This window comes from Babylonia areolata, chromosome 7 (genome assembly GCF_041734735.1).
Source record: "Babylonia areolata isolate BAREFJ2019XMU chromosome 7, ASM4173473v1, whole genome shotgun sequence".
NCBI classification, from domain to species: Eukaryota; Metazoa; Mollusca; class Gastropoda; order Neogastropoda; family Buccinidae; genus Babylonia; species Babylonia areolata.
Genome location: NC_134882.1, coordinates 33,994,214 through 34,049,213, shown reverse-complemented (window position 1 = coordinate 34,049,213; position 55,000 = coordinate 33,994,214). Strand labels below are relative to the sequence as shown.

The 55,000-nt window shown below is 43.2% G+C and overlaps 1 protein-coding gene across 1 annotated transcript; it reads right to left on the bottom strand.

Moving 5' to 3' along the window:
• Positions 1-26,049: 26,049 nt before the first annotated feature.
• LOC143284236 (uncharacterized) lies at positions 26,050-29,287 on the bottom strand. The gene is made up of 2 exons (XM_076590910.1): positions 29,006-29,287; positions 26,050-28,782 (listed from the first exon to the last, which is right to left on the bottom strand). Exon 2 carries the CDS (start codon positions 27,984-27,986, stop codon positions 26,595-26,597), a length of 1,392 nt encoding a protein of 463 aa, XP_076447025.1. The 5' UTR covers positions 27,987-28,782; positions 29,006-29,287; the 3' UTR covers positions 26,050-26,594.
• Positions 29,288-55,000: the final 25,713 nt, after the last annotated feature.

Below are 55,000 nucleotides of genomic sequence, written 5' to 3'. Positions count from 1 at the left end.
GATGCCAGACAACCATGAATCACACAGATGGACTAACGCTGTTTGACATGAGTGACGATGTCGGAAACCCGACTGCAAAGGATGGAAAAGTTTTTTTTTTTCTCCAGATGTTGCATAAGATGTTTATGAACACGTCTTTCGAGTGGTTTCGACAATACTGACAGAAGCGAAATAAGTCTAAAGTTGTTCAGATCAGACGTGCCTTTTGACTTCGGTAATGGAATAACTTTTGCTGACTTTAGAGCAGGGGGAATCATACCCTGTTCGATGCACAAGTTGTATATGAATGTAAGGGGGACAACGATGTAAGGGAGAGCGAATTTAAATAGAGAAGCATTAATACCATCAGGTCCTATTGATTTTTTGTTTCTTACACTGGAAATGAGAGCACCAACTTCATGGACGGCAAGAGGAGGTATCTTGAAGGAATCTTCTCATTTAATTCTACTGTTACAGAACGTTAAAAGAGAGGATGGCACACTATAATTTTCCGCGGACAGTGTTTCGTTAGATTTTGTTGACTCATCTATGTTTAGGAAGTGATTGTTGAATTCATCAGGCGACCATGTGTAGTGTTTTTGAATTTTAACACGAGACTTGTTAGTAATTTCATTAATTGCTTGCCATAGGGAGGAAGTATCTCTGTTGGTTGAGAGAGAGAGAGAGAGAGAGAGAGAGAGAGAGAGAGAGAGAGAGAGAGAGAGAGAGACATACATACATACATACATACATACAGACTGACAGACAGACAGACAGGCAGGCAGAGACAGAACATACAGACAGACAGTCTGACAGACATACCGAGACAAAGACAGAGAGAGACAGAACGAGACGGAGACAGAGACAGAAACTGACAAACATACCGACAAAACAGGGAGACGAGAGGAATGGAGGGGCGGGGAGGGGGGGGGGGGAAGGGGTGGCGGGGGGAGGGGGGGACGTGGGGGGAGGACAGAGGACTGAGGACTGAGGACCATCAGCAACCTGCTGGCTCTCGTTCAACACACTAACCGACGTCCCGCTGAGGGCCCCGCCACGAACGACAACTCGGGACGCCTCATCACGCATTCCTGCAGCCATCCTTCCCGTTGCCACTGGCTTTCTCTCCCCTGACATAGGCACAAATCGTACAGGGGCCGAATAGAAACAAAAAATGGAGGGCGGTTTGTGAATGGTTTGGCTGAAGAGGGTGGGGGCGGCGGGGGCGGGGGCGGGGGAGGAGGGTTAGTAGGGGTGTGGGCGTGTGGGAGGGAGTGGGGGGGGGGGGGGGGTCGGGGGGCAGAAAAGGTAAGGATGAATCAAGAGGGGAGGAAGGGAACTTGGAGGATTGGAGTGAGAGGTGGGTGTGATTGGGAGGGGGTGGGGGGTATGGGTGGTGAAGGAAAAGACATTGAATAGATTAAGAAACACACACACGCGCGCGCGCACACACACACACACACACACACACTGACGCGCGCGCGTGCGTACACATACACACACACACGCTAACGCGCGCGCGTGCGTACACACACACACACACACACACACACACACACACACACTTCTCTCACGCACGTTGTTTTGTTTTATTTTCCTGACGTGTTCATTGAGCGTCTGTGTTCGTGCTGCGTGGCTGTGCGGGACCTGTTCGGAGGCGGATGAGTTGCCCATACCATGGCCTGTGCACGCGCTTTGCCCTTATATGGTCACTAAGTCTTTCATCGTTACAAGTGGCTTTCGTGTCATTCATGCAAGCCGGGCACATATTCACACACACACACACACACACACACACACACACACACACACACACACACACACACACACACACATGTGTTCATGGTTTAAGTAATTACTATCATCATTGAATTGTTACTGTTAAATTTAATTGCATGTTAGTTATGCATTTTTCAGTCGTTTTATACCTGTTCTGTCTTCCTGACTTCTCCTCCTCCCCCCCCTTTTTTCACACACACATACACACGCGCGCGCACACACACACACACACCAGGCTGTTCCACGATGCATCATTGTTTGTAGAAGTTAATTTGTGTGCTAATAATTATTCTTCCAGGCCAGGGCTGTGAAGGGGATTAAAACGAAGTCGATGAGAAACTATGATACAATTATAAAACGCAGCCGACGGATCGCATAAGTTATCACAGGCTTTTAGAAATAAACTACTTTGTTTTATTATCATCATTTCTTTTGCAGCAGGCTAGTCACAGTCAGACCATACTTAACGGAGAAAAACATGGCTCAGTTGGTTTCCTCTTTTGTCCTGTCCAGTCTAGATTACTGCAATTCTACCTTAGCAGGTTTACTATCTTCCTCAATCAATCAATCAAAAACACTTTATTAATCCACATGGAAATTAAGTTGTGCAATCACAGGCTCATTGTAAACACTGGCATAAAATCATGCGCAACATAAGAAGAGATTAAAACTAGTCAAATAAGAATTCCCAATAGCTGACGATATACTAACCCCCCCACCCCCCACACACACATACTCATGTTAAGACAATAGGGTATTGCACAACAATATTAACAAATGAAAACATCCAACAAAAAAAGGGTATAAGATTACTAAAAATGACATGCGCGCACGCACGCACACACACCCACACACACATACACACACATGCACACACACACACACACACACACACACACACACACACACACACACACACACACACACGTTAAGACCATAAGGTATTGTACAACAATACATAAATAAAAACATCAAGGGAATAAATCGTATATATAAGTAAAAAGCACACACACACACACACACACACACACACACACACACACACACACTCACACACACAAACAACGTATGCATGCACATAACATATGTCACGCCAATAAGATTAGAACATTAACATTAAGATACATGAAATCCAAGTAAAATAAGAAAATATTTAAAAATCACTTCCGATCACACACACACAAAAATGCTTGCTTGCCCGTGCTCACCCGCTCATTCCCACATGCACGCATAATGTCTACTCCCATACACTCGTCTGCTGATGAAGTTCAGGTGTTGCTGTGGCGAGGGGGCTTGGGGGGTGGGAGGGTTCACTTAGTGTATTGGATGTTTTGATTGTGTGCGCGAATGGCTGTAGGAATAAATGAATTAATGTATCGAGATGTTCTTGCGCGTGGAGCTCTAAACCTACCACTTATGTCTGACCTTCTGCTATTAATGTCATCATGTAGTGGGTGTCTTACGTCGGTCAAAATTGTTATTAGTCTGTCAGTCAGTTTTCTATTGTGCATGTCGCTAAAGGTGTCTTGTCTTATACCCACCACCCCACCCGCTTTCCTAATGACTTTTTCCAACCTGTCTTTGTCATGTTTGGTCAGGTTTCCCCCCCAGCACACGGCTCCGTATGTTAAAACACTACAGACAACAGATGTGTACAGACAACAGATGTGTAAAACATTTGACTCTTATTAGACTACAGAAAGTACAGAACATTGCTGCACGACTTGTCCTAGCAAAAAAGAAATCTGATCATGTCACACCTCTTTTGCATCAGTTACACTTGCTTCCTATAGAGTCCCGCATTCACTATAAACTAGCGACACTTGTCTTCCGACATTTTGATGAATCTCTTCCCCCGTATCTCTCCTCTGTGCTGGAAACGTGCGAACCATGCAGAATGCTACGATCCGGTTCTGAAAGTTACTTAAAGTCACAAGAACTAATTCAAAATGTACAGGGAAAAGGTCTTTTATGGCTCAAGTACCCCAGATTTGGAATTTTTTGCCATCTTCCCTCAGAAATGCTCCTGATCTCCAGACCTTAAAGTCAGAACTGAAAACGCACCTTTTCCGCAAATATTTCTGTACTCAGCACAATGGATCGTCCAAAGTCTGTTCACCACATGGAGTTTTATGCTAGAGATATTAATAATTAAGTGCAGTTTATATATTTAATGTGTCTGGGCGCGCACGCGTATGTATGAGTCTGAGTGTGTGTGTGTGTGTGTGTGTGTGTGTGTGTGTGTGTGTGTGTGCGCGCGCATATGTGTGTGTGTTTAAAAATATTTGTTTTTATGGAATGTATTTCTTTTTAATAAAAGCATTGTTTACTTGATATTTTTATTGTTTGGTGGATCATGCTGTTGTTTTTTATTCGTTCTATGAACGCATTGGATTGAGATGTTGTAATGTTTTATGTTATTTTTATATTTGGCTCGATGATGTAAGGCGTTTTGAGTTATGAATTATTATTATTATTATTAATAGCAATGTATTACCAATGCAACATTAACGGGTTCTCTCCCACAGAAGGCGTCTTTACACGGTATATGTATATTTGGTATCATATATATATATATATTTTTTTTTTTTAAATATTTTTTTTAATTTATTTATTTTTTTTATGTGAATCTTGTTTAGGAAGTAATGTAATCCTTCATCTTTCAAACAGATATTGGGAGATTTTTTTCCAGACCAGTGTAAAATCCTAAAAAGGTGAGGTATCAGCAGAATCCCAGCGTTTGAGGCTGTCTTCCTTTTGCCATCCCTAACATTCCATGTCGTCTGTTCCCATAAAATGCCTACTGAAAGTGATAGTCTCAGTACAGTGTGTGCTATCGTTAGTCTGCGGTCCTCTTTGAAAGAAAGTCCACGTCCACGTACGTCTTACACTGATAAGACTTGAGCAAGGAACACGAAATAGCCATTTTACGCCTTTCTCACAGTGGAAGGACAAAGAAGCATCAGCAGAATAGAAGAACGACGATAAAGAGGATGCATAAGAAAGATAAAGAAAATAAAAGAGAACAACAAAATATAGAAGGAGAATGACAAGAATTATGTGTAATAGATTAAAGAAAAGAACAAAAAGAAGAAGAAAGAATATGGATGAAAAGAAGAAAAAAATATGGATGAAAAGACGAAAAAGAAAGAGGGTGAGATCGTTGCATAAATGTAGAAACAAACAAACAAACAAAACCAGAAGAGTCATCGGTGTGCCGCACAGAACTGTTCACCAGATTCCTCCAAGTCTATTGGTTGTGTTGTGTGGTAAGACCTGGATCTCTATACCCTCCCCATCACGGTCTCCCTCTCCCCTCCCCCACAACGAACACGCTCCCCCCCCCCCTACCCCCAAGAAAAGAAGAAGAAGAAGAAGAAGAAGAAGAAGAAAGCTACGAAGGAGCTGGGCAGGTTCTGAGCCCCTTACCTGTCTCGCTCTGCTAAAAGATAGATATAAGGGCCTGTAAACGTCCCTCCACAAACGTTATTACAGGAAATGCAAATGGTCTTGTACTTTTTTTTTTTTTTTTTTGTTGTGATCATGGGTTCAGTCTTCTCGTCAACATGTTCGCCACTTTGTCAACGCCTCCACCAGTCCGGGGAGCCACTTGCTGGTATTCCACTCCCCCTCCTCCCCCCCCTCCCCGCCAACTGCCGCTGACCACAGCTCGCGATCGGGCCCCACTCTTCCCCACAGCCCCACTTTATTATTGTTAGTGTTTGTTGTTGTTGTTTTTTTTTTTAACATAACTTTTAGGGTGTGTATGGATTGAAAGAAAGAATGAAGATGGAGGGCCACTTTTTTGTTTTAAATTCTTAAAACACACACACACACACACACACACACACACTATCAGTTTCAGTTTCAGTAGCTCAAGGAGGCGTCACTGCGTTCGGACAAGTCCATATACGCTACACCACTTCTGCCAAACAGATGCCTGACCAGCAGCGTAACCCAACGCGCTTTGCCAGGCCTTGAGAAAAAAATAGATAAAATAAAATAAAATAAAATAACTAACTAACTAATAATAATACTATAATTAAAAAAAAAAGTAATGAAAATAAAATAAATAAATAGATAAATATATAAAATAAATAAATAAAAAAATATAAAAAAACAACAGTGATGATAAATAAGCAAATAAATGTTAAAAACAAAACAAAACAAAAAAACAACAACAAAAACACACACACACAAACAAACAAAAAAACTTTCAGGGTGTGTATGGATTGAAAGAAAGAAAGAAGGAGGGTGGGGAGAGGGAGATATGAGGGATGAACGATGGTTGACAGTGTGGCGTTGTTATACCTGGGGGTAGGGGATGGGAGGGGGCAAGCTGAAGAAGAGGGGGAGGGTGGTGGTGTCTGCCATCTCAGACAAAGGCAGGAGCGAAAGAGAAAGTGGCATCGTTCAAGGACGTGTTATAATTGAAGACGTGCGCACAGACACACACTCACACACACACGCACACACACGCACACACATGTACACTCAAGAATACTTTATCTTTGGATAACAAATTGAGACATATCTGCATGCAATGGGCAAAAAAGAAATAAAGTAAAACACACACACACACACACAAGGAAGAGGAGACAGACAGTTACGGAGGCACTGAGAGATAGTGAATTTGAAGAATCTGTTATACCTAGTACCTAATTCATCTTTTATCATGCATCTTGTTTGAAGTCTTTGTGTGCGCAGTGCTTTCTGTGTGTGTGTGTGTCTCGGTCAAACCACCTCCACCCTTCTCTTCCATCATATAAATCTCTCTGTCTCCTCTCTCTTTCTCACCGCTTTGGAAAGAGAAGGGAAGGAGAAGAAAACGCACTTAGCTTAACAGCGAAGAAAAACTCTTTTTCCAATACGTAACCACGGAGTGGGTCTTGTCTCGGAGAAGCAGGGTTATCTAAAATGGGGGAGAAATATCACAAGCGACCACTTCTTCATTAACAAAGACTTATATGAGTCGCTTGTCCACAACGGGTTGTCTCGTCGACACTGTGAATACCAACAAACGTTTCCTGCATTTGAAGGGAGAAAAACAAAAGCAGCCTATCTGGATACCATTTTATCTTCCAGAAACGCCCAAGATGTATAGATAATAGAGCACCAGTAAATTAATCCTTTAAGGTCTGGGAGACCCACGACGTACAAATAGAGGAGTAGGCAGTACATTGGGGAGTACTGCTGAACAGCTTCTTTAGCGAGTATGGTTCTGGCAGCGGACCCACGACTTAGGAATAAGTGGGTAAATAACGAAGTACGGTGAAGGGTTAATAAAAGCGTATCGCATACTCTGAACACATTTCACGTCTTCACAGAGAGTCTTGATACCTCACTGGGATTATTGAAGGAACAACACACTTCCCAGGCCAACAACAGTTAAAGCGACTGAAGCAGGCAAACTAACCAACAACAGAGGTTAAAACTTCCGAAGATTTTTTTCCCCCCGAGTGTGAGCCTTCAGCGAGTCAACAGACTGAGAATCGAGCACCTGGTGTGACGTCACGCAGCTCTCGCGGGATGTGAGTGGGGGTGTTAGCTTTAGTACTTTCCGGTGCGGAAGATAATTTTCACTGTGTCGCCACGCGGCGTGGCGTTTGCTGATCGTAATAGGCTTTGCTTATCACCTCGGCAAATAAGGGCTGTGAAGCGTAAACCGTGTGGGTAGGGTTCGAGTTAGCACGTGGACTTCAAAGACCCGTCCTTTGTGTTGGGTGTGATAGGGGTGTGAGTGTGTGTGTGTGTGTGTGTGTGTGTGTGTGTTGGTGTGTGTGTGTGTGTGTGTGTGTGTGTGTGTGTGTGTGTGTTAAAATCAGAATTCTAACCCCACCCCAAACCGCACAGGATACTTTTTATTATTATTTTCATTTTATGCCATGCTGTGTCCCAAAGCGCCTGTCTCGTTGTTGGACTTGTCACGTACAGACCCCAACAATGACTCACCCCACCCCAGTGTGTCCCATCCCCGCGTCTTTCTTCCCCTTCAGCTCCACACCCTACACCCTGTCAGCCCCTTCTCCCCCCCCAGCCCCTCCATCCCGTTCTGCAAGAAGAAAATCAAGCCTTCCTGGAGTAAATTTTCTGCAGTCATTTCTTCGGATTTTTTTCTTTTGTATTTGAAAAGGTTAGGTCAATGATTAAAAAAAAAAATACAGTGGTGATGGTGGGAAACGTTGGCTGTGGGGAGAGGGGTGGGGGTGGGGTGGAGCGTGGGTAAGAGCGCAGGTTGACCGGTTAGAATTCTGATCACAAAGCTTTCGACACGTATCACTGAAAATCATAGTTTTCAGTTTCCAGATGTCTAAGCATGTGAAAATCATAATGTTAATCTGATCCCAGAAAGTCTGGCTTGTGTTTAAACTTAACAACTTGAGTCCCTCGGTTGACAGTGTTTATAAACTGAAAAACTATGTATCTCGCTGTCACGAGAGCTGTTTGCGCATTGCAATGCTCTGTATCGTCTCTGTCTCTCTCTCTCTGTGTGTCGCACACACACACACACACACACACAGTGATATTTTTAAGCGTCCCTCTCAACACAGAGCACTGACAATGTAACGTAATCACAGAACGGATGAACTGAGTTTAAACGTAGGCCTAATTGCTAACAGCGTGTAACTGCGAACGGTTCGTGTACCGCCCCACTTTGAAGCGTTTTTCACCACACACATTTCACGATTTAAAGTCTGCTTCGACCCACTGGACTATAAAATAGAAGGACAGCTCCTTTGCCAGGAAAGCTGAAGCCAACTAGACGCCATATCGTTTCTCGTATCCGGCCGTCAGTCCGTTGAGAAGTCGTCTGCTAAATGGTGGTAGTTACTGAACTGCAACCATGTATCGTCGATGTAATCGTGCTATGCTTGCCCCCACGACATGTCAAATGTTGTGTCTTGATTGATATCTGCCAATGGTTTATTTACCAAAGTTATTACAGGAAAACAGCGCAGTGACACGTAGCGCAATCTTGCTGTGGAGGCACACACAGGAACGTCAGCTTAACTTACGCCGCGAACAAGTGAAAGCTTGCCGTGAAGCAGCCATCGCATCCAGCTGAGCGCTCAGCGACATATATGAAGTTACCGCTTCGTGCAATACTGACACGAGTAGCAAAATGGCTGATTGAACACTTCCGCTGGCTTCAGTTTGCAAAGGGGCTCAAAGAAGGCATGCACTATCCACCTAATTTTAGAACTGTGGCTTCGACCACGTTCTGATACCATTTCCAAGAACCAGTCAAACATCACCTATTTCCGGCTAAATCCGCGCTCTTTCTTCTCTTCGCGTATTACTGCCCACCAAGATCCGTAACGTGCTCTCAAAATCCTAAAATCAATGGAGGCAGTAGTTGGGTTTGATGTGCTCGTTCGCATTTACCCTCAGGCACCCATGCTATTTTTCACCGTTGAAAACACGTTGAAAAGGGCAGACGAACTTTTCCAGGTGCAGTCAATCGGAGAAAGCCTTCAAAAACAAAAGAGCAACATTTTACGATCGTACAACCTGTTATCTGTTCAATACACACGTTGAACTGGTTACTTTGACTGCATCAGTCCCAGTTAGGCCCACCAACCCAATATTGCTCTTTTGTCACAACAGATTTCTCTGTGTGAAATTCAGGCTGCTCTCCCCAAGAAGGGCGTGTCGCAACAGTGCAGCACCATCCATTGTTAGATTCTTGTTTTCTTCTTCTTCTTTTTTGTTTTTGGCCTGGAAGTTGTATTTGTTTTACTATCAAAGAATTTAAAAAAAAAAATTAAACAGAGTTTTGTCAGGGTCAACCCTTTTGTTGCAATGGGTTCTTTTACTTGCGCGAAGTGCATGCTACGCATGGGACCGCCATTTATTGTCTCTTCAAAATGCCTAGCGTCCAGACCACTAGTCAAGGTGTAGTTGAGGGGGAGAACACTATTGCGGGATGTGGTAGTGCTGGATTAGATCCCATTCGCTCAAATTCTCTCGCTTCCTGGGCGGACGTGCTACCACTATTCCACCATACCACGCTCTGAAGGCCCACCTATGTCACCAACGTATCAGTATCAGTAGCTCAAGGAGGCGTCACTGCGCTCGGATAAATCCATATACGCTACACCACATTTACCAAGCAGAGGCCTGACCAGCAGCGTAACCCAACGCGTTTAGTCAGGCCTTGAGACCCCCCCCCCAAAAAAACAAAACAAAAAAAAACAACAACAAAAACACACAAACCAAACCAAACCAAACCAACAACACCCCCCACCAAAAAACAAACAAAAACAACAACAACCCCCCCCCCCCCCCCAAACGAACAAAAAACAAAACGTATCAAATCAAAATCGAAACAAAAAAAAAAAAAATATATTGTCATCTCGCTGTAACGCAAATCTTCGTTTGGGAGGAAAAAAAATGCGATCCCATATTCCCCCACCCATTCTCAATAATCAACTGTCCTTTCTCCATTCAAAAACCAGCATTTCACGGTTTCCTTTCGCAAGATACACAGTTACACTTGCTACTGAATACTGGAAAAAATAGACGTCTTGCATGGTTCAAATGTGTCTCTGGTGAGTCAGTCTGTTGATTTTCTAACGCTTGATCCATGACCTGCACTGTTCGCGTGCGCTGAAAAAAGGCAGTGGAACTTGGACGGTTATTTTCACTCTCTCTTTGTGCTGTCAGTCTAACGGCGTTGACGTTTACTTGTTCCCAACTTTGAATGACAGTTTACGTCAGAGTTTTGGCGCTGGGCTACTTGTGTGTGTGTGTGTGTGTGTGTGTGCTCGCTGTAGCAGTCACAAACTACTATTTGAAACCGGACGTTATCATTATACACAATGCGATGAAAGATTATGCTCTGAATGTAATTTGACATTAGTTGGAGATGAGTTTCATTTCATCATTGACTGTCCTCATAATAATCAACGACATAAATTGATTCCCCGAAGCTGTCTCCGACTTTTTTCTTCTGGAGACTGTCATCTTCAAATTCAAGAAAACGTTTGCTCTTCAGTTTCAGAATTTGTAAACATAGACAATAAATTTGAAGAAAGAGTATAACTTTAAGCCCAGCTTCTTAAAACTATTTCGATGAACTTACAAAACAATTTTACAAATTGTTTGGGGTTTTCTTTTTTCGGTATGCTTTGAAAATGTGTGTGTATTTTGAGAATCTGGCGTTGAATTCGCTGCGTGAGTGTTGTTAATACAATTCAGTTAACAGTGACTTTTCATGTTTGTTTTGTTATTTTTGTTCACAATCCTCCACACCCGAAAAAGGATGAAAGTAGCTGATCAGAACAGTAAAAAAAATGTTAGCAATGGTCTGCCGTGAAGAAGACATTTTAAACTCAGTGCTTATATCACTCCAGAGCAATTTGCTGACATACATACAGGCAGACAGACAGTCAACACACACACACACACACACACACACATTACATTAATCTTCTCCTGAATCACACCCGTCCACCCCTATGAAGAAGGAAAAAAACAACTACAAAAACACCCCCAAAACAAAGCAACAAAAACGGAGGAACGGTTGGCTGGCTGTCCCAACACATTGGCGCAGCGTGCAGTTTCAGACCTTTCTATTATGCCGTGTTTATGATCAGCTTTCACCTGTTAGCAGGTGTCTGCTGTATTGAAAGGAGTTTGGCGGACGGAGAAACACCGCTCTCAAAATTGGAACCTTTTTTTTTTTTTTTTTTTCTTGTCTTGTCTTGTTCTCTCTCTCCGTCTTTTTTTAATTTTTACTTTATATGTAATCATATTCTTTTTTATATTTATATTTTATTTTATTTTTTTTATATAATCGGCTTTCAGTAAAATCGTATTTCTCACTCGTTGATTTCTGCCATTCAGTTGCTTAATGCAGTGATGAATATGGCCCCTTGACAGCAACATACATTTTTTAAATCTATTATTTTGAGTAATGGTTTAATATTTTTCGGGTCATTGACATATGCGTGATGGGGTTGCTCGTGTGCGATACACCCCCACCCCCACCCCCACCCACACACGGAAATACAGCACATGGAGAAAGGTGTGTGCGACCACACACAGTCGGACACAACATACACACACGCGCGCACGCGCACACACGCACGCACGCACGCACACACACAATATATATATATGCATATAGATAAATAAATATCTCTCTCTCTCTCTCTCTCTCTCTCTCTATATATATATATATATATATATAGAGAGAGAGAGAGAGAGAGAGAGATGGGGGGTGGGGGGGCGGTCATGGGTATTCATAGTAGGTATATGTTTATTTCTTCCTGATTACGTAGGCATGTCAGTCATGTCAGTGGCATTGCCCTTGCTACTGGTACCATGTAACCCAGTACTACCTGACGCATGTGAAGTCTCCCAACGACCTTCTATGTCACATCTGCTAACGTGGGTATACATCAGAACGTTGTCTTGTTGCTGTACGACGGGCGTCCAGCAGTTTTTTTAATTAGTTTAAAGATCCAGATGACAATTTTCTCCCAAACACAACATTGCCTAGTTGTGATAAAACAGCAATTGTTGTTGTGGTGATTATGTAACCCGCACCGTCTTCAGGAAGGTTTCAGCAACATACTTCCTTTCTTCTCCTTTCTTCTCCTTCTTCTTTCTCCTCCTCCTCCTCCTCTCCCTCTGCCTTCTTGTTCTTGTTCTCCTTCTTTTCTTCCTCCTCCTTCTTCTTCTCCTCTTCTTTCTCCTCCTTCTTCTCCTCTTCTTTCTCCTCCTCTTCCTTCTTGTTCTTGTTCTCCTTTTTCTCCTCCTCCTCCTTCTTCTTCTCCTCCTCCTTCTTTCTCCTCCTCCTCTTCCTTCTTCTCCTCCTCCTTCTTCTTTCTCCTCCTCCTTCTCTTTTCTCCTCCTCGTTCTCCTTCTTCTCCTCCTCCTCCTTCTTTCTCCTCCTCTTCCTTATTGTTCTCATTCTCTTCCTCCTCCTCCTTCTTCTCTTCTTCTTTCTCCTCCTCCTCCTCTTCCTTCTTGTTCTACTTCTTCTCTTCCTTCTCCTCTTTCTTCTCCTCCTCCTCCTTCTTCTCCTCTTCTTTCTCCTCCTCCTACTCCTCCCTCTTCTTCTTTTCCTTCTCCTCCTCCTTCTTATTCTTCCTCCTCCTCCCTCTTCTTCTTCTTCATCTTCTTCTTCTCCTCCTCTTCCTCCCCCTCTTCTTCTCCTCCACCTCCTCCTTCTTCTCCTCTTCCCCCTCCCTCTGCTCCTCTTCTTCTTTTCTCCTTCCTCTTCCCTCTCCTCCTCTTCTTCTTCCTCCTCCTCTTCTCCTCCTCCTTTTGCCAATGCTTCTTCTATCCCATAGTCTCCGACATTGGCGGCACCACTGATGACCTGGTAACCAGCTCTCTCCATGTCTCCCTTTCCTCGTCTCTTTCGTGTCGTCTCTCAGTCACAGGTCTGTCCGCTCTGGAGTGTTGTCTTTCCTTCTTCTTCTTCTTCTGCGTTCACTCGTATGCACACGAGTGGGCTTTTACGTGTATGACCGTTTTTACCCCGCCATGTAGGCAGCCATACTCCGTTTTCGGGGGTGTGCATGCTGGGTACGTTCTTGTTTCCATAACCCACCGAACGCTGACATGGATTACAGGATCTTTAACGTGCGTATTTGATCTTCTGCTTGCATATACACACGAAGGGGGTTCAGGCACTAGCAGGTCTGCACATATGTTGACCTGGGAGATCGTAAAAATCTCCACCCTTTACCCACCAGGCGCTCTCACCGTGATTCGAACCCGGGACCCTCAGATTGACAGTCCAACGCTTTAACCACTCGGCTATTGCGCCCGTCATTGTCTTTCCGTCTCTTCTCTGTCTGCGCGTTGGGTTACGCTGCTGGTCAGGCATCTGCTTGGCAGATGTGGTGTAGCGTATATGGATTTGACCGAACGCAGTGACGCCTCCTTGAGCTACTGATACTGATACTCTCTGTCTGCACCCTCTCCTCCCTTCTCCTAATCTGATCTGTCAGCATTCTAATCTGATCTGTGTCTTACACACAGACACATTGCACACAGATACATTAACCCTGCTACTATGGAGCCTGTTGATCGGCGCTACTACTATTACTACTACTACTGCTGCTGCTTCTGCTGCTGCTACTACTGCTGTTGCTGCTACTGCTACCAGTACAACAACTACTACTGCGGCTGCTACTACTACTACTGTTATTATCATTATCATTATTATCATTTTATACTTCCAGTTTGATACCTACACACAACAACAGAGAATTTGCAAATTAAAAACAACAATTTTAAGAAAAAAAGAAAAAAAAGAAAAGAAAAAGAGAGTTACTGTTATTCTCTGTTGTAAGCACTGAACACTGCCAATTTTGTCCATCGTATCCAAACACATTTTTGTCTGGGTGGTAATGTTCAGGACCATAAACTATGTCAGTCTGGAATATAATGTGTAGGCGCGTAAGTGAACGAGCGAGCGAGCGAGCGAGAGAGAGAGAGAGAGAGAGAGAGAGAGAGAGAGAGAGAGAGAGACTGGAGGAAGGCATTCGGTGTGGAGGGAGGCATAAGTTCTGTTCTTGGCAAACTTGCTTTAGTGGGTGTTGTTTAAGAGCCAGACCATTAAGTTGATGTCTTATCTGGACTTGCTCTTCGGGGGTGTGGGGGTGGGGGTGGGGGTGGGGGGGAATCTTCGCAGTTTATAGGTGTCAGTTAAGTGGGCTGCCGTGCGTAACAATTAAAACAAAACCAGAAGCGGAATTGCCTTGAGTCTTGAATGGAGTTTTTTTTTGTTTTTTGTTTTTTGGTTGTTGTTGTTGTTGTTGTTGTTGTTTTCTCTCTATGCGCACGTTCCTTTGTTTTTCGCTTGGTCTCTGTGTGTAGAGCAGTATCCCTGAATACGTGAATGAGCGCGTGTGTGTGTGTAAACTTGAGCGAATGAAGATGGTGATGTGGTTTTGTGTGCGTGTGTGTGTGTGTGTGTGTGTGTGTGTGTGTGTGTGTGTGTGGGCGCGCGTGCGTGCGCACATGTGTATATGTGTGTGACGGTCACAGAGTGAGAGCTACATAGAAAGCGAGAGAGAGAAATAGAGAAAGAAAGAGATAGAGGGAGGGGGTGTGGGGGGTGGGGGCAGACAGACAGAAAGACACAAAGAGGTGACATTTTCATCAGAACTTTGAGAACATACACAATTCTATGTTCGCATAAGTATTTCTATCTCTGTTCCCCCCCCCCCCTTCCCTTCCCTGTCCCTTTCTTTTTCAAATTTGATTCGAGATCCCTCCCTCTCCTCCTCCTGCCCCCCCCCCACCCTCCTGTCCCCTCACCCTTCCGCTCCTCCAAAGCCTCCCGGTTCCTAAGCCGAGATTATTTTTCCATCCTCAGTTCGCTGCACCACGCCCTGTTTTGCAATTGTGAACGTGTCAACGACGACCTGTGTCGAGTACCGTTTTCCCTTTCAACAGAGGGTCTGAGGAGACTTTCTCAAACTGTGGCGCCGCTGATCTAGTCCATAGACAACTAATAATTCCAGTGTCTATGTCTAGTCCCACGGCGAGTTCATTTCTCTATTGGGGAAGCTTAGCTCGGGGAGGGAGTCTTCGCTGGCCACAGACTGAGTTTAGGGTCTGAACGGAAATGTACTATCTCTCTCTCTCTCTCTCTGTCTGTGTCTCTGTCTCTCTTTAATCGGGTCGGTGGCCCCGATTTTCGTAAATGTGATCCTTCGGCAGCAGACCACGAAGATTGTGCATTCGTACACATACACCGATAGGTATCATTTTTGTTTGTTTTGTTTTTTGCTTTTTGTATATTCCTTAGGAAGTGCAGAAGAATTTGGTGAAAAGCATGAATGTGTGCAGGGAAGGAGAGGAGGTGGGAGGGAGGGGGAGAATGAAGGAAGCGTGTTTTCCACTTGGTGAAATGAGCATGCTGCTTGTGTCATTTAGTCATTTGAGTTTTGAGTCTCTCTCTCTGTCTCTCTCTGTCTCTCTCTTCTACTTCAATAACAGACACGCGCCATTGCGTGAGCAGAGTATATTTGACTGAGAATGTGGCGGTTTTATGGTTCGGTTAATATTATTTTTCTGTTTTCTTTCTCCATCGCTTTAGATATGTATGACATGGTCTTTTTGTTGTTGACTGCTTGATTTGTCAATCTGACATCAACACACACACACACACACACACACACACACACACACACACACACACACACTCTCTCTCTCTCTCTCTCCCTGTGTGTGTGTGTGTGCGCGCGCGCGTCCACGCGCGGGATCGTGTTATATTTTAATGCTGGAATTTTCTCGGGCTCAGAACCAAACTTGGTGGTATGGTAATCAGGAATTCGACCTTTCCTGTGCCCTTCATGACTACATGATTAGCAGGGTGAATCAAGGTATTGGCTTGGAAAACAAACAAAACAAAAACAACAAAACAACGCATCAAGACACAAACAGAAAACCTCGGTAGACCTAAACTCTTAGGTCCAAACTAGTTTCACCAGACATAGTAGTAAAGGCACAGAAGTTCAAGGTCAGAGACCACATTAGTTCAAAGTCACAACATGGGATATTAGAAGAAAAGGCATGCAAGCGCAAAAGAGAAGAGGCTTTTTTCCCCCATCCCAGTTTCAAATCCGGTACAGCCATTTATTATGAACAGAACATTAAATCGTTTTGAAAGCCACTGTTGGAGCTCAAAGGTCAAGGTTACATCAGTGCTATTAAGAAGAAGAGTGAGATTTTGCATGTGTAATTTGCGTTTTTACCCCGCTGTTAAGGCAGCCATAATTTGTTTACGAAGTATGGGTGCATACTAGGTATTATCCTGTTTCGAAATCATTAATTCATGGCGCTCAATAATCCTCAATAATCATTGATAGACTTCGTTCTTACACACACACACACACACACACACACACACACACACAGACACAGACACAGACACACACACATACACACACACACACACACATTCGCGTCGCGCAGCTCGTGAGCCGGATCCTGTGTGTCGACCCGTTCCATGTTCTTTAATCAGAACCAGAAAAATAAACACCTGCACCATAATCCCCAGACGTGCTGCTATTTCAGAGTCTATCATACCCAGATTTGACAGGTGGGGATTGGAACCGAGAGCATTCTCCCCCAAGTGAACCCCTCCTCCCCCTCCCTTTCTCCACGGCACCCAACACCCGGGGAAAAAAAAAGAAAGAAAATGAGTGGGCAAATAGACCCATCAGCACATGTGAACGTGTACTGCTCTGCCGTTCGCTGTGCATTTCCCCGTTGAAATTTATGCGCTTGTGACTTGGGGAATGAGACGTTCTTTGATGACTGAAGAAACGCAGTCAGGTCTTGTTCAGAGTGGTTGATAAAAAGGAAGGCTGCGTTTTGAATGGCTGGGAAAAGCTTGAGCTAATCTTTTTTTTTTTTTTTTTTTTTTTAAAAGAACTGGGGAGAAAAGCGTGTGTGTGTGTGTGTGTGTGTGTGTGTGTGTGTGTGTGTCTGTGTGTCTGTGTGTCTGTGTGTCTGCGCGTGCTTGTGTGCGTGAATGCGCGCCTGAAGTCATATACCATGGCCCTCTCTTAAGTATAGCAAACAGCCGCTGGTTTTTTTGTTTTTGTTTTTTATCATTTATCATTGCCTTCGTTGGTCCTTTGTTAACACATCGGTGCGTCTTTTACATCACTTTTGCAAGATCGTGAACTGTAATTACAAAATTAAAAAAGCTCTTCATAAAGATCACCACAACATGAGAAACTTCTTCGTTGCTCGTGGGCTGCAACTCCCAAGTTCACTCGTATGTACACGAGTGGGCTTTTACATGTATGACCGTTTTTACCCCGGCATGTAGGCAGCCATACTCGGTTTTCGGGGGTTTGCATACTGGATATATATGTTCCAAACAATGACACGGATTACAGGATCTTTAAGGTGCGTATTTGATCTTCTGCTTGCATATACACACGAAGGTGGTTCAGGCACAAACAGGTCTGCACATATGTTGACCTGGAAGATCGGAAAAATCTCCACCCTTTACCTAACATGCGCCGATACGGAGATTTGAAGTCCAACGCTTCAATCACTCGGCTTTTGCGCCCGTCAACATGAGAAACACAGTAAGCTCTCAAGTTGGTCCAAAAAGTACTAGAATTTTTCTGTATCCGCCGCGTGGATTAAAATCTCTTTCTCTTTTCCCGCTCTCTCTGTTTCGAGAACGCGCGCAAGTGTGTGTGAAATCACACACACACACACACACACACACACACACACACAAAAATGTATGTATGTATGTATGCACAAAGACACAAGCACAAACACACACATACATAAAACAACAACAAACAAACACACGTACATTTTCATCACCAGAGCTCAGGCCAAACACAACTGAAGTCGTAGCAAAATGAATTTTATTTCTTTAACATGATTGAATACGGTGGTTATGACAACGTTCAGGGAGGATATATCACAGACAGACAGAAAGGCAAATACAACGCGAATGACGTTCATCACAACCATCGTCTCACAGACAAAAAACTAAAGTTTATAAACACCTTTTTGGTGGTGGATGAATCCTCTGTGCTTAGTGAGATACGACGTTTCGAACCATAGGCCCGTTGTCAAGTGATGAGAAGAGGACAGTGTGAATAGGAAAGCCTATGTGAGAAAAGGGTGATGACATCTCACTACTTTCTGTTTTGATGGGCCATGCACACTAAAACACTTGCTGATCACCATTCAGTGCAATACATACTCACTCACTCACACACACACAATATATATATACATATATATATACCTATCTATATACATACACATACACATGTATGTACACACATATACATACATCCATACACATACACACACACTCACACACACACACACATATATATATATATATACACACATATACATACACACATACATGCACATACCACACACACATACATATGCATACACACACATGTACACACATATATACACATACATATACATATACACACAAATGCATACACATATATTATATCATCTCACATTTCGCATCATACACAACACAAGCGTTCGCAATTTACACAAAGCACTGAACAGTTTCTGACAACTGTGGTTACATCGTCATGCTTTTTAAGCCAAATGTCATGGGTCTTATTATACCACAAAAGCAAAGGTTGTACAACAAATGAGGCGCCAAAGCTTGGATAACAGCTCTCTCTCTCTCTCACACACACACACACGAACGTACGCACACGCATACACACAAAATCGCACGCACGCGTACACACACGCGCACGCACACAAACGTGCGCGAGCGCGCAAACACATTTTAGCTGATACCCGGATTAATATTCTCTGCCAGTTTGTTTCTGTTTTGGGCTTTGCGCATTGAAATTGCAGAGTATTTATACTAGTTTGATTGTTTGTTGAAAGCTGTCTCCCGCTCCCAGCGAGAAACACGATCATGGTCGATTCAATCTGTTCTCAACTTTCGCTTTTCAGTGAAAGATCTCTCTGTCTGTCTGTCTGTCTGCATGTCACCATTATCTCATTGCTTCGTTTAATGGTACGAAGTATAAGTCTGCAAATTTCATTCAGAGATCTCCATTCAGTAGTAATCAGACCTTGAAGAATTGTTATAAAAAAAAAGAAAGAAAAAAGCGCTAACCCAAAGCAATCGAACCTTTACTGCATTCTGGGTTTACGATGTGCGAGTTGAGATGGACGTTGAGAAAGGGTGCAATACGTAAGAAATGGCCTTGGCAAAACTAAGAATAGATGGAGTGAGGGAGGCGTGGGGTGACAGGTGGAAAGGCGGAAAGGGGGGGGGGGGGGGCGCGGGGGGTTGAGGGGGGGAGGGGAAGGAGCTCATGTCGTTTATAGTTCTGACGCAGTCGACAAAAAAAAATGCCATCCGACGGGGAATGTCAAACTATGCTAACAGCAACAACAGGTTAAAAGCCCCAAGAGTTCACAGGTCTGTATTTTGGAACAGTCTATGGGACACAAACAACCCCCCTCGCCCCTCCTCTTCTTCCAGATTATAGCAACTGTGCGGGACCTTTCCACTCCTCAATTCGTCAAGCTCGAGATCTTCAAATACCGAGTATAGACATACTCACACCATTTGCAACGGCTGTCCTCTGGCATTATTTTACTGTGTTCAGTACTGACGGATCACTGAAGCCTTTGTGTGGAAGGTCCAACAATGAGAAGATGGCTTTGAACTATTTTCAATGAAAGGAAAAACAAACAAGAAACAAACGAAAAACAAACAAAAAACACCCCAACAAAAACAAAAACAACACACAGACACACACAGACACAGACACACACACACACACACACACGCATTTGTCAAACATATACATGAACGAACGAGAGAACGAAGGAAGATATGAACAAACGACCAATTACGAATAAACAGTATGTCACGGTACGCTCAGCCCCCATCCAATGATCCATTCAGTTACACGAACGTGTCTATAAATACATGACCAGACTAGAAGCTAAATTGTTCAAGCTTTATTTCGGATCCACTCTCATGTGTTTCTTGTGTAACTATGAGCATTACAAAGAAAAGATGACTGCTCATCCCTGGCTTGTGTAACAGTCTCAGCAAGCCAAAGAGCTGTTTTCTAACAATAAAAAAGAAGAAAAAAAAAAGCATACTCAGTGACAGTAAGGCTACAAATGAAGACACATTCATTCGGTGTGTTTCCGATCTTAGCTCCTCGCTACAGACAGAAAAACAACAACAACAACAAAAACAGTTTCAGTTTCAGTTTCACTTTCTCAAGGAGGCGTCACTGCGTTCGGACAAATCCATACACGCTACACCACATCTGTTGAGCAGATGCCTGACCAGCAGCATAACCCAACGCGCTTAGTCAGGCCTTGAGTGCATGCTTACATATTTGTGTACCTATGAAAGTGGATTTCATTTTACGTAATTTCGCCAGAGGACAACACTCTCGTTGCCATGGGTTCTTTTTCAGTGTGCCAAGTGCGTGCTGCACACGGGACCTCGGTTTATCGTCTCATCCGAAAGACTAGACGCTCAGTTTGATTTTCCAGTCAAACTTAGGAGAAAGGGCGAGAGCGGGATTCGAACCCACACCCTCACGGACAACAAAAGCAAACAACAGCAAAAACCCCACATCATACAGCTACCCAGCTATCTCAGAACATTCAGAATATCAGCCCACCGTTCTCTCCATGCTCATTTTTGCGTGTGGTAGCAGTTGGTGAGACACGGCATGAAAAAGTCCACAGCACCTCTCTCAGTGGAGAAGAGGAGAAAGTAGGTCAGCCGTCAATGACCGGCCCCCCCTCCTCCCTCCACTCTCTCTCTCTGCCCTCCCACTTTCTCTCTCTAACATTGTGTCCTACTCTTTTGAGTTCTCAACACAATCGCCGGAGTCGAGTCACTCACAAGTACAGACCACGAACACATGCACGCACGTAAACTAACACACACACACACACACACACACACACACACATACACGCACGCCAGACATGGTACAATTTTTGTCTTTGTGAACCATGAAAATACGTAATGACAACAAATAATAATAATAATAATGAAATTAAAAAAAAGTTCAGAAAATGGGCCGAAGAGAAATGAAGCCATGAATCAGTCTTCTTCACACAAGCATGAATTTTCCATCCCTATGGCACTGAACAACAGCACACGCATCGAATGATGGCATACCCAAAACACTGAACACAAGTTCCAGTCCGTCCCACATGCATGGAGGTTAACTGATAAAGCTTAGGATAAAAAAATGAATGCCCTTCTACACAGAAATGAAAATATTGCGGACTGATTTATTATGTTATCCGCAGCAAAAAGCAACAACAAAAAACAAACAAAAAATGGCAAGGAAATGAAGCAACAAATAAGGAAAAGAAAGAAAAGAAAAAAAAGAAAAGAAAACGGAAAAGAATATAATTATGTCTCCTTAAAGAAAACGAATGGATCCACTTGATCTCACGCAAAAAAAGAAAGAAAAGAAAACAGAAAAGAATATAATTATGTGTCCTGAAAGAAAACAAATGGATCCACTTGATCTCACAAAAAAAGAAAGAAAAGAAAACAGAAAAGAATATAATTATGTGTCCTGAAAGAAAACAAATGGATCCACTTGATCTCACACAAAAAAGAAAAGAAAAGAAAACAGAAAAGAATATAATAAAAAAAAGAAAAGAAAAGAAAACAGAAAAGAATATAATTATGTGTCCTTAAAGAAAACAAATGGATCCACTTGATCTCACACAAAAAAAGAAAAGAAAAGAAAACAGAAAAGAATATAATTATGTGTCCTTAAAGAAAACAAATGGATGCACGTGATCTCACACAAAAAAAGAAAAGAAAAGAAAACAGAAAAGAATATAATTATGTGTCCTTAAAGAAAACAAATGGATCCACTTGATCTCACACAAAAAAAGAAAAGAAAAGAAAACAGAAAAGAATATAATTATGTGTCCTTAAAGAAAACAAATGGATCCACTTGATCTCACACAAAAAAAGAAAAGAAAAGAAAACAGAAAAGAATATAATTATGTGTCCTTAAAGAAAACGAATGGATGCACGTGATCTCACACAAAAGGCCTACACACATGCGACGATAACACGCACGCAAGCAGTGGTAACAATGGTAATAAAGCAATTATCCAGATATACAACTGGAAGAAATGAAGCAACAATAAATGAAAGAAAATGAAAGGAAAAAAAAGTAAAAACAACAGAATATAATCATATGCCCTGAAAGAAAACGAATGGATGTACATCATCTCACAAAAAAGGCGTACACACACACGCACGCACACACAAACAGTGGTAATAATGGTAATAAAGCAATCATGTAGACATGCAATTGAACGGCAAAGATTTCAGAGTTAATCACAAGAAGCTGAACACATTTTGTACCGGTTACGTACTTAAGTGCAGTTCGGGGAGGGGGAAGATGACCAATGGAGGGAAATCATCAGGCGATGTTATTTTCATCTTACTGAGGTGAGAGGTCGTGGGAAAGAATCTCTTCCGGTTCTCCGTGTCTGTTAACTTATTCAATTTCATTTTGGGTTTTTTTTTTATCTTCTTTTTTTTTTCTCCTTTTCCTATAATGCAGCTTTGTTTAATTAAATGTCTGTTAACTTTTAGTTTTTCACACCGAACCGTTGAGTGTAACTGGCTTCAGGCGTTCAGTACCATTATTCTCCTCCTCTTGTGCTGACGTTTCGTCAAGCACTGAACGATGAAAAATACACTGATGCGGTCACTGTCTGCCGAACAACTGCAGCAGTAACGTTCGCTGCACCAAGCAGCAATGTTGCTTTGCCATTAACATCAGCTTGCCGTGAGTAGATGACAGGTAGGCTAGACGTACAAAGCCAGACACTTTCCTTCTAACCATCATTCCTTGCTGTTATCATCCTCACCACCATTATATTATAATCATTACCACAGCTCATGGTGTGGTTCTTCTTCTCACAACGATAAGTTATAACTCACGATGCAAAATGCACGCATAGTGTGTGTGTGTGTGTGTGTGTGTGTGTGTGTGTGTGTGTGTGTGTGTGTGTGATTTGGTATTGCATACTTCTTTACGGCATTGGTGAATACAACGCCTCTAGAGTGTAATTGTAACCATCTTCACCCTATCACCACCCTTCTCCATATTTTGAAGGAGTAAATCAAGAGAACATCCGTTAATTTAACGTTTTGATTTTCTTAGCAAGTTCTGCCAACATAAAGATGCAATGTACAGATTTACAGATATGTGACATTTTAAATGTTTTGGTTTGATTTTTTTTTCATAGAAAAATAATACCAATCAACAAGGATACGTTAAAAAGTATCCCAAACAATTGCAAGCAAATTTTCACTTTTCTCTCGGGAAAATTAAATAAATGAAAGGGAAAATGAGATTTTAAGCTTATACTCGTAGATATTCCCCCGTCCTCTATACTAAAGCCGTCCCCGCCATCTCATCCTCTAAACTCACGGTGTGTTATGTGCAGTTGCAAATTAAAAGTCTCACAAACAACCAGAATGTTACACTCCGATGTTGCATTCACATTCATGTATCGAAATGCTGGCCAGTTTGATACCACTTGGGTTTTGCCACCAAACACTGATCACTACTTTCTTTTAAGCCCATAATAGGTGCAAAACTGAAGTTATTTCCCTCCTTAAAAACATTGCTTTCCCAATCTAACAATAAAAGTACTGAACAGACAACGAAATAAGTGAATAAATGCATTTTAAGTAAGAGATGCCACCGATATGAGATTGTCATTCCAGTGCTTCAAATCTCAAAAAAGGGCTGCGCAGGCTTAAGCCGATCAGCGAATCACACAAAGATCGTGAGAGAGAGAGAGAGAGAGAGAGAGAGACAGACAGACAGACAGACACAGAGAGACAGAGACAGACTTCACAACCAAATGGGCAATGAAGTCACGCTAACAGTCCTTCATTTTCTGTAGGTCAATACGAACATATCTAAATATATATATATATATATATATATATATATATATAATTGAAATAATTAGTTTGCGCCCGAGCCCACCCAAACTCGTTTGAGATTGAAAAAATATTTCACGGATATGCAAACGTGTCATACAAGTGCTGAAGCAGTGTACTGCTTTTATCATGAATATTCTTCATAATAATAATATATTCAACGTTTATCACTATATTATTGTTGTTGTCATTAATCTAGCCCTAAGGTAGCCCTTACGGTCAGCTGAACTTAAAACTCACTGAACCCATTCCTCATTTCAACATTTTTTTTAACTTTAAAGTCAATCAAAATCAAGTTCCGATAAATATGAATGTTAGAAAAAATATTATGACTTGAGAGGGTCGAAGAAAAAAAATGGCATTTTAACAAATTCACGAGGAAAAGAAGCCTAAAAATCCATGCGTCCGTTAAGTAGACTTTTGCTTGGAAGCAATTTTTAAGACAAATTATACTGAAAATAATGAAATTTTGTGTTCCTTGTGAACACATTCTAATATGAATGAAACTGAATCAAAAAAGACAACACGATAATAATAATAATAATAATAATAATGATTATCTATTGATAACAATAAAATCCATTTGACTCGTATAATTTACGAATAGGCTTTCACATATGGACCATTTCACCTCATTGTTCAGTCAAGCATATTTCGTTTTCAGAGGTTCGTTTCAAATTTGGAAAATAGCACCTGCAGCAATGGCACGTGTTATTTGCCACATGCGCATGCTAATAACCACCTTCTTCCAATAGTTCTGTTTCATTTCAAAGCACGTGGATCAAAGGACTGACAATCACCGTGATTGAAGATGATTTTCACTGTCATGCCAGGTAAATGTGTCCGTTCGTGGCACGCAGTCAGTGTGGGAAAACTTCTGTATGTTGTCAGTTCGCCGAAATTTCGGGAAAACAATTTTTTTTTTCTCCAAAACCACTCTCTTAGCCTACTGTTGATGTGATTTTGTCTTTTCTGCTTTTCAGTTGTCCCTTTGTGTGTCTTCTTATAATCGCATTGTTGGTTACATGCTTCAGAAAATAACTGAATTATGGTCGAACGTAAGGACTGGGGATTGGGGTGGAGGTTAACATTACAGCGTACCCCGATTTATTTCAGCTATGCGTTCTGTGGTGTCTGCGATCATTTGTTTTGTTCCGCAGTCTTCGCTTTTTTTTGTTTTGTCTTGTTTTTCACAATAATAATTATCACGTTCATTACTATTATCTTACCAGAAATCACCACATTCCAATAACAAAGAGAAGAAGTTCAATGTGCTAACATATCATCATCATCGTCAACAGCAACAACAGTAACATAACCAAAACAACATGAAGACATTGTAGACATTAAAACTTTGTATTCGTATCCAACATATAAGCCTCACTGTTCATTGGCAAGAGCATGGCATGGTGCACTGAAATAGGGTGACATACCTTAAATTTTACATCCAATCTTTTCGCAGAATGTGACTGATAGTGGTACATTCGAACAGTGAATCACCTGTTGAATTTAAGCATTGTGTGTGTGTGTGTGTGTGTGTGTGTGTGTGTGTGTGTGTGTGTGTGTGTGTGTGTGTGTGTGCAGTATTCGAGATCAATTAGTATGCCTAGCTTTGGAAATACTGTACCATCAGTGACAGAATCGCCCTGAACATCTGAGGCTACGTCATTGAGGATGCCTTAAAAGCCGGGTCTCTACGTTATTCAGAACAAAACTCTGCAGAATCCACCCCCCCCCCCCTCTGTTTTTGCAAAGCTTATTTGTTTTCTTGTTCTTTTTTTTCCATTTTTTATTTAAATTCTTAAGCTTCTCTGTGTATTGACACGGAAAGACAGACAGACAGACAGACATGAACACATGTACACACACGGCGAATGATCTTTAATAGCTGTATGGGTAAATTATATGATATGCATACATCAATAACAAACAACAGCACAAAAAGCACATTAATAGCTTTTTCAGACGTACAGAAACACAGCAAACAAAATGAGAACATGCCGAGAATCAATCATGAAGTCAAAAGTTAGAGGCAAAAAAACAACAACAAAAACACCCACAAAAAAAAAAAAGAAAAAGAAAAAACGCTGCCCACAATAACGCCGAGAGGAGTATTACATACCAACGTAGTTTTCATTGCATAGTCTTCTCCCCCATTGCTGTCACAACACAATATCCGCATCTGAAAAGAGAGACGGGAAAGAAGGAAGCACTGTTTCTCTTTCTTTCTTTCTTTCTTCCAAGCTCGCTCTCTTTTTACCCACCTTCTGTATTGGAGGAGAGGGAGGGGGATAGGGGCGAGTAACAATGGCGTGTCTGTTTCTGGCACAATAACGCAGGACACAGCAACTCAATACGAGAAGTTGTAGGAGGAATGTGGGTGAAGGTTGGGGGCCCACCCCTCTGAGCCTTGCCCCTGTTCGTTGGCTGCGTTGTAGCCCTTGAAGCAGTCCGGCCCCCTGTCCACACAGAAGGCCTGAGGAAACGTGGGCAGCTCGTCGTAAGCTTGCTGCTGCTGCTGCTGCTGCTGCGTCTGGTCGTTGAAGAAGGCGGTGGGGACTACGGAAGGAAAGTCCTGGAACTCAGAGGAGTGGGGCAGAGGAGGCACGGCAGACGGAAGTCTGTGGACAGCGGCTGGATTCCCGAAGGGTACTGCCTGCTGCAGCTCCATGGGGGGCACGTCTTGTGAGTGATGGTACAGGTGTGAATCGCACTGTCTTTGGTTTTGAAGATGTTGATGTGACGGATGTGTGTGATGCCGCTGCTGCTGCTGTTGCTGTTGATGCTGCAAAGTACGTCTGTCTGTCAACACCTGACCCAGCCCTGGGGCCATGAATACCTTGTGTGAGAGGGAATGCATGGGGTGGACATCCTCCTGCCGGGACACGGCCCCCGAAGCGAAGTGTGCGGCAGGAGTTGGGGGGAACCCCGGGGACCAGGAGGGGCTGCGGGCAGAGGCTGAGGAGGGGCCCGGGGAGGGGGTGCAGTAAGCGTCAGAGGAGTCAGACAGGGATCTGGGGCTGCACGTGCCCACACTGCTCTCATAGGAGGTGGGGGCCGACATTCTCTGCTGCCAGGGTCCACACAGCAGATCGCTGAGGTCGGAGTGACCCAGGATAGACTCCAGCGTGTCTGACGGCAGCGCTGGCAAACCGCCGGGGCCAGTGGTCAGGCCCGAGTCACAACTCACAGGGAAAGAGTGGGCTGAAGGAGGAATCTGTCCCGGCACAGACACAGACATCATAAAATCGCTATCGCTTCCATTGCACGTTCTCAGAGCTGGTTCTACAAAAAACGAAGGAGGAAGGTTGCGACTCTTCAGAGGAGCTGTCTGGTGGCATTGTCGCTTCCCGGAGGCCGGGTTAGTGCTGAGCCCACCGAGTGGCTCATTCAACGTCCTGGGATCGAACAGTGCCTGTAAAGACTTCATCTGGAGTCCTATCTGGGACGCCTCTTTGCGGTAGGCCTTCAGGCTGCTGCTGGTTCCCTCCGCGGCACCACCCCCGTTCTTTGTGGGGGAGTCGCCACACCGCTTCAACTGTTTTTGGAGATATTTCCGGTGGTTGACTTTCCTCTTGCTTTTGTAGGGCCTGTCCAGCGCCAGCTTGATGTTGCTGGACGCCATGTCGATGAAGTGCAGCAGGCTGGCCGTGTCCTCGCTCTGCTGCACGTGCTGCCCGGAACCTCGGCCGTGTGTTCCCTCACTGTTGGCCTTGCCCATCGTGGACAGCGGGGACAGCATGATTGCTGTTTCACTGATGACCTCGTTGTCTCAGTGGGGGAACACACTTTCGCAGCACATTGAATACAACGGGTTCTGAGTAATCTTTACATCTGCTTCTTACCTCTTAGCTTCATTCTTGTTTTTAAACTGTTTACCAGCTCAGCCAACGTTTACCGACCGTTTCTCAGCTATATGTACCTTTAATAAAGGAAGCGTGAATACACAGACACAGCACAGCTCAATAAAGTTTTACGACAGTTCTCGAGTCAATCCAGCCCAAACAGCCGTGACGGTCAAGGACTACAGTTCACGATCTCATTTACATAAACCACAGGCAGAAGGATGACGAGACGAGAAGGAATAATTCAACGTGAAAAAACAAAACAAAACAAAACAAAACAAAAAACAAAACAAAACAAAACAAAACAGCGTGCCCCGCAATCACAACAAAGAATGGAAACAAAGTGGAACAGTAATCCGATCATCAACAGGCAGAAAATCCGCTGGGCTTGTCAACAAACGGGTACCACAGTGGACTGTCTATTCACACAGCAGTCAATCACGAGAGGCGGGGTCACCACCCGGGAAATGGGAGCGGGGTGGGAGGGGTGGGAGGGCCTTCACAATAGATCACGGTCCTGCTGAGTGCTGGTTGTGGGCCAGTCTCTCCACACGCATTGAAAGCAGATCACTCACTAAGAGTGGTCCCTGTAAGCACACCAGTCTTCCTGAAGCAATTAAAGGGTCGCCCTTGTTGCCTTGCACAGCGTCAGGTGAACGGGTCGGAAGACGGAAGACAGCCATCCACTCATCACTGCAAACAACCAAACCAGAAAACGTACCGATAATAAAATGACACAAGACAGGACAATCATCAATCATTTCATGTTATATCTACCAGAAACACTTTCTGAAAATCTTCGAAAACGAACGTTTTTCACTGTACAAAGCCCAACCTCGAGCACGCACGCACACTCACTCACCCATACACCGTTCGACAGAAACGTGATGGATAATTTTTTTTCTCTGAAACCTACCTCAGCCAAACACCTCGTGCTGGTGAAACATCTGGCAGATGTCACAGCACAGCCTTAGATGTACGGAGTAGCTGTCCCCACGGGTAGCAAGAAACCCGACACGCTGCTTTGAGTCAGCACTGGCACACATACACAGGAGACAAGTCTTTGAATCCTCAACTCAACTCCCCAGGAAGAAGAAGAAGAAAAAACTCCGCGGGGTACGGGACACACTAATCCAGATGTCTCTGCCTTCCGCGTCGCAGTGGGTGTCAAGGCGGTGTGCCCGCACGCTTGGCCCTCCGCCAGTTAAAGCCTCTCCCTTTCACTCTCTGCCGCCTGGCTTCGAATGCATAACGGAAATATTCCCTCCGTCCTCATATAGACACGGCAGGGTGGGGGCGGGGCCTGTCACAGCTCACTTCACACGAGATGGGGCAGTGGGAGGAGGAGGAGGAGGAGGAGGGGAGGGGGAGAAAGGAGGGTGGGTGGAGAGGTAGGGCAGAGAAGGGCCGGGAAGGTGGGGGGTGGAGGGAGGGGGAAGGGCTGGGGGGGGGGGGGGGGGAAGAAAAGGTAAGGGCTGATGGAGAGGGTGTTGGGTGGTGTGTGTGTGTGAATCGTGAGTTACAGGTGAGACGGCATGACGCTTTTCTCGGAGGTGGGTAGGTTGGAGGAGTGAGAGAGGGGGGAAAGAGGGGTGAGGAAGGGAGGAGAGGGGAGGTAAGGAGGCAAGTGATCGACATAGAAAAGGTGGACTGTACAATAAAAGGGAAAGAAAGGGCTCAACACACTTCCAAGACCCACGTACTGAACAACATGACCTGACCAAGGGCGTCATCCAACAAGTCGTTAAACTCAATAATTCAATCAGAAAAAATTCAGTGGATTTCTCTCACACACACATATACACAAATAAACACACACAAAGGCACACGCACACACACACACACACACACACACACACACGCGCACATACACAGTAATCGCTTCGCTCTCTTTTTAATTGTGTGGTGATTTCAAGGGGTCTGGTTTTCCCTGTGATTTTGTATAGACCAGATCTCCTGGTCTGCTTTATTATGTACCAAGTTACCATTACACACACGTAAATCATACATGTAAAGCATACTCTCAGGTTTTCTCAACTCACAACATTAATTCATGAATGGTATACTGCTACCTTGGTCGGGCTCATCTGCTCAGTGGTCAATTCATTTAAATCACTGACCTTTGTTGTTTTTCAAAGAATGACTTGTACATGTCGTCTTTTCGCAGATTGTGTGTATCCTAAAGCCTATGAAAAATGCTTCTTCCTCCTTGATTTGGTTTTGGTCGGTTGGTTGAAATTTTCACACACACACACACACACACACACACACACACACGGACACAGATACAGAAACACATAGAGAAACACACACACACACACACACACACACACACACACACACAAAGGCACACGCACACATAGACACCCCCCCACCCCCCCACCCCCCCACCCACACGCACCCCCCCACCCACACACACACCCGCGTGTACCTTCATCCAGCCTTTGCTGTCCGCGGCAAGTTTTTCCCCATTCAGCAGTGGGAGTATTGCAGACACGTGAGTAGTTTCTGAGGGAGTCCTTGTAAGGCTTCGTCTGACCCTCCTGCTGGCGAGTCATTACAGCCAGGTCAAAGCGAAAGAGGTGCCCAGGAGGACGACCACCTTCCTATCTCACAACGAAACCAGACCACTTCGTTGTGCTTTTAAGTATGGCCTCAGTACCAAGCAAGTCTGCATGACTAAGGATCTGAAGGTTCAGGAGTGCTTTCCAATTGATACCAAGGGTCTTGAAACTGATCCTCTGAGGCCTGCTGTGAAAGTCCATGTCTCGCTGTCTTAGTGAGGAGAGAACGCCAGCCTTGAAGGCATCACCCTTGTTTCCTGGGCGATGCTTTTCTATCTCCACACTCTGCCCACGGCCATCCACGTCAGCCGCTGGCCTTAGACAATCGGTGTGAGATTTCTTTGTTCAGGCCACCAACGGACGGCTTATTGCCAAAGGGAAGCGAACTCAGCCACACTCTTCAGTCCAGGTTCTTCTGTCTTGACCAACTCAACCGAGCCGAGTTTGACCTGAGACCTGATCATGAGGAACAGCTGCCAAGATTCAGCTTAATTAATGTCCCCCGAATCATCAGTCTGACACGCTAAGTATTTCACTGCAGTGGCTGCTTGAGTTCTTGTAGATGTTAGCACCGCCGACGGGGAAGTTCAGTTTTGGCTTTCTTCCCCTGTTAAACACAAGGATTTTCCCCGACCCCTGAAAACAGAAAAGGAAACCTAGATACCTCCAAGCCCCCCCCCCTCTCCCCCCACCCATACACACATCACAGCCCCTCTCACACACCTTCCCAATAACTTTTTTTAAGACACTTGATCGGATTAGAGGAGAGGAATGCTTTACACCGTCTCAAAGAGGTTTTCAAACATTGTCGAAGCACGATGAATAATGAGCAGAGATATTGCCAAGCACGCGACCTTCAAACCGCCAGTGATATTATATCGTCAGTGATGCGAGAGGATATAATTTGCTACTCAGCACCGAGTGACCCGCCACACAGCCGGATTCTGCTCTCACCTTGTTCTGGGACGAACAATGCTGTATGTCTGTATTGCAGAGCTCCCCCGTCCATTCGGTTTCTATGTTGTCCAGCGCCAGGCGATCCGATGACAAATGGCCAAGATGTGTGAATCTCAGGGTGGTCCCTAACGTGGATACTGATATCAATACACAGTTGTGCGCACTGTGAGTGAGCAAGAATGAGAACGCAATAAAGATGAAAGTCAGGTGAAATAATGGGCCATAATATACCTATCTTACTCCCTAACGTGGATACTGATATCAATACACAGTTGTGCGCACTGTGAGTGAGCAAGAATGAGAACGCAATAAAGATGAAAGTCAGGTGAAATAATGGGCCATAATATACCTGTCTTACTCCCTAACGTGGATACTGATATCAATACACAGTTGTGCGCACTGTGAGTGAGCAAGAATGAGAACGCAATAAAGATGAAAGTCAGGTGAAATAATGGGCCATAATATACCTGTCTTACTCCCTAACGTGGATACTGATATCAATACACAGTTGTGCGCACTGTGAGTGAGCAAGAATGAGAACGCAATAAAGATGAAAGTCAGGTGAAATAATGGGCCATAATATACCTATCTTAAAACAAGAACATGAGCAACCACTGACAGAATACTTTGCTTAACAAGACATTGGAGAGCGAAGAGAAAGAAAGAAAGAGAGAGAGAGAGAGAGAGAGAGAGAGAGAGAGAGAGAGAGAGAGTCTCTCACACACACACACACACACACTCTCTCTCTCTCACACACACACACACATAGAGAGGACAGACAGACAGACAGACAGGTAAGAAGAGTTAGCCGAACAACACAGACAAATTCAGAACCGCAAACAAAGACCACTTGACAACCCACTGTCCCCACAGCCTCCCTCTCTCCGCCTCTTTCATCCCCAAAGTGTCCAGCCACAACCATTGTAGAACTCAGCAGAGAGGATCGAATCTACTAAACATCGAATCCAAAGAGCAGATTAACGAGCGTGTAACACACCTGTTCACATCAGTTTTCTTCAGATCGTGGTTCAGCGCGTAATGGTTTTGCCAAACAATCAGACAACACCCCTGGGGTGGATAGACACCACTTGGCCAGAAATAATCTGCCCCAGTCTCCCACTCTTCACTTCTTCCATCCACCCTCAACGACACCGTTTTGCCAGAACTAGTCTACCCTAATCTCCCACTCCCCACCTCTTTCACTCCCCCTCCACGACACCGTTTGGCCAGAAACAATCTTCCCCAACCTCCCACTCCCCAACTCTTTCACTCCCCCTCCACGACACCGTTTGGCCAGAAACAGTCTGCCCCAATCTCCCACTCTCCTCCTCTTTCACTCCCCCTCCAGTTCCCCAACACATGTGCATGAGAGACAGGTATAAAGGATGGAAACACCTCTTCATTCAACTTGAAGGTAGGGATTTCACGAAAACGCGCGGCAAAGTCATTGACTACAGTCTGACACACACTGTCGTCAAGCACATAGCCGACGGGGCTTACCAGCTCACAGCCAGCTGTGTCCACAAAATCGCATTCTTTCGTTCACATCCCATTCGTTTCTCCTCAGCTCATGAGTATTTAGGAAGAAAAAAATTCCAAGAACTGTTAGGAATACTTTCTTATCAAAATATGCAAGAAAGAAACGTCTAACAAAGCTTAAGACTCGAAGCACATTTTAAAGCATTGACACCAATTACTTGACCGTAGTTTATAACACACAGAAAACAAAAGCACATACTGTCAGTTTAATCTTCTGAGAAAACAGGGAAATAAACCGCAAACCACTTACCTTCCCCCCCCCTCCGCACACACACACACACACACACACACACACACACACACACAGCATGTCTTCAAAAACGTGTCCAGTGTCCAAACACGAGACAGTCCTTAGTAAAACTCACTGACCACTTTACATCAAACACCCCATTCTCATAAGACAATACTTTGAACAATCATTTGTCACTTCGACAAAGTTCTGACAGTTTGAACCAAAGTCCATTTGGAATCTTCCTTTCGTTGATCCTTCCTATTTTGTAAATAGCATACATTATCCTGAATGTGTGTGTGTGTGTGTGTGTGTGTGTGTGTGTGTGTGTGTTTAATCAGTTGCATGCAGGTTATGGAGCACCAGCATTTTAATTCATTTATTTATCATTTCTTAAGTGCTTCAAGTGCCTTCTTCACTGCCCCCCTCCTCCCCCCCTCCGCACCCCCCCTCCCATACACACACACTCCCCACACCCCTAATAACCGTATCTTGTGCACGTTTTCTACATATAGCTTTGTGATAATAATATGAAACATCCCGGACAATCAAAGCCACAAGCAAGCTTACAGACAAATACCCGTTCAATGATTTATCACCTAGCTCATCCTGCGACACTGAACAGTTGCCAGAATAAGGAGATGATTCTATCGATAAGGTGTTATCATAAAAAAGACACACTGCTGAGCTGCACATGGGCGGACTGACAAGAGATCGACACCTGACCCGACAGTGATCTACAGCGGGGTGGTGAGTGACACGCTTTGTGAACACAAGGTGGTAAGGGGATACCCCCACGATGAAAGCGATCCGTTCACGCCCAGAGAGACAGAGGGTGAGTGTGTGTGTGCGTGTGCGCGCGCGCACGCGCGTGCGTGTGTGTGTGTGTGTGTGTGTGTGTGTATATGCATGTGTGCGCGCGTGCGTACGTGCATGTGTGTGTGTGTGTGGAGGGGGGGGGGGGTGAGCAGCGGGGAGGATGCCTCCTACTTGCGCGAGCGTGTGAACTGTTTAAGTAAGTTGACAACCTTTTTGACGACAGTTTAAACGTAACATACGTCTGTTTGATATCATCGTCACATCTTCCTGCCGTGGATATATAGGTCTGCTCTGCAAATCCACACGGAGATCACTTTTATCTGGAACTCTCTTCTCTGTACCTCTCTTTCCCTTTCTGCATTCCCTCCACCTCTCTCTCTCTCTCTCTCTCTCTCTCTCTCTCTCATGTAAACTGATTTCCTGTTTGACCGCCGGGAATGTTTTGATCTTCAAAGAAATCGTGTGCCTCACAAAACCATTGTGACAATGGGGACATAAAACAGATGGGATTAATCAAACAAGTATCAGCAGATCATATTATGACATTACCGAAATGTACAGCATATATCTTCAAATTCAGAGCCTTGGCTGTTAAACAAACATGCCAATATATTTTTTTTATATTCATTTGAAATAATGTGTCGTCAGGTATATTTCCTTTGCTGATGATGTGTTTGGCGTTAAGTTTAACAAAACCCTTCGTATCGGGCAATATGTATGTACATGCGTTTATAATGAAAAGGTGTTGTGAGGGGAGTATTCAAGCTGTTGTGTTTTTTGACAGACAGATAGACACGTAGATAAATGTCCATAGTGATGGATCGACAAATAGATTGATAAAGAGAGAGGAGAGTACATATATAGACAGCTAGACAGCTAAAAGGCTGGCTTGATAGCTGGCTACCTATCTAACTAGCTAGATTAGAGAGAGTCCATTTATAATCTTCTCTCGGTTAAGACGAGACTATTAGCTCTCCTGCAATCTTAGAGAAAGAGAGAGAGAGAGAGAGAGAGAGAGAGAGAGAGAGAGAGAGATGGTGATGATGATGATGATGAGCCTTCGCGTTTTCCTCCCAACCTAAATAAAACAACATCTAAGACTGTTGTGTGATTGGAATAATGTACAGTTCAAACGTTGACTGTCGTCGTTAGTACACATACACTTTAAATGAATAGGGGGGAGCGGGGAATGACTGTTGTAGTAACTGGTGTGTGAATGAGTGTATGTATGTCTGTCTGTGTGTCTGTGTACGTGTTTGCGTGTCTGCGTTTACGTACATGTGTAAAATAATTCCCGTAGTCTGACGGGCCATGTTAAGGAAATTAAGGACATAATACGCATATAAGGGTCACGCAGAGAACCTAGAAAGTGGAGTGATTTACCTCCAACAACGTGTGTTTCTTGTGACAGCACGCCAGTTTAATATCAAGAAACCCATAACGGTTATTGCCTTCATAACAGTCCACAGGCCGGCCCTGACAGAGAAACAAATCCCTTTGTGTTTGCTTGACCACTGTCCCTAAGAACACGATAATGTTTCGGGATTAAAACCTCGGGCCTTACTCTTCCGCGTTTACACGGGCCATGAACTATTTCCGCTGAACTTTTTGTGTGATACACCACACCCTAAAGAGTCCACTAAAAGTATACGTAGACGCCTCCACCTGGTAAGTACAACCATGACAATCTCATCTTTTTGGGTCATGGGGTCGAACTGGAATCGACAGCAAAAGTTTATGACCAATGAGCACGGAGACTGGGCTCTGAAAGAGTTGTTGTTCGGTGTCGTCAGCGTGTGTACTTGTGGGTGCTTTCCCTTTATGCTGGTGACGATAAAGGCAGAGCGAATCAATAAAACTGTATGAGCGTACAAAATCAAAACTAAGACGCGACACATCCGACTGTTTAGCACCCGAAGGCAAAAATTTATGCTGTAGACGGCTATATTTTCAGTGATTGGCCACAGTGCATTGGCGGGCGAGAGGTTAAGGTCGCCACAAAACCCTCCTCCGACCACCCATCCGCTCTGCTACCCCCTGACTTTGTTTTCTTAGGAAAGAAGGAAAAAAAAAAGTCCATAATCAGCAGATTTTTTTTTTCACTTTCGTCCCTACTGCTGGACCGTATGATTATGTCTCTGGGCGCTGATCTGTTGTATGAAAAGCCAGAAAACCTGAAGTCACTAGACACAGTGGCTAAGTGGTCAGCGCCGTGGGCTGACGACACACACACACACACACACACACAAGTGGAGTGTTGGCCTTGTGGTGACGCGGAAGCGAGAGAATCTGAGCGCAGTGGTTCAAATCCCACGGTCGCCAGTATTTTCTCCCCATTCACTAGACCTTGAGTGTGGTCTATGAGCTAGTCATTCCGATAAGACGATAAACCCAGGTCCCTTGTGCTGCATGCACTTTGCGACGTAAAAGAACCCACGGCAACAAAAGGATTATCAGTGGCAAAATTCTGTAGAAAAATCCACTTCGATAGGAAAGCAAATAAGACTGCAGGCAGAAAAAAAATTACAAAAGAAGAAGAAAAAACTTAAAAAAAGAGAGAAAAAACTTACAAGAAAAAGAAAAAAAAAAGAAAAAAAAAGGGTGGCGCTCTCAGTGCAGCAACGCGCTCTCCCTGGGGAGTGCAGCCCGAATTATACACAGAGAAATTTGTTGTGACAAAAGAGTAATGAAATAGAATAGAATAAAATAGAATACAATACAATACAATACAATACCACACACACACACACACACACACACACACACACACACACACACACACACGCCGCTCAAACCGAACCCATTCCATACTCCGAAACCTTCCACGATGGCATACAACTATTTGACGGTGTTCGAACCCGCGTCCGACCAATCGTCAGTCCATGACGATGACCACTTCGTCACAGCGGCCACCTCTACAGTTCACCCTGCCCCCGTTCCACACAGCTTGTCAAAGGCTACGTGCAAGCAGACAGAGTGACCACTTCAAGACGAAATGGATGTGCTTCAAAACTCCTATTGTGTGACTGAGGAGTGGGGAACAATGAGCACAGGTAACCGCACAGAACCTGTACAAGCGTCAACAATGGTTCCCTTTCATCTTCCAACACGCCTCAGCGCCCGTGACATAGCCTTTCCCACTTGGAGCCGTCCGTCCAGTCATCATTGAACCCTGTTCACTTTGCGACAGACCAGAACCGAAAGCCCTCGGGGAGAAATCTTCTGTGAAGCCTCGTCATTGTTTGTTTCCTTCCGTGCTTGAGTTGCATTGTGGCAGTAAAAGGAACTTTCAAGAACAAGGGTCTCTTACAAACGGAGTCCCCGGCAGGCTTTTGAGACTTGTCCAACTGCCAGCTTTTCAAGACCGACCCAGCCCACTCATCGACCCAGCCAGTCCATACACCCTCCGTGGCCACTTGTGTCCGGTGGTACCTCTGGTTCCACGACCAAGGCAAGGCAGGTGAATGCTTCTCTCCCAGACACACAGGCGCCAGACTCCTGAACCACGGTATAGCCGGCTAGGGCCCACTCTTGACTTGGTCAGCGCCTCCTCCAGTCATGGGGGACAACTGCTGTCTTTTGCATCTCCAGTCGAGCGTGCGTGCGAATTTCTGGCAAAGATGAATGGTGAGTGGCTCTCATTTTCCTGTGCAAACCAAAATCGTGGCCGAATGTTCAACAACGCAAGCCGATTCTTTGATTCCGCTTCGACAATTAACATTGCCAGTGTCTAACTTCCTCCTTTGAAAAATACCGCAAGCGAGCGAGGAAAGACTGCTAATTAAATAGCTAGTTAACCATGTTTAAATATCACGTCTGACGGTATTGTACAGGCCACTGTACGTTTGCTTTGCGACCGCCCTCTTTTCTTGATCAAGTTCTTCCTCAAATGATTCAGCCCCGACGTAACTCAGCCCGTGACTCTCCCTTCATCTGTGATTGCTAATCACGGGAGGGTGCCGTATTTAATCTTTCTTACTTTCCTGATAAAACAAAGTTAATGGAATGTTTTAACCATTCGTCATTTATGACATGCAGAAATTCAGAAGTGAAACAAAAAGTTGGAGCATTAAAAAAGAAAGAAAGAAAAAAAAAGAAGAAAAAAAGAGGAGAGAACAACATGCAGGTCATATGCAAATAAGGGATCACAATTCAACAGGACTCAGGCGGAATAATTGGTGGGGGTTGGGGGTTGACACCGTTCCTGACAATTGCTTATTTCATTACATCATTTCTTCCGGAGCTTTCGATCACACACACACACACACACACACACGAAAGGAACTTGTGTCGAAAATAAAACATCTTCAGATTGTTTGTCGACAGATGATATTTCCAGATAGGTATACTTCGAATTGCCAAACAACAAAAACTGGCCTGTACCTTCTGCTCTTATCACGTTACTTCTGTCGTTCGAATCGTCCAGTTTGGTTATCGATTTTTATTTCCCCTTCGTGTTGTTTTTTTCTGCAATTTTTTAAATCATTATTGTTGTCACCATTCACAACACGCTCTTCAGTGTCGACAAAAACGGTGAGTTTTTAAAGACTAACCATTGCATATTTCAAACTGCGAGGGATGTACATCGCCTCGCACATTAAACCAGTATGGCTGACATTGTGTCGTCTACAAAAGCTCCATGTAAATCTACACAGCAATACAATAAAAAAAAAAAAAAAGTCATCAAAGTGTGCTTTGTATTTGACAAGCTACTGTTTTCTGTATCTTGTGAATTATCTTTTGACTGAATCTTTTGTTGTTGTTGTTGTTTTGTCACAAGCTAGTGCTAGCAATTTCCCTGATTAGATGAATTTCTCGATCGACTCTCTTCTGTAATCTGTCAAGCGGAGTTAAAAAAAGAAAAAAGAAAAAAAAAAAGGAATATAGGAACAGGTCGAGCGATTTCGTCATGCACATCATGGCGGCCAGGGACTATGCTTCAAGGGAAGCTACTCTATTACTTTTGCGATATCGGAGAAAGTGAATGTGTCTGTTATTCAACACAACGATTTGCAGTCTCATGGATCTAATTCTGAAGATCACAAAGTTGTATCGGATACCAAAATAACAGCGAAAGGAAGAATAAAACTCAATGATGATACACAGAATTTCAATCAAATCTGTAATTATGTGGAATCCTTTACTATTTCCTCCACTGACGTCATTGCTTGCTTAACGATGACTAGAAATATACTGGACTGCAGATTGAATTAAAAAGTGTTTTAGCGATTTCGCTGAACCATCCACACTTTATATATTCGCTTTTATAAATTTGGCTGCTTATGTATTCATGATAGATGGTTTATTTTCCCTTTTTATATTTTTATCTTTTTCATATTTTCAGTAACTTTTACTGGAACGAACGAGACTTTTCGCTATTCTATAAATTCAAAGATTCAGTAACAAGAGAGGGAGGGAGGGAGGGAGGGAGAGAGAGAGAGAGAGAGAGAGAGAGAGAGAGAGAGAGAGAGAGAGAGAGAGAGAGTTTCAGCCAGTCAATTATATTTGATTGCTCCATATCTTAACGTAAGGTTCCCAAGAGAACGAACGAAGTTTTTTTTTTATTGAGGGAAGTGGAATAAGTATACATGTGCTTTTTTTCATCCAGCCCTCAGGGCAAATAAAAAATGAAAATGAAAATGAATCAAATCATCCACAAAGTAACAAAGAGATGTAGAAGTAAGGACATGACATTCACATACACATTTAAACATGCACATGTACATAATCCTGATACAAACATCATATTATGAAAAAAAAATCACCTCCCCACTCCCCAAAAACAACAAAACAAAACAAAACAAGCACATAAAGTATGCAGGACACTGATCTCTGAGAGAGAGAGAGAGAGAGAGAGAGAGAGAAGGAGAGAGAGAGAGTTTCAGCCAGTCAATTATATTTGATAGCTCTATATCTTAACGTAAGATTCCCGAGAGAGAAAGAGAGAGAGAGAGAGATTGAGATTGAGATGGTTTATTCATATAGGCCACAGCCCCTTTGAAGGGGGATATACAGTAAAATGCTGAAGTCATACATTCAAAAGTCTTCATGATGTAACATATACATTTCTCCTTTTGAGTGCTTTATACAGAAAAAGAGCGAACTCCTTGACAGTCTTTTCATTTGGAGAGAGAGAGAGAGAGAGAGAAAGAGAGAGAGAGAGAGAGAGAGGGGATGGGGAGGGGGGGGGGAGGGGAAGATGGCCAACCATCCCTGCTTCCCAGCCTTCATCATGATCCTCACTTCACGGTGGTCATGGACAATGACGGAGACCGATACGAAGAATACCACACACCCAGTTCTCCACCAGTTACCACCGCATCCCTTCCGAACTATAAACTTCAGTCCCCTTCCCCTTTCCCCACCATCACCCCTCCATCACACTTCCCTCCACACCTCTTCTACTTCTTTAAAACGAACCATCACCCGGTGTTGCCCCGTACCGTTTTGGGGCTGGATAGTACTGTCTTGGTCGGCGGCGTCAAAAGCCACGACGCTGACGCACGTGACACGCTGAAGAAGACGCCATCCCCTGTGACAGTCGGCCACCACTTCCCCTTCCCTTTCCCTGGCCACCTCTTTGATCCCGCCTTCCTGGACATTTCACGCCGGACCCTGCTGTCGCCGCCGAGGCCTCTTAAAACCGGCGGCACGGCTTTCGCAGCCTTTGAAGCCCTTGTTTTAAACGCGTGTCCCGGATGAAAGGGGAGGCGACCTGTTTCCGTGGGTGGTGAGAGTTAAAGAGTTGTCTTTCGCTTTAATAAATAAAGGTCGCCATGAGAGTCCATCGACTTGAGGAATGGAGGCCTACCGAGAGACTCGGACGCTAGACTTGAAAGGTGATCATAGAAGGGGGAGTCAGACACTTATTTGGCTGAGACAATACGGAGATTAGTACATCTCTAGGATAATAATAAGACTTTTCTCCGATCGCCGCAGGAAGCCCACCACCCAGGAAGGCGAGTCATGAGATGGTTTGTTCAAAGCTTTAGCGGCTGTCAAACCTAAGTCTGCAGTTAAGGAAGACGTCGTAATATTTTAATAGACGGGTTCCCCTGCTCGCTTTCTTTTATTGCCAGACCCATTAGTTTTTAGGATTACATGCACCTTTTGTGAAAGAGCGTGGGCCTTGGATTAGGACATACGTACTCTTACGCACACAGAGCAGAACTGTCTTGTTATGTATGATTGAAATAGCGGTGTGTTCCTTTAGAAAATAGTAACAAACCAATGACGTTTGTACGTACGCAAAGTGTTTATTTCCTGCCACTGAAAATGAGACCACAATCATATGTATATCTATCTTAGTCATTCGGATGAGACGATAAACCGAGGTCCCGTGTGCAGCATGCACTTAGCGCACGTAAAAGAACCCACGGCAACAAAAGGGTTGTTCCTAACCAAATTCTGTAGAAAAATCCACTTCGATACGAAAAACAAATAAAACTGCACACAGAAAAAAAGGGGGTGGCGCTGTAGTGTAGCGACGCGCTCTCCCTGGGGAGAGCAGCCCGAATTTCACACAGAGAAATCTGTTAATTGTTATGATAAAAAGAAATACAAATACACAATATCCTCATCCTACTTCTGCTGTCCATTCATACGAGTGCAGACACAAATGTATTCATTTAGTGGTATTTATCTATTTATTTATCCATGTCATGACAACGGGAGGGGCAGGCTAAGCGGAAGGGTTTGGGGGTCGGGGGTCGGGGGTCGGTGAAGGCTATCACCTCGTCAGACTTTGATAGAACACTTTGTAATAACTCTACCATACGTACACCAACCCCAATACACACAATCTGACACAACTGCTGCATGAATGCCTCCCAACACCAACACCACCACCACCACCACCATCACCATCACCAGCCGAACCTCCACGTCTCCACCCCCTACCTACCCCTTCCGTCCCCCTGCCCCCACCCCACCGCCAGTTTTAGACAGACGCCATATTAACGAGGTGAATCATAAAAGCTGCAGTTATAAAACCCTCCCGGGGCTCGTTTGAAGTCGGAAACAATACGTGGGATTTCCTCCGTTAAAACCCCTGACATCGGTTGGTGCCCGCCCACCAGGCCTCGCCCGCTGGGGAGAATATCACACGCTTAACTGCATCCAGGGGTCGGTATATGGTGTTCACCTCCGCTCTGCATCCTTCCCCATCACTTTCCCTCCCCTCCCCCCTTCCTTCCTCCTGGTCCTCAAGGCAGCTCCTCCTCCTCCGCTTTCTCCCCCACTTCCTCCCTCCTTCACCTTACCTTCTTACCACCCCCTCCTCTCCCCCCCAACCCCTCTTTGCAGTTTTCCCCCCCCCCGTGGTTGCTTGTCGTACGCTTGGAAGTGCTACTTTGTCGCCTGACTTGCTGTTCAAAGCGACACGCGGTGTCGTTTCCTTCTCGCCTCACCTTTTCTCTCCAGGTCCAGCTGTGATGTGGGGGGTGTATGTGTGTGGCGTGCCCCCGTACCCGTGACTTTCCGGGTGGAGGTCCACACCCCCACACCCCTAGCCCCGGGAGAGGTTATGAGTAAAAAGCACACCTGCTGGGCGAGGTGACAAGCCCTCACAAAGATGGCTGCTGCGCGAAATGTGCCGCCAGTTACCTCCCTTTAGGCAGGGTGTTAATGGGCGACCCGTCATAATGTGGCCAGAATACACACACGGTTAAATCTGACTCGGCTGGCTGATGAAAGTGAATAAGGTTGTCACAGGAAAGGTACATTCAGAAAGGTAATTTTCCGAACTTTCTTTTCAAACCAAATTTTTGGCATTGGCTGCGGGCTTTCTTTTTTTTTTTGTGGCTGTTGTCATTTCCTTGCTCATTCAACCCTATATATTTCTGTTTATAAATCAGAATAAATGTTCGTATATCTTTAACGTTTTTTGTCTACAGTAAACAGTGAATAAAGTTATGCTTTAACCCTTTTCTATATTCCTCAGACAGAAAACTTGCTGTCTCCTTTAACCTACTGGTGTTTCCCTCAGACTTTTTATTTTATCAGAGTGCCATCGTTTCTTATGCCCAACCTCCCTTTCCATATTTATTTGTTTATATATTATTTATTATTTTTTTTGCTTTTGGTCAGAAAACATTAAATTTGTATGGTGAGGGAAAAAAGAAATTGCTGATATCTGCCTTTCATCTCACCTTCCTCATCAGTGGAAAGCAAGGTGCATTTATGTGTTTTCCTGATAACGTGGATTGTAGGCAACACCTTAAATCATGTCAGGTTGTCTCATGAGTGAAAAATGGCAAAATATAATTATAAATGAATAACATAAACAAGACCACAAGAATGATACACACAGCTAGCACTGAGAAAAGGTCTTTAAATCTTAATCCCGAAAGCCTGAGGCCTCGTGATTGTTAAGATCAGCGAGCCATGGTAAAACATTAAAAAAAAAAAATCCCTTTGATATACTAAGTAATTCACAGTTTAAAGTAATCATACAATACTCGTGCGCGAATTGTCTTGCGGAAAGGTGATTTTCAAACACATGTTTTAGCTAAAAAGAATGCATTGTTTTGAATCGTCTGATAAACAGTTGATGAATAACGTGTTGCAGCATTTACAACAGATGAAAACAACAATTTCTCTCTTCTCTCTGGTCGATGACAACAGACACCCAGTGTGGCAGAAAAAAAACAACAATAAAAAACAACAACAACAACAGAAACCGCGAAACACACACACACACACACACACACAACGCTCACAAAAACAAAACAAAACAAAACAAAAAACAAACGCGTTTGCGTTTGCGTATTGAATTTTACAGTGAATCGGTATATGTATACATTATCTATGCGTAAAAAGAAATGGGTAGTCGACTTTCTAGAACGACTATTACCAATATCAACAGAATGGTTTTTAGCGATTTGAAAAGTGAATGTTGATAAATATATCACTGTTACTGATAACAAAAATCTTTTATAATGGATATTATCAGTATTTCATAATAAACGTTCTTTGTTTTTGTTTCTAAAACGTATTTTCATAATGAACATTTTGCATAATTTTGCATTTCGGTAAACCCATTCGAGAACAGCACAGACTGAAGTTTTTAGAGGTGCATGGACATAATTTAGTTTCGTAAGTGACAACGTTATCAGAGTCCATCTCAAGGAATCATGTAATGTTCTGCAGTAAAACTTAGTTCTGTGCACACTGCTTATTTGAGAATATATCGTTCTTTGTCTGTGCATTATTATCATTCTTCTTCTTCTTATTTTATAGAAGGTATGCTGGTTTTACTTCTGTGATGAATATTCTTTTAACTCTCAACAAAAGTTAAAACATTACCCAAATATTTTACCGGAAAATAAAGTCCTCAGTGTGTATGCAGTTGTTGTTTTTTTTTTGGTTTTTTTTTTTGGCTTGTTGCATTAAATTATCAAATTCTTCAATAGGTTTGATGAGGGGTATTCACTTGTGTCTTAATGTAAAGTGTTATTGGAGAACAAAAATTGATACAAAGTTTTTTTGTTTTTTTTTAAATTCATGATGATGATGATTATTATTACAGTTATCATCATCATCATTATTATCATTATTATTATTATTATTATTATTATTATTATTTTCATATATATATATACATATATATATATATATATATATATATATTTTTTTTTTTTTTATCGCACGCGAGTTAACAGATTTTCAGCCACACAAACATATCAATGGATGGTTCCTAGAGGGACCGGCTGGGCTACAAATAACACGGCTCGGTGTGATTTGTTCTTAGCGGAAAACAACATGACGCTCTTTCCAGCGGATAATACGTCCGCCGATACTGAAGTTATCTATTTACTTCCCTTATCTCATAGCGGTGATGGATCCTTTAATTACCTCCCATGTCCTCTAATGGAGGGGGGAAAAAACATCGCTGGATTCATGCCGATCTAGATCGCTACCGAAATTTAGTGCTTGGCTCTTACTCCATAACCGACACTTCCACCAAATGTTAGAAATTCCGTGCATGTGTTCCTGTAGAATCCTGCTGACAAACAGAGACCGGGCTGAGTTTCAGTTTAAAGGTGTGAAAGCGTGCGGATTGATCCATATTAGCAACAGGAACGCTGCATCTAATAACGATGATGATAATGATAAGAATAAAAAAAGAAAAAAGAAAAAAGAAGAAGTAATTATATAGCGCTGAATCTTGCGCAGAGACAAATCAAAGCGCTTTCAAACCAGTCATTCACACGAATGCATAACTCTAAACTTGAGAAACTGAAGACAAAGAAAAGGCAGGGGAGGGAGGCTATCTTGGAAAGAGATGCAAAAAAGAAAAAAGAAGAAAGAAAAAAAAGAAGGAAAAGCAAAAATAGGAGCACATGCCTAGCCTTCGCATAATTCTAAGGCGCTAGTCAGGACTTGAAAGCCTACAACAGATTTGTGCATACATTATAATTTAATAAAATGACACAAACAAAATAAACTAATAGGTAAATACATCACAAGTGAAAGATACGTAGAATGCAACATAACTTTTTTTTGCCAAAGGAATCATAGTTTCTCTATACATACAAATAAAGGTATTTTGAAGCAAAATGAAATTTTATTCAAAGATTTAAAGTGGGAATAATTTATTTTGTGATTTACCATCAGAAGCGCTCCCTCATCCCTTTGGCTTCCGCCCCTCCCCCACTCCCCTACGTGTATGCATGTGCAGCCTCGCACACACGTGCACACATCTGTCCCTCCCTGTCTCTAACGTCTCCTACCCCTCCCCCCTCAACCGCCCCTACCACCCGCTCTCTTTCTATAGACATAAATTGCTCCTCCAAATATTACATTAACCAGCTTTTTTGCGTGAGTATATGGAAAGCAACACTAGCAGCAGCAACAAAAAACAATTGAAATAAGAATACAAAGCATCGCATACACACAATTACCCACAAAAGCACGCAGGCTCATACACATGTACACACACACACACACACACACACACTCGCGCGCGCACATGCACGTACATACCCGCACGCAGCCACACACACACACACGTACACAACCACACACAAAGCCACACGCATTTGTGCACGCACACACGCTCGCACCCACATAGCTTCCCTCCCCCGCGCACACATTGAAAACCCCGACGCACGTGCTAAAATCACAAATCAACTGGTGTCAACCCCTTCACGCATCACTACACAGGCTAAAAACAGAAACGTCCAGGTCACGTGATCCACAGAAACGATGTGAAAAGGTGCCAACAGAGACTGTTCTGGCGGGCTGTTGCCAGCTATTTCCACTCGACTGGAGATGCAAATCGTGCACATGAACGCAACGCCTCTCAAACCCAGCAACAAATCTGAGATTTTTTTCCCCCTCCCCATCTTCTTTTGTCATTCAGGAGGTGGGCGGACTTAAATTCAAAGGCGTTGGTGTCAGAAACGTTTTTGCTTTCTTTCTTTCTTCCCTTCTTCATGGGCAGGCAGACGTTCGTCGGTGTCAGGTAGAATTAAAGCCGTGGTTTTTTTTTTTTTTTTTTTTTTTTTTTTGCGCCCGCCCCCACAGAGGGTTGAAATTGTTATGTTGGTTCCCCTCAAATCCGCTACCCCCTTCCCCCGAGCCCCCCATTCCCCAGCCCCCCCCCCCAGCCCCCCAACTGTCCCCGTCCCTCATCTTTACTTTTTCATTCACTGAAATGTTTGCCGTCGTTCAGGTGTTGGTCTTCAAGGCATCTTTCTGTTTAAAGTTTGGCTGCCGCCCCCTCTCTGTCTGTCTGTCTTTCTGTTTCGCTTTTTATGCATATATATATATATATATATATATATATATATATATATATATATATATATATATATATATATGTGTGTGTGTGTGTGTGTGTGTGTGTGTGTGTGTGTGTGCGTGAATAGAATATCCGTATCCGCAGCTTTCTCTCATTCAGTGGACATACTTAATGGATCTGTCATTTAATCAGGTAGTATTTTTTTATGTCTCAATCACACACTCGTTCACGCAGTTTCACACGTTCACTCATTTATTCCTTCATACAAAGCGTTCCCCAGAGGTTCAAATACCTACTGAATTCAGAGCACTACATCCATAATTTGTACTTCAGCGACAGCGCATTGTGTTGAAAAAAAGGAGAAAGAAGCATATGTTTCAAAATGTCTTGGGGTGCGATGTATTGAAGAACAGAGATTAGAATGGTCGAAGCCAAAGCTGCCATGCACTTTTAATCGCTATAAAGCCATAAACTGTTCTCTCTCTCACTCTCTCTGCGCGCGCGCGCGTGTGTGAGTGCGTGTGTGCTCTCACGTGAGTGTGTGAGTGTGAGTGAGTGAGTGAGAGAATGAGTGTGTGTGTGTGTGTGTGTGTGTGTGTGTGTGTGTGCTCACGTGTGTGTGTGTTTATGTGTGTGTGTATGTGTGTGTGTGTGTGTGTAGCGCGTGTGCGTGCGTGGGTGTCAGTGTCCGCGTGGGCCACACCACCAAGCCGCCATCAGCTCCCCTTCCTTTTATTCCCCATGTCTGCCCTCAACCGAATCGCACCCCTCACAAAAGAAACCTCCTTCCCATGCGTGAGTCTTCATACTCCTCGAACATCTGCAGTCGGCAACTGTTTGAAGGCAAAGAATAGCTCCCATCGTAAAACGCCTATAGGCTCCAGCCTGCAGTTGCTGGTATGTTGTGTGCAGACCTGTTACCGGTAAGTTTTTCCCCTCGTAGTCAGTTGATTGTCCTGAAATTAAACTGGGAATAAAAACTGTGGCCACCCGATGATCAAAGATGGTCATAATAGGGGCGAGTGCGGGTGAATATATTGTGTTCTCTCCTGTACTGGACAAACTCCATAAAAATCGCTGGTGCTGGCTCATTGGCTTTGCCTACCGACAGAAGGATTTCGCTTCTTTTTTTTTTTTTCTTTTTTCTTTTTCTTTAAATAATAACATTGGCATCAAAAAGCGTCTGTACTTCCAAGATATGTTTTATGTTTTGGAAAGAGAGGGATGATTCACACACACTGACTCCCACGTACGCACGGGCGCGGTCAAACACACACACACACACATCTGTATCTATATACAGAGAGAGAGAGAGAGAGAGAGAGAGAGAGAGAGAGAGAGAGAGAGAGAGAGAGAGTTATTCAAGAACTATTGCGTGTTTGCACTTGAACACTGACGAACCAAGCCATATGTGTATGCGTGCAGACTCGTGCGCACACCCTCGCAGAAGACACACGCACAAGCGCACACATACATGCGCTTATTGAGAGCACCACCTCCTGAAAACAACAAACAACAAAAAAGAGAAGGGAAAAAAACAATGTGTATTGATCTTCAAAAAGCTGACGATGTTTCAACAGTATCAGTATCAGTATCAGTAGCTCAAGGAGGCGTCACTGCGTTCGGTCAAATCCATATACGCTACACCACAAGCAGATGCCTGACCAGCAGCGTAACCCGACGCGCTTAGTCAGGCCTTGAGGGAAAAAAAGGAAATAAATAAATAAATTATAAAAAAAGAAAAAGACAAAAACAGAAAAAAGAAAAAAAGAGATAAATATATAAACATACTATTACTACCAATAATAATATTTATAAGGCGCAAAATCTTGATTAAGTCAACTCTAAGCGCGCGCGCGCGCGCGCACACACACACACACACACACACACACACACACACACACACACACACACACACACAGAAAACACGCAAAAAAAGAAAAAAAAAAAAAGAGTCAGTGAATAACTCATTGGACCAAACAAGCACTGTATCCACCAAGACAAGTGTGGACGTTCACGAATCTCAGTCAGTAAAGTGTAGGACTGCCCGTGACCAAGTGAATTGCTCGCCCCATAGTTAATCCCCCGACCTTTGGTGTGGACCTCACCAAGCAGAGAACCGGTGTCGTCCCGATTCGCCTATTCTTGATTCGCCTATCACTATATTAGTGATATATGTATATATATATATATATATATATATATATATATATATATATATATATATTATTTTTTTTTTCTTCTCAAGGCCTGACTAAGCGCGTTGGGTTACGCTGCTGGTCAGGCATCTGCTTGGCAGATGTGGTGTAGCGTATATGGATTTGTCCGAACGCAGTGACGCCTCCTTGAGCTACTGATACTGATACTGATATATTAGTGATATCGATTCGTATATTCCCATTTCAGCTGAAGTAATCAGTTGCTCTGTGTGTGTGTGTGTGTGTGTGTGTGTGTGTGTGTGTGTGTGTGTGTGTGTGTGTGAGAGAGAGAGAGAGAGGCGAAACGGGAACGGCAGATAGGCGAAATAGGAAAAAGAGGCCACTGAAAGTGGCGGCATGATCAAAGAGTAGGCGAAACCGGAATAGGCGAATGAGACCTGCTTCGAGAGACCAGCTGTCTATTCCTCCCACCTTTTTTGGTCTGTGCTGCTCAGCCGAACAGTTTGAGGCTTTGGAATGCCCGTAGGCTTCGTGATCTGGGATAAATCATCACTTTGATAGGTCGTAAACATGCATCATGTCAACTTATTTCAGTAGCTGTTAGAAAAAAAAGTACATGATTTGGGATAAATCATCACTTTAATAGGTCGTAAACATATGGCATATCAATTGATTTCAGTAGCTGTTAGAAAAAAAGTACGTGATTTAGGATAAATCATCACTTTGATAGGTCGTTAACATATGGCATATCAATTGATTTCAGTAGCTGTTAGAAAAAAGTACAAGACGTGATTTGGGATAAAGCATCACTTTAATAGGTCGTAAACATATGTCATATCAACTGATTTCAGTAGCTATAAGAAAAAAAAAGTACGTAATCTGGGATAAAGCATCACTTTGATATGTCGTAAACATATGTCATATCAACTGATTTCAGTAGCTGTAAGAAAAAAAAGTACGTGATTTGGGATAAATCATTTAATAGGTCGTATACATATATCATATCAACTGATTTCAGTAGCTGTTAGAAAAAAAAGTACGTGATTTGGGATAAATCATGACTGTAGTAGGTCGTAAACATTTGTCATATCAACCATTTCAGTAGCTGTTAGAAAAAAAGTACGTGATTTGGGATAAATCATCACTTTGATAGGTCGTAAACGTATGTCATATCAACTGATTTCAGTGCCGTTAGGGAAAAAAAACACCTACTGTCACTGTGTGCGACCCTTTTCTTTTGACAACAGCGATTCAGTTTTGTTTGGATAAAGAAATAAATATGGAACAAGACGCGATAAAGATCTGCAATTTGGGGAAAAAAAAGAAAAAAAGATTTAGACTAACATTGCCCTGGATATTTTGTCGATTTGTTTGATGACACTGAATCTTTGTTGACGAAAATGACGATAACTGTAATTTCCCTTTAGCGCGGCAATTTGATGCAAATATGTAAACACTCGATGATTTCATTGAAACGAGCCGATCTGAAGATGACAGGCAGACGGGCGCAATAGCCGAGTGGTTAAAGCGTTGGACTGTCAATCTGAGGGTCCCGGGTTCGAATCACGGTGACGGCGCCTGGTGGGTAAAGGGTGGAGATTTTTACGATCTCCCAGGTCAACATATGTGCAGACCTGCTAGTGCCTGAACCCCCTTCGTGTGTATATGCAAGCAGAACATCAAATACGCACGTTAAAGATCCTGTAATCCATGTCAGCGTTCGGTGGGTTATGGAAACAAGAACATACCCAGCATGCACACCCCCCGAAAACGGAGTATGGCTGCCTACATGGCGGGGTAAAAACGGTCATACACGTAAAAGCCCACTCGTGTGCATACGAGTGAACGCAGAAGAAGAAGAAGAAGAAGAAGAAGATGACAGGCGACTTTATCTTCTGTTGGACGTTGGAGTACGTGACTGCGCATATGAGCTGAAGAAGAGAGAAGAGAGACAAGGCCTTTAAAACTCACTTCGATACGCACTTCATCCAACAAAGGAGTCATGTAAAAACAACCCTCGCTTCAAAACAGGTAATCTGGCAAAAGGACACACTGATGTGACCTTGACCTTTGATTTCGAATCTTCCAGAGCATTGATGTTCTTGTCAGTATACCATGTAGAATGAAAATTGGATGAAAAACTAAAAGTTCTATTATGTTTTTACCTTTTCCAAATAGGTCATGCTGTGACCTTAACCTTTGACCTCTGACTTTTTTTCTTTTCACGGGCTTTGTTTTCACAATGACCAAACACCGTACCGAGTTTGCTGAAAATTATAATGAAACCTTATCTGTCTTGCACACAGAAATATTTCCTATCAATATCATATGCCAGGATGTGACCATGACCTTAACCTGTGATTCTGATTTTTTTGGGGGGTCTTACTGAACCCATAATCAGTCACAAGAAAAAGTTTGTATGTAAAACACGTTTTCCGTCAAGCATTTTCTATTTGCCAAATAATGACTTTAACCTTTGACCTCTCATCCTGCTTGCTATTTCATCACAAAAGGCCTGACTTTGAAGGTCTTATTCATGCCTACCATCCAGCCAACTTTGGTTCCTATACCATTTGCAGTATCCGAGAAAAAGTGAAAGTTTACCACACAGACAGACAGACAGACAGACACTCACACACACACACACACACACACACACACACACACACACACACACACACACACACACACACACACACACACAGAGGCAACCGAAACACAGGGATATTACGTTGAGTCACTTTGTTTACACAGATGAAAAAAAAAAATCCCAGATTCACAACCAAACAATAATAATTGATTTAGACTTTCAGACATTTGCAAATCATTTAATTTATGTACACCTTATTGGAAGACGTGGAAGGGTTGCTGGTATGAAAAACATACACAGTATTGGCTGTTCCGTTCATGACAAAATTATACCTAAGTTCGCCAAGTCTGTTGAAGGAAAAAAAAAATTGCTGTAGATCTGATTGACGCTAATCTTTCGGATGTATATTATTCTTTAGTAGTATCTCTAAACGTTGCTGGCAATGGATATCATAGCTGTATTGCGCAAGCGAAAAATCACATTCAGATATTTGATGCTGAAAGTAAAACAAATGTTAACAAGAAAGGCAAGGCCTGCAACATTCACTTGTGATACGTATTTAATCCAAAAAGGGAATTAAAAAGCAAAAACAAAAAACAAACAAACAACACCCCCATGCCCCCCCCCCCCCTACGCCCCCCCGCCCCCCCCCCCCAAAAAAAAAAACCCACACACACACAAACACCAAAACACACAAACAACTGCAAAACAGATGATTTGGCAAAAGACACACTGATATGTCCTTGATCTTTGACTTATAAATACAAATTTATTTACAAAGCATTGATGTTCTGGCCAAAACAAACCAGTGTATGATATACCATGTTGAATGGAAACTGGATGAAAAGCTGAAGTTCTATCATGCTTCAACATATTCCCATAAAGCCATAAATGTGACCTTGACATTTTAACCTATGACGTTTTCTTTTCACGTGTCTTGCTTTCACCACAACCAATCATAGTTTGTTGAAGATTACATGGAAAACCCCTCTCTTGCACTCAAAAATATTTCCTATCATTATCATATGCTAGGTTGTGAATTTGACTTCATACCTCTGATTTTGAACTTCCTTAGGAATCAAGCTGTGTAACTCATATTCTGCAGGCAAAAAAAGCTCAGGTGAACTTAAACATGTGAAACAGTTCATTCTCTCCCGTTACAATACGCTGATCCCTGTGAATGAAAAAGTAGCGTTGTTTGGTACAACGAAAATGGATATCCCAGATCATGAAGAGAGAGAGAGAGAGAGAGAGAGAGAGAGAGAGAGAGAGAGAGAGAGAGAGAAAATCAACACGATTCTGTTGATAGCAAAACTGTCCATTTCTAAATTCAAATATGGTAAGTGTAAGAATCTTTATCTTATCTTTGAAACCGAGCTCAAATTACGTAAGATGTGATCTATGTCTGCCAAGATACCCGAGCATTATACGGATCCACAAAAAACTCAAGTGGTCAATTTAGATGTGTACATTTAAAGAAGTTCCGTAAAACTAATGCCTCCAGAGAGAGAGAGAGAGAGAAAGAGACAGAGAGAGAGAGAGAGAGAGAGAGAGAGAGAGAGAGAGAGAGAGAGAGAGAGAGAAAGAGATCGTGTCTACCTCGCCTCTTTCAAACATTGTGCATGAAACTACCATGTATGTGATTTTATATGTTGCATGGCCTTGAAAATGTTTGAGCATGACAATGGTAAGAAGACAGATTAAAGGGGGAAGAAAGAGAGAGAAAAAAAGACAGAATAAAGAGATGAGAGAAGAAAAAAAAAGAAAGAGAAAGAAAAGACAACAGAAAGGAGAAAAATGATGATGGAAGGAACAAAAAGAAACAACCAAAATGAAAAAAAGAGAGAGACAGAGAGAACAAAACAAAACAAAACAAAAAAAACCCCAACCCCCCCAAACCCCCCCCCCCCCCCAAAAAAAAACACAAAAAAAACCCAACCCCAAAACAAACAAACAAACAAAAAAAAGCGGGAAAGGGCCTTCCAAGGATGCTGAGACTATCCTGCTCATTTGCAGAAATTTTACGCATCCATTGATTTCTCAAAAAACAAAAAAACAACAACAACAACCAAAAACAAAAAAACGAAAACAAAAACAAAACAAAACAAAACAAAAACAAAACAACAAAAAAACAAAACAAAAACGTTCAGGTGAACTTAATTTGATTTACAAAGATGTGCAAAAAGTAGACTGAGCTATCCTGAGGTTTGATACCAAAAGTAAATGTCGTTCTTTGTGTAATGTTTCTCATAATTCATGTTACACAGGTCAGTTCATATGTTCAGCATTTTTTGTTGTTGTAATCCTTCGTACCCCAACAGTGGAGAAAGGATTTTGAGTTTTGATATTGAATCTTCTTTTCCTCTGCGAAAGACGTGTGTTCAATCAGAAAGTCTGACCACGATGGTCATCTGTGCTTGGATGATGTGATTCGCATGGAGTGGGAACACACCTGCAATGTGCGTTTGGCTCAGTGACAAACGAACACACACACACACACACACACACACACACACACACACACACACACACACACACACACACACACACACACACACACACACACACACACACACACACACACACTACATTGAACTGTGGTGGACACAGATATATATATACAGAAACACAAAGACAGACGGACAGATAAACAGATAGAGTCGGACAGAGACAGAGAAGAAAGAAACAAGACAGCATCAAAAGAAAAGATGAAAAGGAAGACCACACATTAAGAAAATGGTGATGGCACTAAACCCTCCCCCTTTTTTCATGCGATTGACATGATTACATATAAAACCTTTTATCCCAAGAGGCACTGTAAAAGACGCTCGCTCGCGAGTCATAACCTGCTATCATAATGCTGTCTGCCGTACACACCCTCTGGTACACCTACCTTTATTCACATACCTTCTGCACAGAGAGAGAGAGAGAGAGAGAGAGAGAGAGAGAGAGAGAGAGAGAGAGAGAGAGAGAGAGAGAGAGTATCAAAGACGAATTGTGTTAACAGTTAAGTCTTTGGTCCTTTATAGAAAATAATGAAAAAATTCTGCAAAAAAAACCCCAAAAGACAAACAAACAAAGAAAAAAAAAGAAGAGAGAGAGAGAGAGAGAGAATCAAAACAAATTGTTTCAACTGTTAAGTCTGAACAACAGAAAACAAATCAGCAAAAAACAACAACAACAACAACAACAAAACACACACACACAAAACCCCAAACAACAACAACAACAAAACAACATTCATGTTACTATGTTACTAAGGAGAAAAATACGTGCGCGCGCGCGTGTGTGTGTGTGTGTGTGAGAGAG

Excerpts from the sequence above, each read along its gene's own strand:
- LOC143284236 (XM_076590910.1), bottom strand. The coding sequence starts at position 27,986 with ATGCTGTCCCCGCTGTCCACGATGGGCAAGGCCAACAGTGAGGGAACA.